Below are 72,089 nucleotides of genomic sequence, written 5' to 3'. Positions count from 1 at the left end.
CACTGTGATTCTTCTGCAGAGTTAATGTCATTCACCTGGATTTGGGAACCTATGGTCCTCTAGGATTTCAGGCAGGAGAATTTCCCAACCCTACTTGGAGATGGACCTGGGCATGGTTACATGTGCTGCACCAGTGTGCTATGGTCCTTCTGCAAGTAACTCCTGTATGAACTCCTGTATGAACAGGTACTATGAATAACCTCTAAATGAACCCTGCAGATCTTCTTTATTAAAATTGCAGGCAGCAATGAATGTGGGGGAATTAATATCTTTACAAATATTGGGGAGTAACTAAACCAAATAGAGAATTAAGAGGTGAAGCATAAAACTGGTTGCCAAACAATTCTCTAATATAGGTGTGGTTAACCAGATACTGGACCTCAACTCCCAGCAGCTCTAGCCACCATGGCCAATAGCCAGGGATGATGGAGGTTGCAGTCCAACAACAGCTGGATGGCCACAGGTTCCCCATTGATGCTGTACTCAGTGGTTGACTGAGTGGTGGTGGCGATGTCACAAGCAGACCACAGATGACACCTTCCTGCTGCTGATAGAATACAGATGGGCTATCTCTGTGTGATGAAGATCTACCATGTTGTGTCTCTGGTGTGATGGAGTTCCCTAAATGCTCTACCTTTCCAGTGCTGTAAGCATTAAAAACAAAAAGAGCACCTGCCAACCACATGATCTTTAAAGCACTTTCGCAGTTCTGACCTTGCAGCTTTAAACATTTCAACCCTTTCCTCCCTGTGTTACTATGATTTTCCTGAATGCCTGACCTCCATATAGTTACCATATTTTTTGCTCTATAAGACTAACTTTTTCCCTCCTAAAAAGTAAAGGGAAATGTGTGTGCGTCTTATGGAACGAATGCAGGCTGCACAGCTATCATAGAAGCCAGAACAGCAAGAGGGATTGCTGCTTTCACTGCGCAGTGATCCCTCTTGCTGTTTTGGCTTCTGAGATTCAGAATATTTTTCTTCTTGTTTTCCTCCTCCAAAACCTAGGTGCGTCTTGTGGTCTGGTGCGTCTTATAGAGCAAAAAATATGGTATGTGCTGTATACCTCAGGAGATTGTACACTCAGTGGCGTAGTGTGGGGGGTGCAGGGGGGGCCGGCCGCACCAGGCGCAACATCTGGGGGGGGGGGCGCTTGCTCACACTCGAGTGCTAAAATCCATGGGTTAGGGGGCGCAAATTACTTGCCTTGCCCCGGGTGCTGACAACCCACGCTACGCCACTGTGTACACTAGCAATCTTCCTTATTCACTTCTTTGCCTTCTTTACTTCCTAATCAACTTTTGAGGTGCACAAATATTTTTTTAATAGTGTGAGCTGAGAAATGTTTTCAGTGGACAGGCATCGAGGGGAAGGAGCTGCTGAAAACTTCTATTATGTACAACAGACTCTTCAGCTGTACGTGTGAGGAGTTCTTTTTCTCTGAGGCGATTAATTTCAGTGGAGTAACTTGAGATAAAGTTCCCAGAGTATGAAGCTGTTGTTCGACTTTTATTTCTTTTCTTTTTTCTTTTTTCCAGTTTGAAGCTCTGATTGTCCATTTGCCCCTAAAGCACGACGTAGGGGCTTAATGGAACATGGCAGGCCCTCCTTCCCCACATGCCATCTTTCTCACACATCGGTCATGCAGTAAAAGGGATGGTGTGAGAGGTGCCAGGTTTCAGTTTTGCTGGGAAACACAATTCACTTCCTGGAAACTGAAGAGTGCTCGGGGGCAGACAATAAAGGTGCCTGCCAGCTGTTTCTAGAATGTCCCATTGTTGGCTCCTTTGGAACACGATCTGGAGTGCAAACAGATGGCACAAGCCCATTTGATTAGAGAAAACAATCCAATTATTTGAAATTCATAATCAACAGAAATGTTTTGTATGCGGAAAACTGTTTATTAGTCAGGGACGCAAATTAGAATTGGTAATGGAGGAGAAGGCTTGCATTGCTGCTGTAGCATCCTTCACTTTGTTTTGGGAGGAAGGAACTTGCCCAGTTTAAAGGCTGAAATGGGCCAGCTCGACCGTGCAATTAAGCAGTCATTGCACAGCTGTTGTGCCACTAATCACAAGCCACCTAGGAACATTTTTGCCATGTGGCTTGCACATAAAGGTGAAATTCATTCAGCTTAGCTCAGTGTTTCCTTAAATTGAAAAGAAGATTGTGACCTGATGAAATAACAGCTGTTTCCATACCTTTATAGTCTTAAAGTTGCATGTAATAGTGTCTTGGATCATAATTTCAGCACTGAATTTTATAAATCTCCCCCCAGCCCCAATCCTTAAAGCTGGATCAGATTGTTATGACTATAATTTGGCACTGATGTTCAGAGATGAGACAAATGATGCGCCATTATCATCATATAGTTCCTCATTAATTGACTCGTGGACGAGACCAAGCTACAGCCTCTGACTTTTGGCCATTCACTGCCCTGCCACGTTTCGTGCGTAACTCTGACATTGCAAGACTTTGGTTTTTTTTTGGGAAACCCTCTTATTTGGCCAGTGTGGCTCCAGAGTAGCTTGAAGACAGTGAACAAATGACCTTGCACAATTTTGCAGTATACTTATATTTGACAAGGACAAGGATTACTTCTAAAACCCTGTACTGATCCAGTATCTGAGCTGCCGGGTGTATTATTTGGTAAAGCAATTAAGCCTTAGTGATAAAATGTAAATGTCTAGTTACTGCACATTTTTACCCTCAGATTGTCCCTCCCCAGCTGGCTTCCTCTAGGGTTCCTACACAAGTTTTTATCACTAGATAGGTGCAATATATGGGGTGATATTCAACTAGCTTTTACTCAGAGTAGCCCACTGAATTTAATAAACATGATGAAATTAGGCCCATTCATTTCAAAGGGCTTACTCCAAGCAAAACTTGAATATCACCCATGAAATGGGAGTTGCAGTCCTGAAAGGCACCAGATTGGGGGATACCATTTTAGGCAGTCAATGCATAGTTGAAAAGTCGAAACATTTCAGGGTTCCGTAAGTAATTAGAAACCATGGGTTGTTTTGGAAGAGCCATGTCATTACAGAAAGATTGAACGGAACAGAATAATAATAGACTTCCTTTTTCCTGGGACTTTTAAAGTCAGAAATATTGTCAGTTGATTAATTAGCTGGGCTCGTGGTCTAAGACATCTTGCAGAGCTTGAGGAAACAATGACAGCAAGAAGTCATCAGGGACTGTCAATAATGTGTGACTTGCAGTAACAGAATTACTGCAAGTTCTGGTTACATAAAGAAATGGAGGGAAAGGGATTGGCTGGCCAGTTTCAGCAGGGGCCTGGAAGTAATTTTTGATCATTGTGAAGCCATTCTCCGTGTGTGTTAATATAAGTTAAAGCTATTACAAAGTTATTTAGATGCTTCCACTTCAGCCCTTGGAGGATTTTGTCCTGAAATTGGTATAAGCTGCACAAACCATAATGACAGAGGGGAGGTATATACATTTGCACACATTAGATGCAATTGCTCCGACATAGCAAAATTTTAGGAAAATGTTATTAAACTTATGAAAGCTATTTCAGGGTGTCAATACCACAGATCCTGTGGTAGTATTATTAAGTTATCTGAAACTTCATGTTGAAAGAATAATACCCTTGAGTTAATTTGCAGTCATTTAGCAGGTGCAATATTGTAGCGCAATATTGTAGCAAGAGAAAATGACCCTCCAATTGATCATTAGATGAACAAGGTTTGGGACATGGTCATTTTGGTAAATAAACCTTGGAACTTAGCTTGTGCTTCAGGCACGACAAATCCCCATGTTGATGTATTTAAGACTGGAAAGTTGAACTTCATGGACAGATTACTAGAAGGGCACAAATCCGTTCCTTTTTGAAAAATCTAGAGGACTTCTCAACCACTACTTGCAATCTTCAGAGTGTGATTTAAGTAGGCATTGTTTTTTCACATAATTACATTGTAGGAAAAAAGAATAAAATATTAAGGTGGGTTCCCCAAGAATTGAAATTATTCTTTTTATAATTATCTTTTCTTAAATGTATGGAGACACAACTGAACTGCATGTAATCATTCTCTTCCTCCACAACCATGAGGAGCAAACATTTTTTCAAGGGAGATATTTAAATGTATTTGATCTTTTCCCTTGACATGCCAGAGAAAAATAAAAGCCAGAAGCTTCTTAGCTTACCTCTACTAGTCTTAGAGCACATTATCCTACATATTAATAGCAAACGTATTCTCCAACCACTGGTACTTATGTAACAAAGTGACATCGTCCATGCCCAAGAAAGGTGCCAGCAAGCTCAAGGGAACCTGAAGGTTTGCAGAAGTGCAAAAACATGCTTAGAATGGAGGGGGGGGGGGAACCCTCAATGGAGCAACCTCAACCCACCCCAATCCAGGCCAGTGAAAATGGAGCATGCTCAGTAGTTGCAGAATAACTGATGGTTAGTGGGGGAGAAGGAAAAATAAGGAGAGAGAGGAAATGGCATGGAATAGTCTGGAAAATGGCATGAGTGGCTGGAACCCTTAACAGTAGACAGTGCAACATTTTGTTGATAACCCTACTTATTCTCTCCATTTCTGATGTTCAGGCATGAGTACCAATCCTTATGTAGCCACCAGTGGTGCCACCCATGCACAGTTCTAGTGGAAACCCAAAGTTTGCAGAAATAACCAAAGTCTGTTTGGGGATAGAATCCCAAATAGCTGAATGAGTAGGATGTGTGCTCAGTGGCTGTTGGGGGGGGGGGGACAGAAAAACAGCTGGGAGAGGGAATGGAATGGAGGAGAGCATGGCTAACTCAACCAGGGAACAGACGCACTCCACACTGCAACATTTTCTTGTGAGTCTTGCTTGTTCTGTTTCCAGTGTTCAGGTGTGAGCACCATTACTTATGAAGTCAAAACAGCACCATCCAAGCACAAGGGGGAGGTAGCAGCAGATGAGTTAAACAGGGAACGGGAACCTGTAGCCCTCCAGATGTTGCTGGACTCCAACTCCCACCATCCCTGGCCATTTGTCATGTTGTCTGGGCCAATGGAACTCTGGGATACCTCAGTTGGTAGAGCATGAGACTCTTAATCGTAGGCCTTGGGTTCAAGCCCCACATTTGACAAAAGATTCCTGCATTTCAGGGGTTTGGACTAGATCAGAGGTCAGCAAACTAAGGCCTGGGGGCCGGATGGGGCCACCCAGGCTCGTAAATCTGGCTCGTGGACCCTGCCACCTGCTTGGTCAGTCCCTGCACGCTGCAGATGCCTTGCCACATCGGGACTGACTTCTGTGACAGTGGAACCACTTCTGGGCGGGTGGCGATGCTGGCGTGGCTTCGGATTTGCTGCAGGAAGCTCCTCCAGCCAATCTGAAGCACAGACGCCTCTGGGCGGGCGGTGACACTGGCATGACCATGGATGGAGCAGGTCTGGGCTGCGCCATGGGCATCGTGATGGGTGCGTCACGGGGCTTCAGCCAGAGCTCAATATGTATGGAACATGCTCAGTACTCCTGGAATTCTAAGTGACCATGTTGACAATGAAATCTGGGTTGAAAGATGAATGGAGTGGAGTATTGTAAAAGTGAGTGATGGAAACAATCAACATTCCCCCCCCCCCCCGGACCCACTTGTCTTTTTTTATTCTTAAAACTCAGTCACTTGCTTGCTTCCAGTTTTCTACTCTCTCTGGGATCTGGTATGCTGCATTTCAAAAGGCTGCTCCATAGCTGACATCCCGGCTGTTGAAAAGGAAGGAACTATTTGGCAATATTAATAAGATTCTTGTGCAATTTGATGGAAATTATAGCCTTGCTGTCCCTTGAAGAATCATCTCTTGTCACTGCCTTTAAAGAGCAAAGGCACTGTGATATTTCTTCTTGACTGATTAATTGTTTCAGCTTCAAGTCGTGGATAAATCTGGTACACCATTAGTTTAATTAACATACAGAAGAGCCTAGCAATCAAATCTTGAACGGAGATAGATGAATGGACCACGAGCTTATTCTGCAGTCCAAATGGACACACACGCATACATTTTCCTTCACAATTTGGATTCTGTATGATTCACTCATTGAAATAAAGTATTCTGTAGGAAGTCAGAGGCTGACACAGCATGGTAGAGCCCTGATTGGCTCTCCTGACTTTAAAGCAATGTGGGAGGCACCAATTAAGTTAAGAGCAGAGGGCTTAACCTTGTCTTCCCACGGATCCCCCTGGTCTTAATCCCCCCCCATGTTGCTATTAGCTTCATTTGGGGGCAAATACAGATTTTGTAATCCACCCTAACTTCTCTGGGGAGGGGGAAAACAAAAATGTATGTTGGAGAAATGGTAGAGAAGGAAAGGGTTGGACATCTCCAAGAATTACTACTCCCATCAAAATGGCAGCAATCTTGGCCCCACTTTAAAGTAAAAAAGAACAGTGCTCTGGGAGGCTGCTTCCACTCTTGACATTTACAGTGGAATTGCCACATTTTGTTCACTCACTTTTTATAGAGCATCTGCATGATCCTGTTCTCATTCCCCCTCCCCCTCTGTTCAGCTTCTATTCCCCTGCAACTCAGAAAATTTGACGTTCAAAAAAATAGTTGACCATTTCCACAGGTGCAGATGGCCCATCACACAGCTTTTCAGCAGATTGTTTGGTCAGCTATGGCCTGTATATATTCTTCTATTCCTTCTCTATAGTCTCTTCTAGGAATAAGCTCATCGCTTTAATTCCTACTTTTCCAAATTGCCTCTCTCTCTCCCCCCCCCCAGTCTTTCTCTCTCTGAATCATAATCAGCAAGAGTTGAAGCAAGTGCTTAACCTGTTCTCCCTACACCAGGTGTAGCCAATGTGATGCCGTCCAGATGTGATGGGTTCCCAACTCCATTCCCATTCTGGCCAATTTACAGGGATTATGGGAATTGTAGTCCAAAACATGTGGAGGGCACCATCTTGACTACCTCTGTGCTACACCATTGTCTCCCCTACCTAACACTGAAGAAAGGGGCCTGCCCATCTGGAAAGGGGACTGCTCATCTAGAATCAAAGCCTGGAAGCAGATTTTTCTATTCTACTTAGTTTAAAGCTCAACAGTGTTGCTAAGTAGTCCATGTCTTGAGGAATCCACAAACACAGATCTCCCATCATGTCACACCTCTTTTTGCCCTCTGAGCTTTCAGTTTCCATTCCAGGGTAGGCTGCAGTTCAGTGGTTAGGTGAACATTTTTTAAAGTCTGTGCAAACTTGTTGGGAGGATAGAGGGCTGAAATTAGGGATTTGATGGTGGATTTAATGATGACATCTCTGCTACTATCTCTTTGTGCTGTACTATGTAAGTCCTCTTTGGGCTAGCTGGCATATTTTATGTCCTATGTGAAGCAGCTTTAAACAGCACCATGCAAGTAGCAGCTCACCAGATGAAGGAATCTACTTCTCCAAGAGGCAGTGGTGGTCACCCACTTGGATGGCTTTAAAAGAAGATTAGACAAATTCCTGGAGGAGAGGGCTATCAGTGGCCTCTCACCCTGATGGCTATGTTCTGTCTCCACTGTATGATCTTGAATCTTGGTTTCTGAAGAATGCAAGAGGATGGAGTGCTGTTGCTCTCAGGTCCTGCTCACAGGTTTCCCAGAGGCATCTGGTTGGCCACTGTGAGAACAGGATGCTGGACTAGATAGATTACTGACCTAATCCAGCAAGCATTTATTATCTGCTTGCAATAAGGATATACAGAGCCTGCTTGGAGCAGCTAATCTCACAGGGGAAAAAGTGTTCTGCTTTAGGGAGGTCTGCCTCAGATGATTTACTGAGTAAATTTACTTCTCTCACTCTACAGATATCCAGTTATTTATACTCCTTTCCTATCTTGCACCAAGAGATCAGGTTGGGCTACAATATATCCTTCTCTTATCTTCTCAATAAAGGTAAAATAAATTAGCCAAGGTCATGAGATGCTGACTTTGCTGAGGCCATCCAGTGAGCTTCCTGGCAGGGCAGAGATCAGAACATCAACATCTTAGATACAACTCATTTGCTTGCTTTGCACTTCAAACCATAGTTAAACTATTTTCAACGCATGCATCAGCACACTTTGTGTTCACTTATAAACCGTAGTTAAACTGAACTATGCTTTACAAAGTGTGCTGGTGCATGAATTGAAAATTGTGTCCACTTGCCCATCTCCTGCTGAAGCACTACTGGGAGCTAAGCTATGTTTTGACTTAGCGTTATGTCCAAATGCAGGACTCAGGGTTTGTTTCTTTCCAAGCGAGCCACAAGCTGTGATCAATATTTGTTCTTGGCTTGCCAATTACATTTTGCTTTGGGGAAACAAACCATGAGCTTAGCTTCAAATGTAGTGCTAAGCCAAGCTGTAGCTTAGATCATAGACGTGTGGTGGCAGGGGAGCACCAAAGCCCCCATGGTTTTAAAGTGACTTTCAAATGAGGTCTTTCTCTACTGTGCTACTGACTCCTCCCCTCAAATAATCCAACATCATTCTTGTTTCAGTACCTACACATTACACCTTCTCTCTTTTTTTAAAAAAATATTTTTTATTGCTTTTTAGAAATACAGAAATACAGAAAAAAGAATAAAGAATGGTTATAAGAAAATAGAGTAGAAGAATAACAAATTTCCATATTCTTTTCCCATCCAATCTATAGGACTTCCCCACATCCTCCGAACCCTGCATTCCCTGTCTTATAAAGCATCAGCAATTTGTTAACTTATTTCAAAACTTATTGTAACTTCCATTTTATCATGTTCCCTAATTTCAATTTTACTGTAACCCAATTCTTATATGCTTTATATTAAACACAATAAAGTTGTTTCATTATTTTACCTCTAAATTCTTGTGTCTTAATTTTCATTTCATTAACTTAAATTTGCTGAAGCTAGAGTTTCCTGAAAGGTGCATTTTTTAACATTCATACAGCTTATAATGTTTTTTCAAATAGTCCTTAAACTTTTCCCAGTCCTCCTCAATTTTTTCTTCTCCCACGTCTCGGATTCTGCCAGTCATTTCAGCCAATTCCATATAGTCCATCAACTGCGATTGCCATTCCTCCAGCGTGGGTAAATCTTGTGTCTTCCAATATTTTGCAATCAGGATCCTTGCTGCTGTGGTAGCATACATGAAAAAGGTTCTGTCCTTCTTAAGCACTCTCTGGTCCACCATGCCCAGAAGGAAGGCCTCTGGTTTCTTAGGTAAGGTAAATCTCAGTACCTTTTTTAGTTCATTATGGATCATTTCCCAGAAGGCCTTCACTTTCGGGCAGGTCCACCAGAGATGAAAGAATGTCCCTTCCGCCTCTCCACATTTCCAACATTTGTTGTCAGACAGATGATATATCTTAGCTAACTTGACTGGGGTCGTGTACCACCGGTATACCATTTTCATAATATTTTCCTTCAAGGCAGTGCATGCCGTAAATTTCAAACCGGTGTTCCATAACCTTTCCCAGTCTGCAAACATAATGTTATGCCCCACATCCTGAGCCCATTTTATCATAGCGGATTTGACTGTCTCATCCTGTGTATTCCACTTAAGCAGCAAGTTATACATTCTCGAAAGTAACTTACTTTTTGGCTCTAACAATTCAGTCTCTAGTTTCGATTTTTCCACCTGGAATCCAACTTTTTTATCTATTTTAAATACCTCTTGAATTTGCGCATAGTGCAGCCAGTCTCGTACCTTAGTTTTCAATTTCTCCAAGCTTAGCAACCTCCAATTGTCTCCAGTTTTTTCAATTATTTCCCAATATTTAGGCCAATGGGCCTCCATGTTAAGTCTCTTACGTGCCTTGGCCTCCACCGGTGAGAGCCACCTCGGAGTTTTACTCTCCAATAAGTCTTTATATTTTATCCAGACCCTCCAAATTGCTCTTCTGACAATATGGTTTTTAAACAATTTGTGCACTTTAACCTTGTCATACCACAAATATGCATGCCACCCAAACGCATTGTCAAACCCTTCCAGATCTAGGACGTCAGTGTTCTCCAATAAAATCCAATCTTTCAACCAGCAGAAGGCTGCAGATTCATAATATAACCTCAAGTCTGGCAGGGCAAATCCCCCTCTTTCTTTCGCATCAGTTAATATTTTAAACTTTATTCGGGGCTTTTTGCCCTGCCAAACAAACTTAGAAATATCCTTCTGCCACTTTCCAAAACATTCCACCTTGTCCACGATCTGTAGGGCCTGAAACAAAAATAACATTTTCGGCAATACATTCATCTTTACAGCAGCTATTCGGCCTAACAAGGAAAGTTTCAATCTTGACCATGTTTCCAAATCTCTTTTGATTTCTGACCAACATTTCTCATAGTTATCTTTAAACAAATTCAAATTTTTGGAGGTCAGGTACACCCCTAGGTATTTTACTTTTTTAACCACATTCAACTCCGTTTCTTTAGAGAACTCATCTGTTTCTGTAACTGTCAAATTTTTTGCTAAAACCTTGGTTTTTTGCTTATTTAACTTAAACCCCGCCACCCGACCAAAATCAGAAATTAATTCTAATACTCTTTTAGTACTGGAGACTGGTTCCTGTAATGTTAATACCAAGTCATCTGCAAATGCTTTCAATTTATATTGTTTCACTCCGACCTCAATTCCCTGAACCAACCGGTCCTTTCTAATCATGTTTAGCAACACCTCCAGAACTGAAATGAACAATAGGGGGGATAGGGGGCACCCCTGACGTGTCCCTTTTTCAATTTTGAACTCCTCTGTCACCACATTGTTTACTATCAATTTAGCTTTTTGTTCTGTGTAGATTGCTTCTATACCATTTTCGAACCCCCGCCCCACTCCCATCCCTTCCAAATTTTTCTTCATAAACATCCAAGAAATATTATCAAAGGCCTTCTCTGCATCAATAAAAATTAAAACCGCTCTGGTATTAAGATTTGTTTGTAGAAGTTCCAAAATGTCAATAATGTTTCTTGTGTTATCAAACAAATGCCTACCAGGGAGAAAGCCAGCCTGGTCCTTATGAATCACTTCATTTAGTACTTTTTTAAGTCTACTTGCCAAAATATCGGCAAAAATTTTATAATCCACATTTAGGAGTGAGATGGGACGGTAATTCTTAAGTTGAGTCTTTTCAGTTTCTAATTTAGGTATCAATGTGATGAAAGCTTCTTTCCACGTTTCCGGTGCCTTCCTTCCCTCCATTATCTGGTTACAAACCTCCATCAAAGGTTGTATCAAATAGTCCTTTAAAACTTTATAATATTTGGAGGTTAAGCCGTCAGGTCCTGGGGACTTGCCAAGTTGAAGATTTTGGATGGCACTTTCAATTTCTTGCTGTGTAATGTTACAATTCAGGTTTGTTCTCATTTCCAGGGGTATTTTTTGTAATCCATTAGTTTTAAGAAACTGATCCACCTCTGAAGCTTTTTGCGGCCCTTGTGAATAGAGTTCTTTGAAGTACCTCTGGAAGCACTTTCTAATTTCCTCGGGTTTCTGAACCATTCTCCCTTCAATCTCTAGATTTGTAACTGTATTAAGCTTTTGTCTCTTTTTCAACTGCCAGGCTAGCAGTTTCCCACACTTATTCGCCGATTCAAAGGATCTTTGTTTCATTTGTTTAATTTTCCATTCCACCTCCTGATTTATCAATTTTGAATATTGCGCCTGGAAAAATTTCACTTCTCTTAACACATCCTTCGATTTAGGCCTAGATCTTAATTTTTTCTCTCCTTCTCTTATTTTCTCCAATATCTTCTCCTTCTTTTCATTCCAGAGCCTTTTCTTAATCGTGTTTTGTTGTATTAGAAACCCCCTCATAACTGCCTTACTTGCGTCCCAGATTGTTCTTTTTTCCACAGTGGTGTTCAAATTTATCTCAAAATAGTCCTTTAAAGTTTTTTGGGCCTTTTTCACAATCTCCTGATCTCTTAATAAAGTGTCATTCATTTTCCATCTAAAGGAACCGGTTGTATTAAGTCTCAATTCCACTTTCAAAGCATTATGGTCGGAGCAGGTTTTTGGGCAGATTTCCACTTTTCTAGTCTTAGGTGCCAGTCCTCTAGTTGTCCAGATTTGGTCGATTCGTGTCCATGTCAGATGAGCTTCAGAAAAGAAAGTCCCTTCTTTCCCTAGAGGGTTCTTAACCCTCCAAATGTCAACTAAGTCCATATTGTCTGTCATTTCAAAAAAAGTTTTAGGTAGTCTGCCGTCTTTCGATATGTTGACGCTTTGTGACTTATCCATATTTACAGACACAACCCCATTCATATCACCCAGCATAATGATGTTACTATAGTCCAAGTAATCCAGCATAGTCTCGTGCAGCTTCCTGAAAAATTCCGATTTTCCCTCATTTGGAGCATATATTCCTAATATCAAAAATTTTTCTCCTTGTGTCTGTATTTCAATCGCCAAAATTCGACCATGTTCATCTTTAAATAAAAGTTTCGGTGACAGGCTCTCTTTTGCGTATATCACCACTCCTCTCTTCTTAACTTTGTCCGAAGAAATAAATTCTTGGCCTAATCTTTTATTAATTAACACTTTTCTATGGAGCCTTGTCACATGTGTTTCCTGTAGGCAGATAACGTCCAATTGTTCCTTTTTCAAGATGTGAAAGACTTTTCTTCTTTTTTCCGGGGAATTTCCGCCATTTATATTCCAACTAAGAAGCTGCAGAGACATCCTGAATCAATTGACGGGTTCTACAATGGGGTATCTAAGCTTCCCCCCGATCCCGGAGGAGGTAGTGCTGGTCCTGATCCAGGTGGTATAACTCTTGGAGGTGGTCCCCACATTACACCTTCTCCATGCTCCTCCCTGTGCAAATTGTAGCTATGTTGAATGAATCCAAAATGTTGGGCTGGATCTACATTGGCCTGATATTAGATATAACATTCTAAAACGTCACAGGGCATATGTGTAAATTAAAAGTGTTTCTTACCTTGTTTCCTCCGTCAATATGCTGTCTCCCTTCTGGTTGCTCTATTGCGCCCTCTGGTGTCACACTTTAATAATGCATTAAAGGTAAAGGTAAAGGTACCCCTGGCTATTAGGTCTAGTCGCGGACGACTCTGAGGTTTCAGCGCTCATCTTGCTTTACTGGCCGAGTACAGCTTCCGGGTCATGTGGCCAGATGACTATGCTGCTTCTGGCGAACCAGAGCAGCTCACGGAAACGCTGTTTACCTTCCTGCTGGAGTGGTGCCTATTTATCTACTTGTACTTGATGTGCTTTCGAACTGCTAGGTTGCCAGGAGCCAGGACTGAGCAACGGGAGCTCACCCCGTCGCGGGGATTCGAATACCTACCTTCTGATCGGCAAGCCCTAGGCTCTGTGGTTTAGACCACAGTGCCACCCTTTTAATAACACATTATGAACGCTAAAAGTAGGATGTAATGTGTCCATCTACATTATGAATACCATTCCTTAACCCTTCCTTAACGTTATAAGCCATGAGTGTAGATCTGCCCTTGGTCATAGTTTCACTCTTGTACATAACGGAAATGTAGCTGCTATTTTGTTTTTTCCAGAGCACCTTAATAGAGAATGTGAACATAGAGCCTGACTACAAACCATTGAAGTCTGGACCAATGTCCAAGAGAGCAGGTCAGCAGAAACACTTCTGTTGTACTTACAGATCTAAAGGTAATTGAAACATTTACAGCACATTCCTATGCACATTTACCTGGGAACAGTGATTTGGGTTTTTTTGCTTTTTGCTTTAGAAGAACAAGGTGCCAGTATTCACGATGAAGTTGCTATGCTAACTGTCAGACTTTTAACATTTGAAAGAAAAAGGTGCCAGTACTGCATACCTTTGAGTACCTCCAGAAAAAGAATTGCCTGGGAGTAATCTATACTGGTCACAGCAGTATTTATTCTCAAGTACACACATGCAGAGGACTGCACTGTAAGATTTTAAAATCCAAAGGCCCGGCTCCTGCAATGCACAATGAAGTCTTCTGGGCAACTCTGCTTATTTGCAATTCAGATAAAAGGGAACAGGTTTTTATTATTGTTTTAATTCCACTGAGAAGCTTAAAGAAGATATTAAATGGGCTCTACAGTAAAATTATATCTGTCTGCTTGCAATCAATTCCTTCTGCCCTCTGTAGTTCACTGGCTTGCGTCTCTGCTCTCCTGTCTTAAAACCTGCTTGATAACAGAGTGACTCCCCTGGACACAGTGGAAATGACTTCTGATTTACTAGGGGAATCAACAACAGGAGCCTTAGGCTCAAAGCTTAAAATGACATCTTATGAAAATGAAATCTCAACAGAGGTTTCCTCCTGTGCACAGCTGGCAGGAAGGGAAACCAATATTCTCAAATGTTGGGGTTGGTAATAATGAGAACATGAAGTCTTTTGTTTGCTGTTATGATATGTCAGGCTGTTTTATAGCACAGATGTAAATAGATACTGCAATCTACTACCTTAGTCTAGAGCAGTGGTTCTCAGATGTTTTTCTCTGGGTCAAACTTTTGGAATAAAAATTTGCTCACACCACACCAAAATTTTTTATTGTTAAGAAACACATTGGAAAACAAAAAGAAACAACTTCTAGCAGTATTGATTTATAACATAGAGCACTACTACTTTGTTAGGTCTAATTTGAGACAAAAAACCCTCTCATCTCATCATCAGCACAAAGAAGCCTTTCTCTTTTGGTCTTTCATATTTATCTGTGTTCACAACAATATGTTGTGGATAACTGTAGAAGGCTAGCCAATGCTCTTGAAGCGACATAGTCCTATGTTTCATTTTCAAGGTGCAATCAATTGAAATGCAGGCCATTTACTTCTCTTCATTCAATGCCAATCCTGCACAGCAGCAATTCGCGAAGGGGTCTCTAACCCAGTGGAAATTTTCTGTAGACGACAGTGGGAAATAATGATCAATCTTTTCTACCAGAGCTGCAAGATGTTCCTGAATGAGGAGGCCATACAATTCCTTGCTCATCTTAAAACTTTTTACCAGTGGGAACATTTCCATGTTATATTGCACCAGTCTTTCTGCACCGGAGCTGAAGCTCTTTTTCAAATGCTGAATTTGTCTGTAGCTGTGAGGATATTGTCATCATGGCCTTACATTCTGGCATTGAGCTCATTCAACCAGGTAAAGATAATGGCCAAATGTGCCCAGTCTGCCCACCAGCCATTGTCTTCCTCTTCTAACCCAGACTGCAGTGAAGGCAGGAAATAAGGTGTACTTTGCTGCCTCCATTGCATCTTCATTGTGCTGTGCGGATGAGCTTTTCAAGGTAGTGTGGAAACTTTGGTGAAAAAGGGCATTGGGTTTGATCCTTAGTCAAAAACTTGGGGAACAATTCAAGGTGCCCCATTAAAGGGGTCCAAGGGTTGGGTTCTGTCTAAGAGCCCGGGCGTAGACCGGCGGGCCATAGAACATCCCTGAATGGCATCTTGGCATAATTTCCCCATTAGATCTGCATCAGTGTGTGTGTGTGTGTGTGTGTGTGTGTGTGTGTGTGTGTTCCTTTTACTAGGATTGACCGTGATGGTGATATCAACCAGCAATCGGCTTGGCTGATACAGGATACACCTATGCCAAATCTGGTTTACATCTACAATCAATAAAGTTGTGGCCATTTTGATCCCAAGCTGGTGTTGTCTTTATTACTACATCTAAAATGTTAAGTTTTCCCGCTTGGTAATCATTGGCCCACTGTGCTGTAGCCCGCAGTTCAAGGACTGCCTGTTATTCAGGATTGTCTCATTCTCTTCTTTTTATAATTGAGCCACATGGCTGGTTTGGTTTTAAAAGGGGGGGGAGGAGGGAAACATTATCCACATCTTATGCAATTATTTAATTTGCATGAAATGAAGAGATAAATTATTTTTCCTTTATACAGATAACTAGGATTGTCTTTTATGCTTCACATCCCTTGGTAATTTCAAAAACTAGAACTCCTCCCCGCCCCCTGTTCATTTTGTTGTTGTTCTTGAACACTAAAATAAAAGCAAATAAGCATCCTGGTGTGTGCTTAAGCAGTAATGCCAAACTGGCAAGTACAACATGGAAGTTATTATATCTCCAGGGATTCCTAGGTTTTAATATCCAGATTGAATGTTTAAGTTTTGGGGATATACAATCTCCAACTGAGTCATGGAAACAAAAGTTCCTAGAATATGACAACTTGCAAATAGCAACCTTGCATTCTCTCCTCCTTCCCCTCCCTCCCTTATCATATGATATTCAAATAGCTTCGGGAAAATGGTTAGCCACAACCATTTTTTATAGTTCGTTCAACTGCCCTAAGTAAGTGGATGCTCTGAGTAAGCTGGCCAAGAGGAAAACCTCACACAGTACCATAAGTACAGAAGGTGTGGATTTCATTTAAAAATATTTATTTATTTAAAGCATTTTTATGTTGCACGCACACACACACACCTACCTCCCAGAGCAGCTTGCAATATCACTGACAAGATAGTTTCAGAGACTGGCCTAAAATCTAAAAGACATAACACAAAGGAAAAGAAATTGGGAGAGAGTGCGGGGGGGGGGGGAGAGCAAACTCATGCACTTAGTTTCTTAGCTGTAGAATTTTTGCAATAACTAGCAGGAAAGGAAACCTTTCAAGGAGGGGTGAAGCCAGAAGTTGCTTGTTTTCTTTTTGAATTTTAAGAGCTGATGGTAAAAAGAAGTCTTAGGATACTGTGGTGGTGTTTAGTGTCTGGGATTCTCAGGCTGTATAGTATTTGCCTGCATTCCTACTTCCTGCTTGCTGGGAATTCGTAAAAAGCAATGAATACATTATTAACATACAAATGTATGTCATGTTATGGGGAAATTGGAAAATTTCACGGGGACCTGAAAAAAAAAATCCACAGATGGATGGGAAAATGAGGCGAGCTGCACTTAAGACTGGAAAAGTGAGAAACTGAAATAGACACTCTTTTGTTTTTTTGTTTTTGTTTTTAAGTTTGTAATCATTCATCTTGTTTTTATTATTGCTTGTAAGCCGCTCTGAGCCCGGCCTTGGCTGGGGAGGGCGGGGTATAAATAAAAAATTATATCCCTATGTATAAGTGGCCACCTAGGTGGAAAGTAAGAAACGGAACAGGATACTGTAGAAAAGCAGAATGCCTCAGACAAAACCTGAATAAATATCAATGGAAGGCATTGATATGAATAGCTCAGTTGGAGCTGGAATCTCCAGCACTAACCTCATTATACCCTTATTCAGTGTGGGAAGTTTGCACCTTTGATGGTTCCCCTTTGAAGCCCTCTGACTGACAGCCACCACACTGAATTATATAACGTGGACATTCAACAGATTTGAATCCATAGATTATCGTTCACCTCTAGGAAGAGAAGCAATAAGATAGCAGGGGTTGTAAACGGCAAACATCCATGAGGTATCGACACACTACAGTAGACTTTGATCTCCAGTCTATTATATCTTTGCCTTCCTGCTTCTCCACTGTGAACTTGGCAGGTGAGGTTTTCAGGATGTGAAATATTATCCCAATTTAGTTTTAACTTTTATAAAAGAGAGCAGGTTTATCTCTCCAAAGATCTTTATCCAGATTCCTTTACCTATGTGAAATTCGTTTCAGAAAGGTGAGTGCAAAACTGCAAATTCCTTAAGGAATTTTCCTATTTTGAAAATAAACAGCTTTTGCTGTGTCTAAAAAGAAGCAAGGAGTTTACATGAAGTACAGCTTGAACTGACAGAGATTGAAGAGCACTTCAATAAGGGTAGCAAAGTTACAGCCATTGAATAATACTTTATATGAGGATCCCTGCTGAGTTGTACAGCTATCTGCTCCGCCAGTGGTAAAGAAGATAATTATTTCAGGATGTTTTGGCCAGCCGTTGGGCAATTATTGTTTGCATTGCATTGCTGTGCTGTGCTCTGCTGTGCAGTCTAGCCTAGCTAGTACAACACACTGCACTGAAATCCTGTATGAGGACGCAACAAGTGACATTAATATTAACATATCAGGCTAAGAGCAGAAGAAAAGCTGCAAGTTACCCAGGAAGCTCAGGAAATCTAAGACATTTGGCCATTGCCTTGCCAGGGTGATCTGATGCTACTGTCTACTCTGCATTTACAATCTAATACCTGTGCTAAGCTTTAAAAAATACTGTCATATTAGGGAACTGTAGCATTAAAGGGCTCCTTTTGAGAGGAAGGGTGGGATAGACATTTAATAAATAAATACATTTAATAAGTAAAGCAGGCAGTCAGGCAAAACTTTTAACTTTTGGGGGAAATATAATATATCAGTAATGCATGGTGCACTTCTAGTTGTCTACTGAAAAATATCAAGCTAAGTGAGCAACTGAAGGCTAATAGGCTACATGAAGGCAGGAAATGTAAAGCAAGCAATGAAGGAACCATGAGACAAATGAAAGTGTAAGGGTGCAATCTTATATGTACTTTCACCTGGGAGCAGTAGCAATTGCCGAGCCAATGGCACTTAGCTGACCAGCCATTGCCTGCATTGCTGCTGCTTTCCAGGAGCTGGTGTGTGTGTGTGTGTGTGTGTGTGTGTTTGTCTGTCTGTCTGTCTGTCTGTGCACACAGATAGGCCATGGTGAGGTCAGCACAGTGCAAATGGGCAGCTGGTAATGATGGATTGGCTCTGCTGGTGCATTTGCACTGTGCCAAGCTCAACATCGCCTTGCCCACCCTCCCATACTTCCTGCTAAGCAGCAGTGATGTGGTCAATGAGTGATCAGATAACTGCATCCACCACAACCCACTAACTTGGGAGTACTAGTGAATTCAGTGAGGTTTGTTTTGGGGTAGATGTGCATTAGGATTGCAGTGTGAGCCACTACCTTTCTTACTGCAACAATATAGGTCCTGAAGGCTTAAGTCTCATCTGCCATGACATCTACATCCATTGCCAGGCTGGCAGAGAGCTGGATCAATTCCCTCCACTCATTATATGCTAAAAATAATTCAAATGGAAGCACATAGAGGAGAAAACAACACAGTTGCAGATGTACTGATATCTGGAGCCATTCTGCATTATGGATGGTTTGGGGAGTAATAGCTTTGGCCTCCTGGATAGAAATATTTGGATATATACAATTAAAAGCATCATACTTGCAATCTACTCAGATGGATCACAGTGGGCATGTCAAGGAAACAATGCCTTGGCTTGAGCTGAAAGTGGAGAGTGTCACCTTGTGGTGAGATGCCTGAGTACTACAGATAGATGGAACTCATCCATCTCACCTGGGAGGAGATGTGGGTGAATTGAAGTTCCCCTTGCATCTTACTCTGGATGTGCAAAAAGAAGCTACCTGAACATCTGAAGTTTGATGGCCATCTGTCATGGATGCCTTAGTTGTGATTGCTGGACTAGGTGACTCTTGGGGTCTCTTCCAACTCTACAGTTCTGTGAGTTTATGATCCAGCCTCAGTTTAAATGCATCCAGGGCAACTGTGTCTGTGTTCCACCCACCAAACAAACAAACAAACAAACAGGCAGGCAGAGGGAACTGCCAATTTTATGTCAATGCAATTTGCCAAGCATTTTCAGCTGCCATTGACTGATGGAAAGAAACTAAAAGCATTCAATATTGAAGAGGCCAGTGCCTGAGAGTGACTTAAGAAGCAAGTCTTCAAACTGTTATTTTTCTAATGGAGCTCAACTTAGAAAACTAATTGATCACCAAGCCACAATCCCTAGTTTGCTCAGACAGTGTACATACTTTTGTAATGGGGAAAACATCTCTGGAAAATGCGGGTGGGGGATATTGTGTGAAAACTAGCTTGTGAAATATCCCAAAGGAGTTTTAAGCCCTGTTTTTGGTGATGATTGTCGACAGGAGTGAAGGAGGATTGATTTTGCCTTCCATCTTTCTCTGCAGGAAATTTATTTAGTGATTACTTATTTATTTAAAATCATTTGCATCCTACTCACCTCCCTAAAGAGATTTGAGTGGTGCACATTGAAAACAGTTCAATAATATCAACAAACAATAACAAAACTCGCAGCAGTCAAAATATCTAGGAAGGTTCAAAGAACTGAATAAAAAGAAAAGTTTTGACTGCCCTGAGTAGAAGCAGTGCCCAGAGGAAAGCATTTCCAGAGGTGATGGGCTGACAAATAAAATGTCCTCATGGGTTGTTGCAAATTCCTGAAGCAACAGAAAGATGGACCTCTGTGGACTGTCTTGGTTCTTGAGCAGCATTATATGGAGAAAGTCAGTCCAGGTAAAGTGACTGGAAGCCATTTTAGAGTAAAACTAGCTCTCTGAATTGCACTCAGAAATGAATAGACAGCCTGTGCAGTTATTCTTGATTGGTCTACCACCAAAGTGATCATATCACTTTCAGTTTCATGACAAAGCTAGAAACCAGATGAAATAGTTGCCCCACCTCTCTGAGTGGCTTCCAGCACATACAAAAATCTAACAAAACATTAAAATTTAAAAAGCTTCCCTATACAGGACTGCCTCCAGATGTCTTCGAAAGTTGGCTCTAATGACTTACTAAAAAAATAAGAAAGACAGCCACGAATCTGAGCTCCCTACTTGCTCTAGGCCTGGTACAATAGTATCTCCTCTAATCCCCTCTGGGTGGTCCTGCTCCTTTTAACACCAGGTAAGCATTGAAATTGAACACTTGGATTTAGTTTCAGTTTGTTAGCCCTCATCCAATCCCTTACTGAAATCAAGCACTGGTCTAGGACATCTACAGCCTCCTTGATATGGTTAGAAAGGGAGAGAGACTGCAGTACTCCAAAATCCGGGACAACCTCTCCCAGCAGTTTTATACAGATGTTGGGGAGGGGCAGAATAGAACCCTGAGGAACCTATAAGCCATGGATATGAACCAAAGTCCCCTAGAACCTTCACCTGGAAATGTCCTCTCATGAAGGACCAGAACTACTGTGAAGTTGTCCCACCAAAGTTCAACCCTGAGAGATTATCCAGAAGGATATTGTACTCAGTGGTATCAAACACCACCAACAGATCTGGCAGAATCAAGAGGGACACACTCCCCCTGTGGAATTCTAAGTGAAGGTCTTCCACCAAGGTGATCATGACAATTTCAGTCTCATGAGCAGATCGGAAACCGGACTGAAATGCATCTCGGACAACACAGACACAAATGCTCCCAAAATGAATTTTCAAGAGTTGCCAAGCCAATAATGCTTTAATAATGTTGGCTCCACTGAGGGATTAAAAAAACAAACAACACAAGTCAGAGGAGACAACACAGCTGTCCAAGGTGGAACAAATACAAATAATTTTATCTACAAAGTGTCTTGGAAATATACCACTGTAGGTTGTCCCTGGGGAATTGAGATCTAGTGTGGTGTAGTGGTTAGAGTGTTGTATTAGGACCTGCAAGTTCAGGGTTCAAATCCCTATTCAGCCATGAAGTTCACTGGATAACCTTGGATGAGTCACTACCCCTCAGCCAAACCTACCTTACAGGGTTGTTGTGAAGATCAAATGAGAAGGGGGAGAATCATGTAACTCTCTGGAGATTCTTGGAGAAAAAGTGGGATATAAACGCAATCAATCAATCAATCAATCAATCAATCAATCAATAATATTGCCTCCATGGAGACCTTCAAACACCTGAAACAGCTCATCTAATACCTCTGCACAGATGGAATGGTGTGAAAGAAGAACAATCTATTTGTCAACTTCACCACAATGAAGTACCTGGGCACCTAGAGGAGCTCTAGCTCATGTTCAATGAGACTTGTGGTGAGTTTCCTAACACAGTCACTCTACTCATTGTTATATTTTTGGTGTTTCTTTTGCAATGGTAGGACAAAGAGCACAGGGAAGCAGGGATGCTGCAGATGTAAAAAGATACAGTCACACACAAACATTGTGGCTGCATCCGAAGCAACATGTAGATTAATGGATGGTTTGGCCTTAGCATGAATGAGCAAAGGGGCAAGATCCGGTTCCTCAATTCAAGACTGAGTAAGTCAGGATTTCTCTTGCAGACAGTTTCAGGCATATTGAGCCGCAGCATAACAAAATGACTGAAGCTGATTTAGGACTAACATTTCACTGAAAAGGCTTGCCAGCTGAACTGTACCAGGTAACTGAGCATATGTAATCTGCAAACAAGCATAACTAGCTGGACTTTGCTTTTTGCTGTATAAATATTACTAGATTGTCCGTGAGAAAGACTTGCCTAGCAAAAATAAACAGAGCTTCAGGTCTAATGGCATTTTAATGACGATAAATAAGAGCACATTTTTGTCTCAGTGGCATGAGAAAATGGAGAGCCGTTCTATCCCTGCTCGGTGCCAGTTCCGCTTTGTCACTCAGCTATTTCGTCCCCCAAGCTTTCATTTTAAGAGTATTAGTTTACTTGTCTAAACAGGTAAAGACTGAATGCAGCCTTTAAGTACTGCATGTTCCTTCTGAGTGCCATTTTGAACAACATGGAACCAGAGGGGGGAACACAGAGTACCGTACTGCAAGGAAAATGTCAGGCTGTCAGAATACTGTGTGAGGCATGAAGGTCTAAGAGGTGGAAAATTGAGATCACTGTTCAAACAATCTCTCTTTATTGTCTAAGACAGGTGACAAGATGGCTCCTTGATCCAGACACCTTTGATATGTGTTACAGTGGTACCTCGGGTTACAGACGCTTCAGGTTACAGACTCCGCTAACCCAGAAATAGTACCTCGGGTTAAGAACTTTGCTTCAGTAAAGATGGTAAACACCATCTTGCTTCTCAAGCAGTAATTTCCAAGGTGCTTGACCTGACAATGGATGCTGGTATTCTCTAATTAAGGGCTATGTTCCCTTCTGGGTAGCCTTCCAAGGACCACATGCCAGTAGGGCTGGAGCCAGAGGCAAAAAGGGGTGGAGCAACAAATATATAAGCTTTACGCTTGTACAGTAGATTAATTACTACACACATTCACACACCCCTCTCCATCTTCCATCCAGGCAAGTAAGGAGAAACATACTCACATACGCTCCAAACATTTCTCCGATAAAAATAGGAACGTCCCAATGAAAAGCGGGTCATTCTGCGATCAAATCAGGAATTGGGGCAGCTTCTTTAAATCCAGGACTTGGAGGGTCTGCTCTTAGGGTGTGACATAGGGCAAGGTAAGGGTGTGGTCTGGGGACAATTCTGAGTACCAGATAGAGAGGCAAGTAGGGCTGCATTTGCCCCCTAGATTCAAGGTTCCTTGAAGGTAAAGGGACCCCTGACCATTAGGTCCAGTCGTGACCGACTCTGGGGGTTGTGGCGCTCATCTCGCTTTATTGGCTGAGGGAGCCAGTGTACAGCTTCCGGGTCATGTGGCTAGCATGACTAAGCCACTTCTGGCGAACCAGAGCAGCACACGGAAATGCCGTTTACCTTCCTGCTGGAGTGGTACCTATTTATCTACTTGCACTTTGACGTGCTTTCGAACTGCTAGGTTGTCAGGAGCAGGGACCGAGCAACAGGAGCTCACTCCGTCATGGGGATTCGAACCACCGACCTTCTGATCAGCAAGTCCTAGGCTCTGTGGTTTAACCCACAGCGCCATCTGCGTCCCTTTACCAAGGTTCCTTACCGGTGCCCTAATGAGATGAAACGAGAGGCCACAATTTAATTTTGATGAAATCCCTAGCATTCTCTGGAATAAGTATGCCTTTTTTATGTGGCTAAGGCTCACCAGGATCCAGATTAACAATATTCCTAAATCCTTATTTCAGTTTAATTTAAATGTAATGGTTTCCCTGCTCCTCAAGGAGGCGGCCAAAATTGCTTCGGGGTTGAGGTGCAATGTGTGGCAGCTGTAAGGGTTCAAAGTCATTTTCCATGTGATTCGGCCTAGTAGACCAGAGACTCTGCATGGATGTAACAGCCTTAAATGATTAGGACCCATTAGGCCTGGTGGGACATTCCTGAATATGAGTGACCCTTGGTGCTTAGAAAAGAGGCTATTTTAGGCGAGCTGGGCTGGGCAAAGGTCATCAGGCTATTCCTGATTTTCTTGGCCAAGTGCACTGCAATGTGATCAACCAAAACAGATTCAAGGGACTCAGCTAGACTGGTAAAGAAAAAGCATTTTATGTGTTGCATATGTGATATAAGACTGTGACACCATATGGTGCTGCGGAGTCCCGTCTTTCCCTACCAGATTTCCCTGTATGAGTTTACAACACGTTTAACTGAATCACTTCTTTGATGCATCTAGATCCGGCCAAGGACTGATAATAAAATGCTTGTCTCTTTAAATATCCAGTCACAGGTAGGTAGCCGTGTTGGTCTGCTGTAGTCAAAACAAAATATAAAAATTCCTTCAGATACACACTGAAGAAGTGTGCATGCACACAAAAGCTCATACCAATAACAAACTTAGTTGGTCTCTAAGGTGCTACTGGAAGGAATTTTTAATTTTTTTTTAAATATCCAGGTTACCAGGTACAATGGTCCCGCTTTATATCAGACAACAACCTACCTGTTTCAAGCATTCACCATGCACAGAGGTTGTCCATGGCTCTTGTCTATCAGGAGTAGAATGGAAATTTCTCCCAGATCTCCCTTTTTTTGCTTCCACCTTCCTGAGTTGTTGAAACGTGCCACTGGCTCAACCTCCCAGGTATGTCTACCTGCTGCACATGTCATGCAGTATATGCGGACGTTTTGCCTTCTAGTACCAGCTTCTAGTACTCCTGCCAACCTAGCAGTTCGAAAGCACGTCAAAGTGCAAGTAGATAAATAGGTACTGCTCCGGCGGGAAGGTAAATGGCGTTTCTGTGCGCTGCTCTGGTTCGCCAGAAGCAGCTTAGTCATGACCCAGAACTGTACGCCAGCTCCCTTGCCAATAAAGCGAGATGAGCACCACAACCCCAGAGTCGGTCATGACTGGACCTAATGGTCAGGGGTCCCTTTACCTTTACCTTACCAGCTTCTAGTACTGCTTTTTAAAAATTAAAATTGGTGGAACCTTGCTTTCACAATCAATGGGGCTGGATTCTCAGAAATGCAGGAACTTTCACCAGCAGTTTCTTCACTCCTTTTTGGTGGAAGACTGGAAGCATTAAAAAAATCATTCACAAGAACAGTGTGTACTTCATTCTGCAACACTGATCAGTCAGAATCACTTAGCAGCTTTCAGCCAGCTTTATCGCAACAATAATGTCGCCAACCAGACTTTGATGTGACGAGAATAGGAAAGCTGACAGGTTTCCTGATTGATCCCTCCATCCCGGATGCAGATGCCATTCTAGTGACTTATCAGTTAAGCAAATAAATACAGCATTAGTTCAAGTACATTTAGCATTAAAATAAACACACTGTGAAAGGTGACCACCTGGTTGCTGTATTTCATATTCAGTGAAATAGATAAACTGTACAATTCACCGGCAAGCCAGCCAAGAGATTGATGGCAAGTTACTGTATCACCTGAATGCATCAAGTGCACATTCTATGCCATAGTGTTTTTTTTTTTTACCTCCATTTGTTTTCAGTGTTGCAAACTCTCTCTGCTTGCGTCTATATATTTGCAAAGGCAGCTTTTTAGCTTCTGGGTACCCCTGAGGTTGGCTTCGTTGATTGACGTACAATGAGCAGGCTAGAGAGCCAATTCTTCAACGGTAAGCATTCTGCCAAACAACGGAGCATCGAACGTGCTCCTGTGCCTCCAGACACCTCTCAGATATAGCAGAGTTATGAGCAACAGAACACCTTCTCACTTAAGCAATCTGTGCTACCGTTTCTGACGCCCTTGTGAGAGGGGGGTGGGAAAGGGAATGCCACAAGCAAGAGCAAGCTCTAGCCTCCCTGCGGCTTCTTTCTGCGCATACGTGTGCTTGTATGTGTGTGGGTGTTCACGCATCTCTGTGAGAGGCAAGAGAGGGGCACCTGCCGAATCACCATGAGAAAGACGAAGAACTTGGAAGAGGATTTCACAACATAATTCATCAGAGATACGATCTGTGTTTGTGCATTTTAAGGGCCTTTATTAATTCCCCATGTCTTATTTCACTTGCGTCTCGCAGGAAATGATCCTTATATGGCACAGATGTTGACATCCTTTGTCAGGGGAGACTGGTGCTTTGCAAGTTAGCTACTGAGTTCGGCTAAACTGGATGAATCATGCAGACATATGTATCCTTTAAAAACCAAAAGCAAGCTCAGGAAGCTGTGAGTTTGAGCAGAGTAGCGATGGGAGAAATCTGACAATCTTGGTAACTTTCAGTTTCTCATTTTTCCAATCTTAAACTTCTCTACATTAGGGTACCTTTAAAAACAAAAACAAAACCCTTTTCTTGGAAGGACCCATTATTACCAACAAGGAAAGATTGACTGTTAAAACTAACAGACTTAGCTGAGATAGCAAAATCGGCATGTTTAATTAGAGAAAAGTCATTGTCAACATCTCATAGACTTTTTGTGTGAAAAAGAAAAAGAAATAATGAAATTTGGATTTGAGGGTTGAAGATGTTTATAGAAAGTAGCAATGTTGGGTGTTATATTAGATTGGATGAAGCAAATATTGTTTATATATAGTGAACAAATGAAGAACCAGAAGTTCTGTAAAAATAAAACAGAATAAAATAATCCTCTTGAAAAAAACCATTAGCATCTTGGTGTCATCTTTTCTTACTGTGTATATTTTTGTATGCAATTTTGCCTGATACACAGTTTTACAAAACAATTTCTTCTAGTGTAGGGGTGAGAACCTCTGGCCCGCAGGAGGTCATTTTCCACAAGTTCCGGTGGTATGCAAGGATATTTCCTCAAATCAAGCCCATCTACGCTATACCTGAAGGTTGGACTGAACTTCCCATGCATGAGCTGATGGACAATGCATTCAGTCCTGATTGGCTGCTACCTTCCCCCATCCCCCAAATTTCTCCCCATCCCTAATTCAGAGGAGATCTCTTTGGCGGTTTTTATCATCTTTCTCAGCTTATTTTTCCTTTTATGAATAGAAAAGTGCCAAGGTGGGGGTGGGGGGTGGGGAGGCATGTTTTGAGCAGAAACATGATAAGAGACAGCCCCTTTCCTCCACCATTTCCCACTTAAACTCACAGCTCTCTGAGGCTGTTTTTTGGTACTAAAAAAAAGAGGGGAAGTTAGTCACCTCTAGTTTGGGTCCTGTTTGCTGAGGCTATTTCTACCTAGAATTAGACTTTATATGGTTGTATGCTGTACTACCTTTCTTCCTGGATACTATTGAAAACTAGCTATTTAATTATATATGACTATTGCAAACATTGACATGATTTTTGATGCTCATATAGAATTTGAAATCAGGGTCTGGTTCTCTGTCAAAGTAATTAAATAATTTGTTTTCAATGACATATTAATGCTCCATTAAAGGCTATTGCATATGTCTGAATTATTTTTATTGCTGATACTGTACAGAATTTGAAATCTAGGTTCTCTGTCACTGTTTGATTTGCTGTGCACTTTAGTGATGCATATAAAGAAAAAGGACTGAAATACCTCTGTGGATCAGATCTGACCACTGAACACACCAAATTTCAGTCAATAGCACCACATGGGGAAGAATCTGTATAAAGGCTCAACACGCAGCATACATTGACTATTGATATGTCACTGTGAGAATAGCATAGGGATGTGCTATTTGAGAGAGAGAGGGGAAAAAAAAACCTAGTCTAAGCCCCCTTGAGATTCTGGAACAAGCTTTATTGTCCTTTGAATCTTGCACTTCTCTCTAGAGTGAAGCCACAATGGCATAATTCCACAGCATGTGGGAAACATTAGCCTGTGAAGTCTCACATTGTCAGCATAAAGCAGAGCCATCTTCACTCTCGTCCCATGAGATGTGCTGGGATCTTGTACATCTGCTGTCATAAGAACTAAGACAACTAGAATCCAGAATCCTGTTCTCACAGTGGCCACAAGGAGGACCTGAGGGCAACAGCTTTTTCCTCACTTTTTATTTCTAGCAACTGGGTATTCAGAGACATAACTACCTTTTACTGTGGAGGCAGAAAAGAGCCATCATGGTTAGTATTATGAAGGAGGGTGAGAAAAATCATCTCCCTATCTGCTTTCTCCACACCATGTATAATTCTATACACCTCTATCATGCCTGATCCGCAGCGCATTTCTTAAGCACCGTCACCAGGCATTTCACATATCTTTACTTCCGAAATACAGTTGGTGGAGAGGCCTAGAAGAGTGGGTTTGGGGGGTCAAATTTAATTACGATGACATTTATAGAGGAAACTTATTCAGTGGCCTGGAGAAAAGGAAATGCAGAGACATAGGCTGCGACTGCTTCCAAAAGCAGGTAATAAGATATAATAATAACATTACTGATAAGTGTATTTCAGCCCCAAGGCACTGTCTGGATTATGCCACATACTTATTGGAATTCTAGCAGCCATTAAATGCAGTGGGTTCTGATACCGGGTGCCAGAAGTGTTTAAAAGAAGAGTTGAAGCAGCCCTTAATGACACTTGAAGATAGGAAATTAGGAGAATAATATATATTCTGGACGGGGCTGCTCTGCTTAAGAAAGAACAGGATACTTGTGCCTTTTTAAGCTCTACAGATAAAAGAGGTCTGGCAGGTGAGCAAACGTCTGCTGCAGCAATGAAAAAATAACACCTGGAGAATAAAGCTTCCAGTGGCTACTGGCTATGATAGTGCTGTTCTGCCACAATTGTCAGAGGCAGTATGCTACCTTAAGGACTTCCCATAGGCATCTGGTTGGCCACTGTGAAAAAAGGATGATCGACTAGATGGGTCTTTGATCTGGTTCAACAGGGCTCTTATGATCTGATGCCTGCCAAAATTTTGCCTTCTTTGCTCATAAAACTGAATCCAAGGCTTGCTTGCTTATGACACCATTACTCAACATGATGCCTCCTGGTGTTTTCTGTTGCATCTTCTACAATCCTATATCATTGGCTAGGCTTGCTGGGGCTGGTGGGTGTTGGGCATCCTAACAACGTCTAGAGGGTTGGAGTTAGGCTGGAGAAAGTGGACTGGTATGTTTCACTATGTTCATACGAGCTTACTCCTGTGTGAGTGTGCACAACATGGCAGGCTTTATCTGTTTGGTAACTCTATTCAAAGGCCACCCCTCTTGCGCTTTACACCCTCTTAAGTGAGCCCATGGCCTTATAGAACAGGCTTCCTCAATTTTGGCCCTCCAGATGTTTTTGGCCTACAACTCCCATGATCCCTAGCTAGCAGGACCAGTGGTCAGCGATGCTGGGAATTGTAGTCTGGAGGGCTGAGGTTGAGGAAGCCTGTAATAGAAGGACAAAGAGATGGCAGGTAGCCTGATGGGACCTCCAAATTTGGCCTCTGCTGCACAGAAAAAGAAATAGGAGCACTAATGGGGTCAAAACATAAGGAGCAAGTCAATATATGTTTAGCAGTGCAGGATAAATGGAAGAGATATAATTAATTACGAGTCATTCTGACCAGCAACAAAAAGGCAACTCTTGTAAACAGCTGCTAGAGAAGAGCAGAATGGCAATATCAGCAGGAAACGCATGAGAGAACTCTAAAATAAATAAATAAACGTATTATTGAACCATTTAAACATATTATTAAAGGAAATGTTTGGTTCAAAAAAGAAAGAAAGAGTTTTCTTACTGATCACTAATCTCTGGACACTGCTGTTCCTCCTCAAACGTCTAAAAACTTATTAGCTGCTCCTTCACTGAGAAGACAAGCTGAATCTGGCCTCCATGAGTAAAGAGTGAGGCTCCCTCACGACTCACTGCCATCTTTCTTAATTAAAGTGAAGTGAAGTGAAGGAGAAATGATTTAAACTTGAATTTAGTCTTGAAAGGAGGAAGCAGAAGTGCTTTGGAGAGCAGAAACGATGGCAGCACTCCAATTCCCCAAAACAACACAACAGACACAAGAAGAGTATTAAAAAGGGGAAAATAGAAATAAATATCTATTTTAAAACTATAGACACTCAAGGGAGATAATTGTTTATCTATTTACCTAGCTATCTATTTAAAAACTATAGATGCTCCTGATGTTGGAAAGGTAATGGCTGGGTGCACAGATGTTGTTCCCTCCCCAAGATAGATCGTGGTGTAACATGCTTGGGAAACTGAGGCTACAGTGCAGATGGCACGTTTGCCTCATGGTGATTGTTAACCACCCTGTTCAGTTTTATTTTCTGAGCTGATGAGGAAGCAGAATTTCTAGCACAGTAAGACTACTATAAATCCAAAAGCAGCTATCAAGGAGTTAATGAAGACATTAAGTTGAAATGGTTCCACAAAGAAAACAGCATCCCATGAGCTCTACAGCTTGTGATATACCATATTTTTCGCTCTATAAGATGCACCAGACCACAAGACACACCTAGTTTTTGGAGGAGGAAAACAAGAATAAAAATATTCTGAATCTCAGAAGCCAGAACATCAAGAGGGATCGCTGCGCAGTGAAAGCAGCAATCCCTCTTGCTGTTTTGGCTTCTGGGATAGCTGCGCAGCCTGCATTCGCTCCATAAGACGCACACACATTTCCCCTTACTTTTTAGGAGGGAAAAAGTGAGTCTTATAGAGCAAAAAATACGGTAGTTTGCCCATTGTTTTTAAAGGAATAGCTGAGTGAACCACTTATGATAGGATAATGAGGACTATTATGGGTGCTTTGTAGTTACTTTAGCTCAGGCTTCCTCAACCTTGGCCCTCTAGATGTTTTGAGACTACAGTCCCCATCATCCCTGACCACTGGTCCTGCTAGGTAGGGATCATGGGAGTTATAGGCCAAAAACATCTGGAGGGCTGAGGTTGAGGAAGCCTGGTTTAGCTGACATCTCTTTGGGATCACTCAAGGAGACATCTTTTCCTTATTTGCTAATTATGAATATTTAGGAAGTTGCTTTAGAACAGGTCAGGCTATTTGTTCATCTATCCCCATATTGTCTACTCTGACTAGCAGTGGGTCTCCACCATGTGCTGCCTAATTTCAGCTGGAGATGCCTAGAATTGAATTTGAGATCAGGTACACTTAACCATGCTTCCTTCCATGGGCATAGCCAAGGAGGGGAGCAGCTGCCCTCCAAGTCAATAAAAATCAATACAAATCTGAGGTTCTGCCCCTCGAAAAACCTCTCCCCCCCAAAAAAAAGCCTGCCCCACCAACAAAAATCCTGGCTACACCCATGCTTCCTCCCCATAGAGAAATATGTTTAGGGTCTGAACCTGGTATAGCTTGTTTTGCCATTGAAACATCAACTCTTCTGCACAACAATTATGTTATCCAACTGTGCCCTACACTATAGGCCTGTCTCCATGTAAGATGTTTGACGTCCTTTGTACAGTTGTGCACTTTTCCCTGTCAAGACCTGTGCTTAGAGTCTACGTGAACTGTGTGCCAGATATCAGCCTTACGTTTCCAGCATATTTCTGACATATAGATCAATAGTCTATTCATAATTTGCAGCTTTCCCTTGGTGTTCTGCTGACGTCATGAAATGAAATTGACTTTTCTTTTTCCGATAAATAATTTAGGCAGGAGCAAGTGGCTCATTTTTTTTTTTTTATGTGTGACATACAACCTCAAGTTTTACTTTTTCAACAAAAAAAAGGTGGTTTATTTGAAGGTGTAAGAGTCTATAAATTCTGTAAAGCTTATGATAGTTTATCACAGTGCTGGGCTGCTGTAGATCACTGTACAGAAGGTGTTCACATCAAGGATAAAAAAGGTAAAGTTTACGTGGAGAGCTGATTAGACATAGCTTAGACGTGCTCTTCTTCTTCTGCTCTGTTTGCTTTGGAACATTATGTACTAATAATAGAGCTTACCAGTTTAAATCTCCACTAATGAACCCCATTCTAGATTTCACAGATTACTGGGTACGTGGGCTACAGTCCATAAACACTCCTTAAAAAACAACACCTCAGTCCAAGTAGGGCTGAGGAAGGAAACTCTGTCACATGTATTCCTAACTGACTGGGGATGTGTCCTGCATGTGTGACTCCGCAACCCAATCTATCAGTTAGAATACAGGAACACCGGAAGCTGCTTTCTGCTGAGGGCTCGCCCATGCTTCAACTTGCTCCACCACTTTCTCTTGCCAAAACCCACTGTTTACTGCTAAATCGGAACAAATGTCCATTGGGTTTCCTGTAGATTGACTTTTGTTCTAATTCAGTGAGTTTTCCTGGTGGTACAAGCGAAAAACCTCTTGGCATGGGACAAGTGGAAATGTGGATGAACCCTGAATCAGACCACTGGCCCATCTAACTCAGTTCTCTCTACACTGACTGGCAGTGACTGACTAGAGTGTCAGGCACTGAGTGACTTAGGGCCAGTTACTACTTCTCAGCTGGACCTATCTCACAAGGTGAGGATAAAATGGGTCATAGAGGTTTTTGGCCTCGGGCGCCATCTTACAGTTATTCATCAAGATGACCAACACCAAGGGGAAGAGGAGGGGGACATGTTACATGTTCTCAGGACACTTTTGCAAACATGATGTCATCCCTCTTGCCACCCACATGCACATCTATAAGAAGGGTGATATTGTTGACATAAAGGGCATGGGCACAATTCAGAAAGGCATGCCCCACAAATGTTACCATGGGAAGACAGGAAGTGTATACAACATCACCCAGCATGCTGTGGGGGTTATTGTGAACAAGAAGGTTCACGAATTGAGCATATTAAGCACCCAAAGAGCAGAGACAGCTTCTTGCAGCGTGTGAAAGAAAATGAAAGACAGAAAAATGAAGGAAAGGAAAAGGGAATTTGGTTTAAATGAAAATGCTAGCCTGCTCCTCCAAGAAAAGCTCACTTTGTGAGAAACAACGGCAAGGAGCCAGAACTGCTGGAAGCAATTCCATGAGAGTTTATGGCATGAAGAGTTTATATGAACAAAATAAAATACAATGTTGAGGACCTAAAAAAAAAAGGGGGGGGTCATAGAGAACCATGTGCTTTAACTTGAGCTCCTTGGAGGAAAAGGAGGGATATACAGTAAATACAACCAACCAACCAACCAACCAACCAACCAACCAACCAATCATCAATCAATCAATCAATCAATCAATCAATCAATCAATCAATCTCTCCTAGCCCTACCTAGAGATGTTGGAGATTGAACCTGGAACCTTCCATAAGCAAAGCAGATGTTCTACTGCTGACTTATGGGCCTTCCTTGACTGAGCTACGGTCTTTCCCTTCCATTGGGTTGCAAACATGTAGCTTTGTCAACCAAACCAGTATTATGCAGAATAGTATAAGGAGCAGCTGGATGGGTATGGTCTCCCATACTTCCCAAAGTAGATTTGGGCTTCCATACCTCCATCTCCTTTCCAAGCTGTATTACACTTACACACAGCTGCATCAGGGCACAGCTGTTTCAGAAAACATACTGACATCTCCACGACAATATGCATTATTCTTCCATGTCAAAAAGGGATGTGCGCTGCACAGGGTCGTGGCAATGGCACCACCAAGTCTCTCAGCAATAATATGAGCCTGTCCTGTCAAGCTCTTTGCAAGGCTGAGTGATTTCCAAGTCTCCCCTTCTGCTCCACTGTATCTCTCTCTCTACACGATACAATTTTGTTGTGACCTGAGGGCTTATTTGCTGTTCAATGAGCAGTACCACATCACACAACCACCCGCTGTTACATATCCAGCCTCTTATCCAGCTCCTTCCCCAGAAGAAAAATTCTGCATGGTGCCACCCTTGCGGTCAAAATAATAGCTGGAACTTTTATGTGCCCAAACCAAAGCTTGTGAAACACAGTAGCCGCTGACATATAATCTTTCTCTGGAAGACCTTGGCCTTAAGCTACAATTTGTGTGTGTGTGCCTGTAGGGAAAACAAGTATCTGGCAAACAGGAAAAAAGCAAAGGAGACAAAGGAAGGCCAATAACAGTTATACAAACTGACGTAAAATACAAAAGTCGCAGTGATATCAAAATAATCCCCCAATAAAATAACAACGCATGCATTTTTCGTTGGTTTTCTGGAGGTTGATGGACTGTCATTCTTATGTTAATTATGTAGCTTACAATAATTATTTTTACTGCTTCCATTTATTATGTATATTGCAGAATATTTTATATTACATGATTTTTTTGAAATCCATTTTTGGTGTTGGGTGTAATAATAATAATAATAATAATAATAATAATAATAATAATAATAAATTTCTACCCCGCCCATCTGGCTGAGTTTCCCCAGTCACTCTGGGCGGCTCCCAATCAAGTGTTAAAAACAATACAGCATTAAATATTAAAAACTTCCCTAAACAGGGCTGCCTTCAGATGTCTTTTAAAAATAGGATAGCTGCTTATTTCCTTGACATCTGATGGGAGGGTGTTCCACAAGGCGGGCACCACTACCAAGAAGGCCCTCTGTCTGATTCCCTGTAATCTTACTTCTCACAATGAGGGAACTGCCAGAAGGCCCTCGGTGCTGGATCTCAATGTCCGGGCTGAACGATAGGGGTGGAGGTGCTCCTTCAGGTATACAGGACCAAGGCTGTTTAGGGCTTTAAAGGTCAGCACCAACACTTTGAATTGTGCTCAGAAATGTACTGGGAGCCAATGCAGATCTCTCAGGACCGGTGTTATGTGGTCTCTGTGGCCGCTCCCAGTCACCAGTCTAGCTGCTGCATTCTGGATTAGCTGTAGTTTCCGGGTCACCTTCAAAGGTAGCCCTTTGCATTGCTTGGACTAATGCATTGCAGTAGTCCAAGCGAGAGATAACTAGAGCATGCACCACTCGGGCAAGACAGTCTGTGGGCAGGTAGGGTCTCTGCCTGCATACCAGATGGAGCTGGTAGACAGCTGCCCTGCACACAGAATTGACCTGTGCCTCCATGGACAGCTGTGAGTCCAAAGTGACTCCCAGGCTGCACACCTGGTCCTTCAGGGGCACAGTTACCCCATTCAGGACCAGGGAGTTCCCCACACCCACCCACCCCCTGTCCCCCCAAAACCGGACTTCTGTCTTGTCAGGATTCAACCTCAATCTGTTAGCTGCCATCCATCCTCCAACTGCCTCCAGGCACTCACACAGGACATTCACCACCTTCACTGGTTCTGATTTAAAAGAGAGGTAGAGCTCGGTGTAGAATTCTATACACACAGACAATGATTTAAAACACAACAATTCATCAATATTACAAATAGCAGATACATGAGATTGCTGTGATAATTACGCTGCTAAAAGATAATTGCTGTACAGAAAAATTATAAACTCACAGTATGAATTGTAGCAGGGCTAATGAATGCAATATTTCTTGTGCAATATTTTGAAGGCAACAGGTTGTTGAGTTCACTTACCTAGGACTAGAAGGAACTTTGTGAGTCCCTGAAGAAATTTTGCAGGAACATGACAATCCAAAACAGACCCATTATCAGGATACTTACGTTACTATCCTAGTCCTACATGCCAGGTAGTCCCAGGGTGGCCAGCTATGAATTGCCAAAGAAGAAGATTTGTGTTACCACCAAAAAGGACCCTCAAAGAGGGTAGCAATTTGCATAAAATCTGCCTAAAATTCATATTTATAGACAGAAATGATAACTATAATTTAAACAGAAATTCAATATGTCACCATTGTGGGAAATGACCTTTGTACCTGTTCTGTCAGCTGACCAGGTGCTGCTAATTGTTGATGGGCAACGTCTTGCTTCTTCTTCTTATGATAACCAGATTTAACCAGATTTGGATGGGACAGCCTTCTAAGAGAAGAAACCTTCAAACTGACAACTGTCCTCTTATGGCCTTTCAAAATAATGGTGTATCCTCTGCAAAGTCAAACACAAGGCCACTCTAGGTAATCTGTCTATGAGACTCTAATAATGAAGAAGGGGTAAGGAAATGTACTAAATGCAGGAACGAAAAGTGATTAAATCTTCAGACTTACACAGTAGACAATTTACTATCCAATGTCTCTTCAGTACTATAACACTTTTGTAAGCATTTCTCAAAGAGAAACCAAAACTCTCCCCCACAACTTAAAAAAATATCTGCATGAGCCTACCAACCAGATGATCAAAAGAGTGGTCTGAATATGTATTTTCATTTATTTTTGAGATGCTATGGAAGAAAACATCTCTGTGATAGAACTGAATCAGAATTTTCCCAGTAGAAAAGTTATATTAATAAGAGCAATAAATTGTATTTTGTGCACATTTGCGGTGGTTTCCCCCCACTCCTATGTTGTAACTACTTCATTTGACCAGTCTTGTATCCCCAGCTTGGACACCTACTGCTGCTGCAATAGCTGTATTAAATGCAGTTGAATGCGTGTCTCAGATACCTATTGGGCAGCTTATTTTTTTGTTACTGTCTAGCAGAGTTATTGGTAGTTACACACATTGATAGGTGGTCTGCACTGAAAACCTCATCAACTGGTTAGTTGTTAACCAGTTTCCTTTGACGATTTCCCAAAGTCCGTGCAATAAACAACGAACTATTTTTGTGGTTTGTAATCTTCATACTAAAGTGATAGCATGAATGTTTTCCATCCACGTTATGCATCAGTATTAGAGAAGCCTCCTGGGCCTTTTGCTACAAATGTAAATATAATCCTAGCATTGAAATTGCATTATATTGTATGCTGCAAGCAACAAAGTGGAACAATAAGACTGTGATAGACATGGACCGTCAGTCCCTGTTATTATGGCTGCAGGTCTCTTTTCCCTTAGTAGATTCTCAAGTGTTTTGTCCACTTTGGTTTCAAATTACTCAAGAAATTGTATTTTAACCAATTCTGTGGGAAGGAGATTCTGCAGTTCAACAGGCTTCCGCCATTAGGAAATGTTCCCAGTCACCCATTATTTGCAACTTCTTTCATTTTTTGTGGTTTTAAATTGGAAGGTTTTTAAATTATTTTCATCTTTCCTTTCAGTTTTGTTATGTGTGTTTAAGGACATTGAAGTGGCTAGCTGTCATACTTTGTTCTTTCTCAATGATGTCTAGGAATTGTGTTGGATAATTTCATTTTAGTGAGGATATCAGCTGAAAGTAATCACTGGACAGTCTCAGTGGTCTACCCAGCTATGGAGGGGACAAGGGGAAGTGATACTAAAACCACACAATTAGTAAGAGGTTAATATAAAAGGTATATGGGGTGTTAGGGAAGGGGTAGCAACTCTGGTGAGGGACACGTCATGCTCCTTCTGGGGTAGTTTGTCCACCTCTGGACCCCAACCTGGACTACGGCTTCCTTCATGCCCATGCTGGCTGGGGCTGATGGGATGAGAACTGTAGTCCAAAACAACTGGAGTACACCAGGCTGGAGAAGACTGCCAAAGAAGATCAGAACTGGCTCTCTTCGCACCTGCTCTTGCATTCATGCTGGAGATAACCACTCTAGAAAGATTAGGGGGGAAATGTGGGCATTGGTCCATAGAAGTCAATTCCTTGCTGATCTCCAAATCCCTTTTAAGAAGAGATTACCTTCTAGAGGTGAAGCTGTCCCTGTTCCCAGGATCTAGTATGGATTTGGATGTTCCACCAGATTGGAAGAGGTCCATGCAATTCTTCTCCAGTTTAGTAGGGGTGAGTTCTTGTCCAGTAAGCTACAGGTATAGTGGCAAGTAGGTTTTGAGTTGTCAGTATCAGTTTCCCATCTGTAAGTGGGGAAGAATAATAACTACCTACCACAAGGGATAATTGCTGGGATGAATGAGATAATGATTGCAGAGCATTGGACACTAAAAATGGCACATAAATGATTAATGCTAAATAATTCTTGTTGATTGCTAGCAATTGGATTCTGGTCCAATTACTGCATTTTGGCATGCCTAAATTTTACATTTGTATCTTCCCTTGATTAAAAGCTCTATTAGTCTTAATGCTGTACAGTGGTACCTCAGGTTACATACGCTTCAGGTTACATATGCTTCAGGTTACAGACTCTGCTAACCCAGAAATAGTGCTTCAGGTTAAGAATTTTGCTTCAGGATGAGAACAGAAATCATGCTCCAGCAGTGCGGTGGCAGCAGGAGGCCCCATTAGCTAAAGTGGTGCTTCAGGTTAAGAACAGTTTCAGGTTAAGTACGGACCTCCGGAACGAATTAAGTACTTAACCTGAGGTACCACTGTATTTTTATAAGATAAAAAGGATGTGCTAGTACCTAGCATCCAACCTTCCTCCTAGATTTATATCTTCTCATCTAATCATTGCCTGTCACTATGCCAAATAGTATTAGTAGCTGTTGTTAGACAAGTCTAGCTTAGTAAATGGCAGTGCCTATTCAAGAGTCCTGCATATGGTAATATACATTTAATACCAGTCTTTCCCCAAAAGCAAAACTTCCAGTTTCCCATTTTTCACTCAGGCAAATATTAGACTCTGATGAGTTCTGACACGTTGCTATGCTAAAGATGACAAGGGATAAATTTCCCTCAAACAGCTTCAGTTTTTACACATAATTTGTCATAGTGTATGGGAGCAGGCTAGCCCCAAAATGTACAGAGCTATACTTAGGTTAGATTATTGCATAAATTTCCTATTCTTATGACAAGGAGACAAATTGAAGTGGGGAAAAAATATTAGTAAGATCCCAGTGGAAAACATTTAAGTGGTTAGACAAAATAGCTGCAGTGAAAAGGACACTTTTACGTAAACCCTCTAGTTCGGAAGAAATTAAAAGCAATGATCACAAGATATACCTATAGGGTTGAGTCCCTTGGAGATGGCCCCCTAAGATCATGTTCCAAATGAGATTGCCTTTGTGGAAGCAGTATTCAGCTCATGAAAAGGGAAAACTACTGGATCTAATCCACAGTGACTTTGCTTTTAGGATATGTAAAACCTCAAACCTAATTGCAAGTAGATGCTTCTGATAAAACATCCACTATGAGGTGGTAACTGATGAAAGCATGGGTCATGGTGACTTCTAGGGCTGTGCACTGGCTCTGGATAAACCCTAGATCTGGAACTGAATTGGGCAAATACAGGTCAATATGGGATTTTCTCAGAGCAGGTCACACAGGGGCAAAAGAAGGGGGGTACGGGGGGTTTGCAGTCTACCCTGGGTGTCACCCTGACAAGGGGTGACAAAATGGCGGGTGGCACTTGTCATTGCAGGGCCTGCAGCGTGCATGAGGCATGCGTCATGGTGCCTGCAGGCTCCATGATGTCCGCCCGCTGCTCCCCCCCCAGCTGTAGGGTGCCTGAGGCCCCGCTGCGTGCCCCTTCCTTGTGGGCGCCCATAGGGACAAGCCGTGCCGTGGCACCCATAGGGAGACCCTCGTCCAGTCTTTTGCACATCAGTCTAGTAAATTTTTAAGTTTCATGATGCAGTCCTGTACACATTTATCTGGGTCTAAAACCCATTGAACTTAATGCTGAGTTGACATGGATAGGATTGCACCATTAATGTGTTTATGCTTATGGACATGAGAATTAACCTTTTCACTCCCAACAATCCCCTGCAATTATCATTTTGTATCATAAATATTTGTTTTAAATTTAGTACGTTTAGAGGAGTGTGGCAAAGAAACTGATTTGCTATCCATAATGAAAGCTTGCATAAGGTGTATGGCTTTTGGCTGTTATTATTATAAAGGACAGATTGTAGGGGCAGAAGGAATATTGCATGGGGGCTGGCAGATAGAGGAGGCATGTGGAATTAGGGGAGGGAGATTGGGCCTTAGAGAAACATGAAGATGGTAATGTTCACCTTTACAAACATTTTGTAGCTGTGGCATTTACAATTCTGAACATCTAATTATCTTGTTTCCCCCATCTTTCGCTGTTTGACCTCATAAAATAAATGAACAGATTAATAATAATAATAATAATAATAATAATAATAATAATAATAATGGAAGTGAATGGATATGCCCACATAGCTCTTCATGAAGCTAATCAAAGTTAATTAGTTATGTGCTCTTAAATGTGACTTAGCCACCTGCAAGTTCCCCATGTGTGTGGATAATAAGTTCTTCTGGGACCTGCTATGTCTGGGATAATAGGGGCCTTAAGATCTGATTGGTGGTTGTGATTCTAATCCTAATAAATGCAACATGACAGCTCTATGTTGACTTGTTGTACTGGCAAAACTACAGGGAATTTTCATTCTTAGCCTGGAGAGAAAAACCTCTTTCTCAGAGCCAGCAAGGTAGAAGATAAAAAATGTCTTCAAATGTAATTCCACATCTGTCTAAGTTTAAAACAATGAACTCTGTGAAGGGGGGTAAAAAGCTTTCAGAATTGTATGAGTTGATGGAATGTATTTGGAATGTCATGCAAATCCATTAAGAATGAATTTCAGGTAAAATAGCACATCTTAAGAGCCATTCAAAAGACAGATGTGAGCCATATTGGGGATTGTCCAAGAATATTAGACCCAAGTAGCTGGCATTGCTTTGCAAATGACAGGAATATGGTTAAATTTGATATAATAACCTTCATACTGAATTATTCTGATAACTATTAAGTGATCTATTTATCATTGTTATGTAGCTATATTATTACAAAGCCTATTGACAGCTGTGAAAATTCCATTAACATGTTACTGGATAGAAGTATCTATTACCAAATGATTAATTAATGTTTCAAATAGAGCTGTGATGGGTAAGTGAACAGCTAAAATATGATGAAGAGGAATTGTTTTATTATTTATTTTGAATTAGTTGTAAAATGGGGTTCCTTTTGTACTGTAGCTCTTGCTGTTAGTGCTGGTATATATTTGGAAAAAACATTGATCTATTGGATCGTGATAATAGCCCATTAACACAGATGCTTTTATCCTCATGGGGGTGGGGTCGAATGGGACTGTGCCTGCTCCTCTTTTCAGATACTGCACAGAACAAGGAGCTGGTAGGGAACTTGACATAAAGGGCAGGACTAGCAGGCATGGTTTTGCCTCATGCATATAATCTATGCCTGAAGGTAAATGTCTGTAAAGGCCCCAGCTCAAGACATTTTTCTGCCTGAGGTAGAAGAAAATATGGTGTCTCTCCCAGTTCCATATACAAAGCTAACCCCTCTGGCAGTTCAATCTCACTTCAATACTGTAAATGGGACGGTGTCCTCAGCTACACCTGAGGTCAGCAGGCTGTGTGTGATGCCCACAGCTCTGTCTGGGAAGACTTCTTCAGGGTTCCCCATCCATCAGACCAGCTGCCTAAGGCAAGTGCCTCACTTTGCCTGATAATAGGCCAGCCCTGGGTAGATGAGGGTCAGGAGACTTCCCAATGTGTTCTGCATCAGATCTTTACTAATACTTGAGGGAATGTAAATTATGTCAGTATAAACTCATGATTTCTGTGAAGCTGACAGAATATAACTGAAAGACCATATGACAGCTTCAAACCTGCTGGGCTTTTCTTTCTTTTTTTAAAAAAATAATTTTTATTAACCGACCAATCATATCAAATCAAATCAAATCAAATCACATCACATAAATTCCAAATTACAAAGCCGAATTTTTTAATTTTTGTGGGGGGTACCCATATTTCAAGTTCTGAAGGGGGGTCCAATCATCTTCTTGCTGCTGCATTAATGTCCACAAATCTGTCCAAATAATGTTCATAATTCTATCCAATCCTATCTTGCTGTTTCCCACATCTCATCTTGTTATTTTCGTATATTTTTCCTTCTCTTTGTGACCTCTTCTGATAATCTCCTTAAGCAGGTATAAAACAAGTTGTAATCCTGTGTGAGTTTTTCCGTTCGTCCAATAACCATATCGAGATGGTTTCCATATATCATCACTTCCATAGATAAAAGCACTCTTTCCATCATTAATCTTCGCAATTCTGTCGCCTTCATTAGTCCTCTGAGGAGGTTCGCCCACAGTATAAAAACAGACCCGTTCCTCCTCCCAGACATAAATCTTTCGACAGAACTTGCCAAAATGGCGACACTGTTTTTTGCTGCGTCATCCCAAAGCTCTTGTACTTTTCTCGGTCTCCTTAAAACATGCTTTTGGTTAGAGTTTGTTTTCACACAGTCTTAAATCATCCAGTTTAGGTCATTTGATCGGCATTTCAGACTTGTGGGGAGGGATTATTTGTTAATCACATAGAAGAAAGAAAGAGAAGTTTCCTCCTCCCCCATCCAGTCCCGCTGCCGACATACCGAGCCTTGATGTGTCTTCTCATGATATATTCCTGTTTATCCGACCCGTCTTCTTTCATAGAGGTCCCTTCAATTAGCATTCTTTACTCCCCATTCCTCACTTGAAATATGTGGATTTGCTTCTTCCTAATTGTTTATTTTCAAGTTGCTGCAGCTAGTGGCGTGATCAGAGACAGTGTCCAGGAGAGCCGAAGTCCACACAAGGGCGTTCAGCCTAGTGCCCACACCCCCTCGAATCCGGGGGTGATTTATGGGCATAGCAGGCAAAGGCAGTCCCCCCCATTCCCTTGGGGGGGCAGGGAGGCTGCATACTCCCATTACAGCCTCTTAATTACCTCGTGTGAGTCGGAGAGATGTTATTGTCGGCCATCTTCCAATGCGCCCCTAGTGGCCCCCTCGCTGGGCTTTTCTTTCAGTTGAATTTTCATGTTGAAAACAATTGTTCACAGAAATACTTTGTAGCCCTTTCCATTTGGTTAGATTCACTCTATGTTGTTGTTTGGCTCATCATAAAATAGGCATTTGCTTGGTTTATTGTGTGCATTGCTCTACCTTTTGTCTCACCATACATGATTTGCTGTGCCACTCATGCATTTCCAAAAGGTGGGTCCTTTAGCTGTGCACAAATGGCTTCTTAAAAATTTCCACCACACTTGTGAACAGAGATATTTTCTTTGTGTGTGTGTGTGTGGCATTTCTCTAGGGCAGTGGTTTTCAACCTGGGCAACTCTATTATGCTGGTGTAAACCCTGGTGCACCAGAAGCCCAGAATAGCAGCAAATAAAATTTGCTTATATGCCATTAACTGATAAGACTTGTCAACCAGTTCTTCTGAAGTCTTCCTAAATTATAAAGCTCCAAAATACAGACCAAAAGAGAGCAGGTCTGGGAAGATCAAGGCATACAATGGGTACCACCAGTGAAAAGGCCCTGCTTCGTGTAGGTCCTGCCCTGTCATTTGATAGGGTGCCCTCCTTCTTGGCATGGAATGCTCTCTGTTGGAGTCTCCAGGTCCAGTACAAAGACCATAAGAAGGGAGAGCAGGGACCTTGAAGTTCCCAACAGCTGTTAAGCAAGCAAGCACACAGGTCACCTTGGTCACATACAGGACGCATATGTCCTGGCCAGGCCTGCACCCAATCTTGTTTTTGTACAATCTTGTTTGTCCTCAGTAAACAAAATTATTTTATCAACATATACAAGCAGAAACGTTGTTTTCCTTCATTTGCAAGGAATCATACAAAACAAAGTGGCACTAATAAAGAAAAGTTCCAGGGTGGCAACAGAAAGCAAACTAAAAATGCTTTTGCAGTTCATCAAAACTATCCAGCAATATCAAGTTATAGGAAAACTGGTGCTATTAACAGTAATCATTCTAGTTGGTTAATTAGTTCAGCAACTTCCATGCACATGACGTGTGATGCTAATTATTTCCCCAAAGAGTTAAATGATAACTAATCAGAGGCAGCTACAGTTGCAAACGGCAACAAAATATCTGTGAAAGGAAGAGGAGCAGGTTTACTCAGGTGTGTTGCAGGTAGAAATACTGTTTGGAATGAAGTGAGAGCAGTAGGTTACTTGCTCGAATGAACAAATAAGAAAGTTTTGAGAATTTAAATTCTAGATTAAAATTGATTATTTAATTGAGAAGGGGATTGTAACAAAAACACTGGGGCCTAATTTGAATAGTAGAGTGCCTGGTATCTGGTGGGCAGACCAAAGCACTTGTCAGGAGAGCTATGAGATTCAGGTGAGGGTCAGATGCCTTGTCAATCCCAGCAGGTATATAACAGGACGACTCGGTGCCTGCGGTGCCTCCCTTCCCATCGGAGCATCCCCAATCCCATTCTTACTTGTGTGCAAATAGGAGGGGTGGGGATCCCTCAGCTGGGAAGGGAGGCTTCACATTGCCTATCAGAGTAGCCCTGATCCGAACTCCTACTTGCGTGCAAGCAGGAGGGGGGGGGGGATCCCTCAGATGCAGTCCAGAAGATCTCAGTTTCACTCTTCGCATTAGTGCAGGCATTTTTTTTTTAAAAAATGAGATGAATACGGTACATTGTAAAATCTCAGTTAATGTCAGTTGGTCTAAATCAGGTATAAATATATTTGGACACAACACGTATACCTGGTGTTATGTTCCTGTTCATATATTGTGAACTTAAAAGTTGACAGACAACCTTTATTACTGTGGAATGTACTTTACAATGTTCCTGACGTATATTTCAGCTTTCTGGATTTATTTTTCATCTGGCCTTCAGATATGAAAGGCAGAGTGATTTAACACCTGTAAAGATTTGTCATCCATGTGACAAAATAAAAAGTATGCCATTTGCAATAAACTTTGCATAAAATTGTTGCATAAAATTGCATTTAATTTTAATGATTCTAAGAATGTCAGGCAAAATGGTTGGGCCTCACGCATGTTCACTTCATCAAATCAGGCCTCAGCTCTCATGCTATCTGCTTCTGCTGCATGTTGTAGTCTCCATGAGAAAGGCTGCTGTAGAGTATCAGGAGCCCAGGAAAGGAGATGCCAATAATAACGGAGAGCTTGTTTCTTTGAAGTTTGACCACAGTCTCCTCAACACCTGAGCGTAAATGTAAGTTAAACCCAACAATTTATGTGGGGAGCAATCCTGAAAAAAGCTCAACAATTTTGCCCGGCCCTCACGCATGTTCTCTTCATCAATTCTGGCCCTCTTTGAAAAAAGTTTGGACATGAATGCTTTTAAGATAGTTTTTAGAGCAGGCTGGTATCAGGGTTCAGGAGGGTCTCTTGTCTTAAAATTAAGGTCAACCGTCTCACTTACGCCACAAAAATAAATTCCAATTCACACACTCCTGTTTACAAATTCTTGTTTTTTCACTTCTGGAAATCATATGGTTGCTTATTAATTTGTTTTCCCTCAGTTTGTCAGAAAACTGGGTGTGTGTGCTGGAAGAGACTGGCATTCAAAGCAATTACAATAGAAGAAGCTGACTGACAAGATGCAAATCACATGTCTGAAAAGATTGGAGCAATCATTTGTTTGAAAAGATCAGGGTCTTCTATGCCTTGCCTTGAAGCCTAATTAATTTCTGCTTCATTACAATAGAAGCAACTGAGCTGATTTCAAAATATTTGGCTAGGTTAGTCAGTGCCTTGAATTCAAACATTCCCACTCGTTTAAAGAAGCGCTTATTCCTTCCATTTTTGTCATATTCTCCAGAGGGACACTTCTGACAGCTGAAATAGAGCCAGTAAATTTCTTTTCCATTAAGTTACAAATTGTACAACAGTATACTAAAGTAATTACACCATAAATCTTCTTGCTATGAAGTTTGAGACTTACATTGTTTCCCAGGAAGTAAAAACTAAGTGCAAAATAAAAATCTCTGCAATATTTATGTATACATGTATACATGGCTGACTTGCCCATGAGGCTCGGTGAGGCAGTCACCTCAGGTGGCAGACTGAGGCAGCTGGGGGGGGGGGCAGATCTGACCCCCAGAGAAGCACACTCTTTGCATCCTCCACACAAACCCTACTGCTCCTCTCTGGTCTTGTTTTTTTCTCCTGTGCCATCTTCTTTGCACTGGGGCTTCCACAACACACCTCCAATCACCTCAGGGGCATTTTCTGTTTTGCCTCAAGTGGAAAAACATCAGCTGGCCTTGCATGTATATACTGATCTCATAAAATTTTGCATCAAACCACCTACACCACTAGGGCTTCCCATTCACTTCAACAGAGACATCGGGTTATTATTTCTAACTCTTTCTTGAATCCATGGAAAGAAGTGGTAAGAAATAGTTTTAGTTAACTTGCATCCCTTCCATTCAATAAAACAAGAAATTGGGCTGTGCTATCCAAAATTCCAGTACAGGCTCTTACTCATGAGTAGACAAACTAAGGCCCAGGGGCCAGATCCAGCCCAATCGCTCAATCCGGTCCGGGAATCAGCATGTTTTTACATGAGTAAAAGATGTCCTCTTATTTAAAATGCATCTCTGGGTTATTTGTGGGGTATAGAAATTTGTTCATATTTTTTTTCAAAATATAGTCGGGCCCCACACAAGGTCTGAGGGACAGTGGACCGGCCCCCTGCCGAAAAAGTTTGCTGAGTCCTGCTCTTACCGCTTCTTCTTCTTTGACTACTACTAAAGCACATCAAAGCAATAGTGCCGTAGAAAGTATCATGAAAGGATGAATGAAAAAACAACAGGGAAAGGGGTAAGGGAATAAAAAGAAAGATAATAACTGGACAGTTAGACTACATTATACTATTGTATTACTACCTGCATCAGTACCGAGTCTGTTTCTGAGCCCAGTTTAAAGTGCTGCTTAGAAACACAGGAAGATGCCTCATACTTATTCAGACCACTGGTTCCTGTGCAGCACACTATTGTTTACACTGACTGGCTGTGACTCTCTGATATTTCAGGCAGGAGTGTCTCTCATCTCTATCTGGGAATCCTAGGAACTAAACCATAGACCTTCTGCATTCAAGGCAAACACTGTACCATTGAGCTACGGTCCTTCCATTTTTAACCTACAAAGCTCTAAATGACATAGGATAGCTAGATGAGACAGCTAGACAGCTAGATACAGTGAGGTAGTGTGGGGAGCCTAGGAGGTGTTGCCCTGGGTGAACAATCTGGGGGGACGCAAACCAGGTTCCCCACAGAAATCCCTGTTGCGTAACTCTGTGCCTTGTTCACGAGCACCACCTGAGGTGTAGCTTTCATCTATATCTATCTATCTATCATCTATCATCTATCTATCTATCATCTATCTATCTATCTATCATCTATCTATCTATCTATCATCTATCTATCTATCTATCATCTATCTATCTATCTATCTATCTATCTATCTATCTATCATCTATCATCTATCATCTATCTATCTATCTATCTATCATCTATCTATCTATCATCTATCTATCTATCTATATCTATCTATCATCTATCTATCATCTATCTATCTATCTATCTATCTATCTATCTATCTATCATCTATCTATCTATCTATCTATCTATCTATCTATCTATCTATCATCTATCTATCTATCTATCTATCTATCTATCTATCTATCATCTATCTATCTATCATCTATCTATCATCTATCATCTATCTCTATATCTATCATCATCTAGATTGCTAGATAGCTGACACTGGTTTGGAGCCAATTGGACAAGGCTGGGTCTTTGGCCATTTACTTGTGATCCTGGTTTGATCATCAGTTGCTCAGTGTCAGTAGCCCAGGGTGCCATCTTGATAGCACAGCACACAAGTTGTAATTAGCTTGAAGATTTACTGCAATACAAACAATTAGCCTCGGACGTCTAACCGAACATCTGTGGCTTATGAGTCAGTTGACCCTTCTGAGGAGTGCTTCTTGGTTCTGCAGAATATCCTGAACCTGTGACCCTTGTGTTTCTGGGTTTGTTTCCTGTCTAATACCTTTCCCATACATCTACTCTTTGGGCTCAGAGGTTTAATTGCCCCCTCTTCCGGTGAGGAAATGCTACCCCTCCTGCTTTCCGAAGCTGCCTGTGCATATTGAACAAGCTGACTTCTCTCTCTCCCACTCTCTGCTAATGCCTTATCTATATTCCATTCCATGTCAGAGGGAGGGGGAGGGGGCCTGCTCCCAGCTGTCTGACTGCTTCCTAACTCATGCTGTGTTTCTCTACTTGGGGCAGATGTGCTCATAAAACTCATGTTTGGGGGCTGTGAAGAAAGCAGGGTTTGCAGCACAAAACGGCACAAAACCAGCACACCACTTTGGCACTGGTTTGGAGTCAACAGGACATGGTTGGGTTTTGGGCCCTTTCCTTGTTACCCCAGTTTGAGTATCCATTATTCAGTTTGGGGAGTGGGCAGCACTAAATGTGGGGTTCACATCACAAAATGGCACAAAACTAGCAGAAAACACTGGCATCTGTTTGGGAAGAATCCAGAATTTCAGGGTCACACGTTGATGAAGCTCCACCTCAGTGCAGACCTAGCAATGTTTAACAACACATGCATAAGTTAAGAGGGTTAGTAGGTCCATGGCCTCCCATCTACATTGCTGTTCTTTAATTGGGGCATCGTCTGGAGTCCAAAACATGTCCTGAAATGAAATATAGCATTCAATGACAAGAAAGAGAAAAAACAACAATCTTAACCACTGAACAATCAATACGGAAACATTTTGCTGAAGAAGATCAGAGTGGTTGAAACGCATCTGGCAGATTGATGTTTCAGCCCACAGTGTTTATGCCTCAGACCTTAAAGTATAAACATTGTGGGCTCAAATATCAATAGGGTTTTATGATAGCTTTATTGTGGCTGGCATAAATGATCATTGGCAAAATTCTTAAGGAAGCCATTAAAAAACAAAGTATTGAAACTTTTGCCTTTGTGAAAGAGCCGTTTTGTTTTGCTTTCTGTTGAGAGGCTGCTTTTGCCAGGAAGTACAAAAGATTGCAGGAGATTCAAAAATTGAGCCCAGATACCTGAAAGCCAAATTAGGCGTGTAGCAGGTAAGTACATATCATGCTTCCCCTTAATTACAGGGAAACAAGGGGCAAGGAATTCAATTCTTACTGTGAAGGCAGAACAAACAGAAGGGGAGGTTCATCTCTTGAGTGCTGATATAGCACTTTGGCCCCATGGAAAGCCTTGACCCCAATGGAGAACACCCCCCTTAAGGCTTATAACCATCCATAAGAGCCAACATAAACACCTACTACATGCTTTGGAAAGTGGTTTGTCTGTCTTTCTGCTGTCTATGCATTTTGACATCTCTTGAGATATTGTCCAATTTGCCATGATGGTTCCCAAGGCGGAGGAGTTGTTTTTTGCCTATGTTTGGATACTGTTGAATGCTAAATTGATTCAAGATGGTGGACAGAAACATTCCAAGCTGAACCAATCCATCTGCCTCTGGAGATATCATCACCCAATCTAGCACAACAGTTCCCTGAGACCTAGCTGGTAATGGAAATTCCTTGTGTTCTCACTTTTGACTGTGACCAGACTTATTCATTTTTTTTTAATTACTATTTTGGATTGCCCCCATGAGAAGGCTGGGACTGCTGGAGTTTGTTTTCTCTGAAGCAGGACAGTAACCAGATTTTGAGTTCGGATACCATTGGATAACATTTTGAATCGAAATAGTGGATTGAACCTTTCAAAGCTGCACCGATTTTAACCAAATTTGGCAAGAAACTAACAAATTACATTTATAAATCTCTGTATTTTATGGGTCTTAGAATTTTTGAGCAATGCTGGTTACTTCCTGCTAGTCTACCAGAAAGTTGAGGAAGTTGCTTGCCTGTTCTTTATGCATTTGGACACCTTTTAATACATAGTAACCAAATTTTGCATGACGATTGCTGGCCAAATTTTGCATGACGATTGCAGGATTTCATACATGTTTGGATACAATTGGAAACAAATTAGAATCAAGATCATACTTTTAAAACTGCACTGTTTTTTTTTTTGGTTCCTTAGAATTCCTAGGCATTCCTAGAGTTTCATTCCTAGAATGAAACTAGAAACTGAACAATTTATTCACATAATGCAAAGTAAAACTATGAAATCTGCTACTGGAGGATGTATTGATGGCTACTAATTTAGATGGCTTTTAAAAGGGTATTAGATAAATTCATGGAAGGTGATGCTGTCAGTGGCTGCTAGTCATGCTATATATAACCTCTAGGATCAAAGGCAGCAAGCCTCTGCCTAGCAATTGTTGAGAATCACAAGAGGGAGAGAGAGGACAGTTATATTAATGTCCTTCTTGTGGACCTCCCATACACATTTTTTTTAAAAAAATTATTTATAAAATTTTCAAATTTAACAATAAATAAGTAAAAAAAACCATTCCATTTGAATTATACTTCCAAATCTAATCTTTCCACTTTCAGACTTCCTTCAGTCTATCTGGAAATTTTCATGTTTTCACAATTATTCACATTTCTTACATCTATATTGTTTTGTTTTTTTAACCAAATTAATCTTAACAATTATTATAAAACAATATTTCTTTCCATTATCATCACAGAGCTTCTTGAAAACCTACAAACGTTAATTGACCTTCACATATATTCTTAATATACTCTGTAAATTTATTCCAGTCCTAGGTAAATCTCTGGTCTCGCCGGTTCCGAATTCTCCCCGTTAGCTTGTCTAATTCTGCTTATTCCATCAACTTCATTCTCCATTCTTCTTTCGTTGGGATTTCTTCATGGACCTCCCATACACATTTGGTAGGCGACTGTGAGAAAAGGTTGCAGAGCCTTTGGTTTGATCCAACAGAGCTGTTATATTCTTATGAACTGAAATCCTTGCTATACATAAAGCAGCCACTGTGAAAGTGTGACAGCACATTTCATTAATTTCTAATGTTTGTCGCTAAATGCCTTTAAATTCTCAAGAACACTGGAGAGCACTTGTCACTTAGGTAATTCTTCATTGCTTCAGTGGTAGTCCACAAAGCTCTTAACATGTCAGTGAGGATTTTTTTAAATGTCATAGGATGGCCTGAAGAGTGCTTTATTTAGCATTCTTTTTAATGATGTTTATCTCTTTCTCCCCATCAGAGGATTCATGGGAAATATGGATTCCCTCCACCACACAGAGATCATCAATATTCTTCCCTTCTTTCCACAAGGACCACATTTCCTGTCATATTTTAACTCCTTAGTTTCTCAGGACCACAACAGTGGAACATTTAATTTCAGCACCTTCTTAATCAATGTTGGGTTCAGTCTCATAAGAGTTGCAGCCCCAAACATCTAAAGGGCACCAGGTTGGTCAAGTAGTTTACAGTGCTGTTATGTACTGAGTTGAATAGGATCCAAACTGCAGCAGTCTGATTGGTCCTAGAACAATAGGATCCAAATTGCAGCAGTCTGATTGGTCCTAGAACAATAGGATTCAGAATGCAGCAGTCTGATTGGTCCTAGAACAATGCATCAGTATGACCACCCAATCATGCTCCAGATATAAGTGAATCCACAACCTGATTGGCTTACAGTAGAATTCCAGAATTAGCCAATCATGTGCAGCCCATTGTGTAAATAATGTATATAAAGCAGATACTTTAAGGGGACTTCCATTCATTCCTCCTCACCACTATGAGCTGAATAAAGAGCATGAAATCACTTTGCGACTCTGAGTATATTTCAAGTGCATTTAAGAGTCCTGTGGGTTCCTGCCTTTCTGCAAGTGCTCTTATTATGCATTTTTTGCCATTTCTATCTTCTTCTTTTACATTATTTGAAATTAGGACATATTTAGCTGTCTTGTTTTATCTCAAGGTAGAATTTCATGCATCAAAGATGACACAAAGGTTTGAGGAGGCTGGTAATGCACAGACACAGCCCAACTGACATATGGAATATGCTATCATTTTTTCTTACTAAACCTCTTGCTTGGTGGTGATAATACCATAAACAAATATTTCAAGTCAATACACTTTTTAATGCTCCTCAAATGCTCTTACAAGAAGCATTTCTGAACGGCACAGTGTTTCATAGGATAAGGACTGTGAAAGTGTTGGAAGTAAACTAATTGCAAACCATTAATTTAGTTGCCTCTTTCCCCCCATCACTTCACTGCTGCAGTCCATGTACATTCAACAGTTTATGTTGATCTACCCCAGCCTTGTGTCTTCCAGATATTTTGGATGACAACCCTGATCAACCCTGACCATTGGCCATGCTGGCTGGGGCTAGTGGGAGTCCAACAAAATCTGGAGGGAACCAGCTTGGAGGGAAAGATGCTTCTAAATCTGTACCGCAGAAAGGAGAAGAAAAAATGCTTAGCAGCAGCATGATATACACAAATGGAAATGTATTCTTTCTCTGTCTTACTACAAAGATAAATCAATTAGCTTTGTATCCACTACCATGCCCTTCAGAGGTTAATCCCACCATACACACAAAAAAGGTCTGATATTCATCTACCATTAGCTGGAAGTAAGTATCGCTAATTCAGTAGTATTTACTTCTGAGTAAACATGTAAAGGACTGTAGCTGTTAAGGAAAAACCATATGCAGCCCCAATGCTGGAAAATAAAACCCTGGTATAACAATATAGAGAAAATGTACTTGAATTTTATTTAATTTACATGTTTCAAGTTTGTTTCAAGTAGTTATAAAAATCCATGCAAAAGCTGGCTTAATACAAACCAAGCACTTAAGGAAAACTAACTCACATAATATAAAAGCATGTTCAAGAGAATAAAGCAATAAAAACCCGCAATAAATATACCGGTAACTCTTTTTTTGGCAGTGGAAATTTATATCATATATATATCATAATGTGCACATAAAAGGAAGAATGAAATTTAGAAGTATAAATAAATGTTTTAACATTTTTACATGATACTTTTCCTTACAGAAGATGAGGGATGTGTTTAGTTTGTTTTTTCTACAGCATGGTGCAACTCTTTCCCCTTGAAGTGACTGGGGATACTATTATGCCACTGAAGTGAATGGAGAGCTGCTCTGTTCATTCATACTCTGCAGGGCAGTTGTGTTTGCTGCTAGCACTCAGCTCTGTAATTCAGGGGTAGCCAATGTGGAACCTCCCAGACATTGCTGGACTATAATTCCCACAACAGCAAAGCATGGAGGCACCATGCTGGCTTCTCCTGCTGTAATTTCTTGAATCCGCCTGGAATAGGATGGAGGTGAAAGAGTGCAGAAATATCATCAGCTTGAGAGCTTTTTAAAAATTGACCAAATGACTGAGGTAGGGCAGCTAAGGCAAGTGAAATAAATAATTCAATTCACTCTTCATCTTTATTATATTCCCTACCATATAAGGGCAGAACGTGTCAAGGTTTGTGGCAGAAAAAAATTAAATATCTGGAACAACCATCCTAGAGAACTTCAGAGGAGACAAAGTATTATTATAATTTAAAAGGACAGCATGTCAAATATATTTAGGTACTAAACTCTGATTTTGTAAATATTGAAAGAAGCCAGAAAGGTCAAAAAGAAGCCTTCACCAAGCTAGAAGGGTGTAGGGATAGTTTAATAAATGTGTAACTAATCTTCATTGAAAATGCACTTTTAATATTTAAATACTTGCGGAGACTTCAAGTTAGTGAGAGAGGATTATTTTATGAATAATATTTACAATAGGCCATAAATTCTTTTCAGGAGGCGTGTGGTGCAATCCAATGCAATGCCCTTGAAATAATGCCTCTTTCTGAAACCCTGAAGAACTGCTGACAGTCAGTTTAGATAATACAGCACTAGATGGACTTAATAGCCTGACTTGCCATAAGGTTGCTCACTCACTTCTTGTTCTTCACATAGTCATTCATTCTTCTTCACTCAATCTACACATGTAGAAGTTATACACATTTAGGTTCTGTGTAGAAGAGCTGATGAACACATGGCGATCAAGGAGCAGGCATGCCACTGCACTCTCTCCCTTCCATATTTTCACTGTAACCAGTTGTGCCACAGGGCTTCTTGTTGTGTCCTGCTAGCTAGCCCCAGAGCTAGCCGTGGAGGAAAGGAAGGGATGCACTGAAAATCACCTGCAGGATCTAAAATCGTTTAAAACCATGCATGACTTTATTGTGATTGAAAAAAAGTGATTTGCTCTTGCTCGTTTTAATAAGGTATGTTTTTGTGATGTGTGCACTCCTCTGTGTTTTCTTTATAGGTCAGGTACTCATGTATGTATAAAAATCTAGTAATGCCTCTAGATAAGTACAATATATATTACCCATAAACAGCCTCGACATTTTCTACAATATTGCCTTCCAATGTATAACTGCGTTTCGTGTCATCAGTGTCATATGAATAACTTATAAATTGTTTAATGTTTAGATTAGAATTGAGGACCAGGAGAAGCAGGCAGTGTAAGCTTCTGCACAAAGCCTGAAGTGCACAACAAAACTGGCCATATAAGCTTGAGATGCCTAAACTCCTTGGAGTGACAAGAAACAGCAACTAGTTGGGGGCTTGTAAGCAGGGCCGTCTTTACCCGGGGGTGCAGTGTACCCGGGCACCGAATTCTGGGGGGCACCACATGTAGACGTACTGTAGTATACCTGTCCCTCTCGATTGGCAGCAGGGAAAAGCAATGGAGCAAAAGTCCGTGCCCCCCTCCTCCATCGGTCTGTTTCGTCAAATATTCCTGATGAGTCAGGAAACAAAGCAGTTTTTTCTTGCTTTTTCCCGTTGTTGTTACAGGTGAACGATTCCCCCCTAAAAAGCTCAACAACTTTGAATTGCCCCCCCAAAAAAGGAAAAAGGTCAACAACTTTGGCTTCCCCCCAAAGGGTGGCTAAACTAAACTTGGGGGTATTGGGCAGATCTTTGCACCCCGATGGCGAATATGCTAAAGACGGCCCTGCCGGTACGTATGACCTCATACCAGAAGAGCACCCTGAGATCAGCACACATTCCATTGGCAGTGTTGCAGAACTGGCACCTCTTTCTCCTGTAGTCATGATAACAAAGAACTTGAAAGGAGGAGGCTTAAGCAATTGATCTGGATAGCTGCAGGTGGTGGGGGGGAATACAACACCCTGGGCAGAAAAGACAGCATGCTCTGGACAACATGAGCAGCCTGACCTCTGCATCCTCTTGGAGCATGACACATGTGTTGCCACAGCTCCACACCTTCCTCCTCCTCCCTTCTCACCACTCTGAACTTTTAGATTGTCTCTGTGTATAAGAGTTCTTTTCCTGAATTGTATTCAATAAATGTGTCATTCTCATCTGCTTCCTCTTATAAGAGTTCCACCAGGTTTGCTTTGGGGTTTGTTTGTTTTTAAAGGTTCCGCTTTATGCACAACACTCTGATTCATATAGTTCTGCTATTTTTCTGTGCAGATGTATGGGGCAGCTGCAAGGGTACCAGGAAATATTTTGGGAGGAGTACCTGATATCCTTTGTTAGTCTTTGGAGTCTCCTCTGCCCTGGAGGAAGAGAGGGATAATATGGAAAAGTGCAGATATCTGCAGGCAAAAGACAGTTAGTGCCACCCCACAATAGTAGCTTACCTTATTGTCATTGGTTATAAAGCAACCATGTCCTCTTTTTTCTGATGGAACTATCACAGTAATGGCCACAAGGTGGTATATTGTACACTAGGAGTCTGGGTCTGTAATACCTAGCTACTTTATGCACCATTTCCACATCCCTGTTGTACATGGTTTGTGCATTGTAGCCCTCTGTGGTCCCATGCCACAGCTGGTTGTCAACTGATCTCGCATTCCATTCTAACAGGACCATGCATCCTGCTCCTTTGTTGGTCGGATTTAGTGTCATGTTTCTCATTTTGAAATCCCCATGTTTCTGTTTTCAGCAGAAATAAGGAAGAAACATGTTGTTGCTTCTTCTTTTTTAACGCTTTATTGAATTCCAAAAGAAAACAAACAATCAAAGGAAAGAGAACAGTCAAGAAAAAAATAATACACATTTCCACAAAATTAACTTCTTTCGTTTCTTCATCTTTTTCAGTATTTCCATCACATCGTTTGTTTGCATCTGCACTCTAACTAAACATTACTGTTTCTGGCAATGCTTTTCAGCATCACTGTCTTGCCCAGCTTTCAGCTTTCACTGTCATGCAGGTCATTTATTCTAGGTATATTTTGACTCGAAAGGAGGAGGCAGTCAGGATAGTTTACTGCACTCTGATGAAACATTCTTGATAGCAATGCATTCCAGCAGTGAGCATCACAGCTCCAATCCAGGTTTCACCCCCTTGCTACAGTTGAAGTCTGAGCCCCACTTACATGGAGGTAAGCCCCACTGAATTTAACAGGACTAAGTTCTAAGCAGACATAATTAGGATTATTCTGTAAGCCAGTGATGTATAGGGATGGGGTGTTAAGAGAGGGGTAGTCCCTCTCACAGAGGACACGTTGTGCAACTTCTGGAGTACTTGGTGTCCCCATCCTGCACTCAGCTCTCACCTGTGGCTGCTAGTAGCCGTCAGCATGCAGCAGCAAGATTTGAAGTGAGGTTTTGGGTGGTGCAAATGGCGCCTGTAACTTGGTTCCTCATAGCCCTTCATGCTATATGTGGAGTTGAACACATTGGTCAAAGAAGCAGAATATGAACGGCTGGCTTCACCGACCAGCCTCATTCTGGAATCAGAACTCAGCCCACACATTTAATTGTGCATACATATGTATGCATGCTGTTTTCCAGCCTTCCAATGAATGATTGAAAGTCAAGGTCCAGGGCTAGTGGATGGTATAAGGGGAATAACGTGACGTGAACAGCATTTATAACTAATTGGTAGCATGGTACAACATCTGCCTATTGCCATAGTGTTGTATGAAGTTCAGTCCTTCTGCTTCTATTCATGGACTCATGATTGAGAAACAAAACATGATATTGTACTCATTCAGTCCCAAGGCCAATGAAGCAACAAAAGATTTAGATAAACTATTTCAAAACGCTAGTACTCATTAGAGTACTAATGATGAAATGGAATACACAGAATGCTACAAAAGATCTCATTCACGAACACTGTGGTATGTTTGTTATCTAATATCCTCTGGTGTGAATGGTTGGAGCCACATGTTTATTGGTATTGGTTTAAAAGAATAGGAACTTTTGTTGGATGTCATGGTCTTCTTTTTGGATGATATAAAGGGGGACCCTACTGCCCCAAATATCTTAGCAGTCCTATTTCCAGTTATACTCACACGAGGCTTCCCAATCCTTTCTAGCTTCCATATAATTGAGCATGGACTGTGTGGGGCAGTGATTGCTCAGTGATTTGGCCCCTGAACGTTCCTCCTCTTTCATGCTTTTCATTCTCTCTTGCACAATGCTTTCTTCCCTATGACAGGAACACCTTGTTCTGTTGAGACGCCTCTGCATGGAACAACTTCAAAGCTGCTACTTAATTTACGTTCAACTTCCAAGGGCTGAATGGAGGAGTCAGATAGTGGCAGGCCATTTTAGGCTAACTGTGTAAAACATGTTAGGTACAAATGGATTACAGCACTTTGACATTTTTGTATGTTCTCACGGCTCACAGATAAATGAGCTGGGCCAGTGAACTCTGGAAAAAAAAAGAACTTCTGGAAAGACTAACGCAGGTTCTGATCCTCCTGACACCTAAATTGCTTTGCTTTGGGGGGGGGGGATTCTCTGGATTCCCCAAACTTCATATTTTTATTCATTTCACCCATCCTTTTAAATCTTGCTCATTTCCCTTCTTTACAAAGGGCTAGTTGATCCTTTATTGTATGCACATAATATGCACATGCATATAATATACTCACTACTTCCCCAGTGCACTTCATGCATCTGATAGGAGGAACTCAGAGTCTTCGCTGATAGGAAATATAAACAGTATAAACAGAATTAGTTGATCTGAAGGCTACTTATTACTTTATGCACCAAGTGCATTTGCCCCATGTATACTGGTGCTTGTAGTAGAAATATTTTAACATGAAATCAGAAGCAGCTCCTTCAAGGGATGCCATTACCAGTCCTGGCATGTTTTCAAATGCTTCTTTCCCTTTTATAGGGATAAATTCAGGTGCAACGGTGCTTCCTCCTATAGTGGGCTTTGAACCCCAGACTCCATCAAGATTCTTCTGCTTAGATAGCTGCATCTCACACCACTCCTAAATTCAGATTCAGAAATCTCTAGAATGTACGAAAGAAGTCTTGAGTCTGCATTCTGATTTTCCCATGTGGATTGCTCACAATTCTTTCATATTTTTCTTGGCACCTTTCTGGCATACCTTTGATCATGAAGAGCATTCTTCTGTCTGGCTTGAGATGTGATATGCATACACAAAGCCAGTGTCTGGTAAATTGGGGTGAGTGAACAGCATGTTCCTCTCCCTGTGACTGCCACCTCAAATCATGGCATGCATGCATACATGTCTGAATCAGATTAGGGGTGGTTACGCTATGGTCCTCCGGATGTTGTTGGATTTTACCTCCTGTCACTCTTAGCTAGCACAACCGATGGCCAGGGAGAGCTGTAGTCCAACTATATCTGGAGGCCACAGATTAGATAAAAGTTTTCCTACCATCTCCCCCTAAACATAGCAATGGAGATAGCTAAGTTCATGCGCTCAGATGGAAGTCACTGAGTGATGATATAGAATATGAGAATATTTTTTTTTTTAGTTCTCTGCCTCGGATGTTTGTATTGTTTTTAAACCTAGTAATATGAGTCAGGGGTGTGTGTGTGCGTGAGTGTGAATCCAGATAATACCCTGGGTCCCTTCCAAACCCATGACCCTGTAGCTGTGAGGGTAGAATCTATAAGAGAAAACCTGCCAGACTAGTTCCTCTGTTAAGGCAATGGTTGGCTGGCAGCTGTCTTGGGAAAGGTCTCTGAACTGAAAAGCAGCACACGCATGTTTTAATGATGGCCACCAACTTGAATGTCTTTAAATGAGGATTGGACAACTTCATAGAGAATAAGGCTATGTATTTTTAATCTTTTGTTGGAAGCTGCCCAGAGTGGCTGGGGAAACCCAGCCAGATGGGTGGTGTATAAATAAATTATTATTATTATTATTATTATTATTATTATTATTATTATTATTATTATTATATAAGACTATCAGTGGTTACTAGCCATAATGGCTATGGCTATGCTCTGCCTCCAAGTCACAGAAAGTAATGCTTCTGAATACAGAAAAACCGGAAAGTGCTCTTGTGCTTGGGTCCTGCTTGTGGGTTTCCCATAGGCATATGGTTGGCCACTGTGAGAACAGGATGCTAGACTAGATGGGCCATTAGCCTGATCCAATAGGTTCTTCTTATCTTCTTGGCTCGTGGAAAGCCTGGGCAGGCACTTCAAGACAATTTGATTGTATTGAGCATTGGCTTACCATTGGCCAGGTGCATCATGGTAGACTTAATGCTACATGTGTCTGGCTAGGAGCCAGTTGGGTAGGGAAAGAAGCTCCACTGAACCTCATGGGGATTTTTCCTATGCAGGCAGATGGGATTGTTTGGACCCAGGTTTACTGCTGCATAACATGTAAAGAGAATCATACCTCCAGAACAGAATGGACAAAAACTTCCCCATGCCAGTCTGAATAAGAAATAAAACACCTGGCCCTGTTGATGGTTTTTTTTTTCCTTTTGTGGAAGAATACCCATGGGACGCAGGTGGCGCTGTGGGTTAAAGCCTCAGCGCCTAGGACTTGCCGATCGAAAGGTCGGCGGTTCGAATCCCTGCGGCGGGGTGCGCTCCCGCTGCTCGGTCCCAGCGCCTGCCAACCTAGCAGTTCGAAAGCACCTCCGGGTGCAAGTAGATAAATAGGGACCACTTACCAGCGGGAAGGTAAACGGCACTTCCGTGTGCGGTTCTGGCTCGCCAGAGCAGCGATGTCACGCTGGCCACGTGACCCGGAAGTGTCTCCGGACAGTGCTGGCCCCTGGCCTCTTGAGTGAGATGGGCGCACAACCCCAGAGTCTGTCAAGACTGGCCCGTACAGGCAGGGGTACCTTTACCTTTACCTTTACCTTACCCATGGAGGCAGTGAGAGATTTTACTTTCTTGGGCTCCATGATCGCTGCAGATGGTGACAGCAGTCACGGAATTAAAAGATGCCTGCTTCTTGGGAGAAAAGCAATGACAAACCTAGACAGCATCTTAAAAAGCAGAGACATCACCTTGGTGACAAAGGTCCGTATAGTTAAAGCTATGGTTTTCCCAGTAGTGATGTATGGAAGTGAGAGCTGGACCATAAAGAAGGCTGATCACCAAAGAATGGATGCTTTTGAATTATGGTGCTGGAGGAGATTCTTGAGAGTCCCATGGACTGCAAGAAGATCAAACCTATCCATTCTTAAGGAAATCAGCCCTGAGTGCTCACTGGAAAGACAGATCGTGAAGCTGAGACTCCAATACTTTGGCCACCTCATGAGAAGAGAAGACTCCCTGGAAAAGACCCTGATGTTGGGAAAGATTGAGGGCATAAGGGGAAGGGGACAACAGAGGACGAGATGGTTGGATAGTGTTCTTGAAGCTACCAGCACAAGTTTGACCAAACTGCGGGAGGCAGTGGAAGACACGAGTGTCTGGCATGCTCTGGTCCAAGGGGTCACAAAGAGTCGGACACGACTAAACGACTAAATAACAACAACCCATGGAGGAACTGAAGTGAAAACGTTGCAATGGAATTCATAATTAATGTGTGTGCATTTATCTGGTTTTAGGTAAGGCCTATAAGCAGGAGACTAGATGCCTGCCCACCCCTGCTTATGGATTATTGCTGCAAAATCTGTGTGAATGTTCACATTTGATTTTTCATGCCTATTGGCCCATATCTTTTATTCTATAGAAGAAAAGGGGGTTTCTGAAGTTGTACCAGAGTTTACACAATGGTTTAAGAAAGCATAACAGAGCTGCGCAGCTCCTTTGATGTTTTACACCACCTCAGGAAAGCATGGTGAGTCATGAGTGTTTCTAAAATGTTTGAAACGCAAAGTACTGCATACGTGTGCTATATGATTTAAGCCATAAAAACACCACAAAAAAATCCCAGATCTGAAGAACAGTGAATGCTCAAGCCTTATTTTAGTATTGAATGATACTTGATGGGAATCCAGCATTATTAACAACAGTGATATGGAAGCATATATTCAGTTTCAAGCTAATTTGAAAATATGGCAATCAAGATGTGCTTAAAAACTGAAAAATTCATCAGAAGGAAAAGGTTGCTGCTTGATCTGACAGCTCTCTGGCTGGCCCATATACAATTCTGTTTTTATAAGGAATCTTCTGTGATGAAAGCAAATGGAGAAAAAAGCAACCAAAGGCTACATTAGGAACATCAGTCCTGCAGTTGGTTTTTGGGCTGTCAATGAGCAAGGCATGAAAGCAACAGCCTTCCCTTGCTGTTTTGTTCCCCCCAGCAACTTCTATTCATAGGTATACTGCCTCTGAAGGTTCTACTTTGCTATCGTTGCTCATAGCTGTTGATAAGACACCCTCCATTCCCTCCCTGTTCAAACCTTTTTGAAGCATACTGGTCATTACTGCATCTTGTGGCAGTTAATTCCATAGATTAATTGGGCACTTTACAAAGAAGTGCTTTCTATTGCCTGCTGTCCTAAACCTTTTGCCAGTATGTTGCCCAACACCTCCCTCCATAAGACACAAAACTGATAGATGTGAATTTACCTTGAACCATTTCAAATATTGTGATGAGACAAATTCTTACTTGTCCTCCATAATGTGTAGAGAGGAGGCATATCTTATGTTTGGAAATGCACAGTAGGAATGGCAATGCCTAAAACTTTCAAACACATGATGACTGTGTGCTTTCGGATATATGTCTTTTTACATTGTACAGTATTTGCTGGAGAGAGACGCTGTAGACAAGGGACAGCTTACATTAACTGAAACCAGAACTGGTCTTCCTGAAACAAATTTAGGAAGTGGGTGGGGGAATTCCCCCCCCACTCTTCTTCATAAGGCTCCACATATAGAGTTTGTGGGAAGACAGTCCCTTCCTAAAGATGACAACCAATATGGGGTTTTAATACACCTGTCCAGTTTTTCCCCCTACCAGTACAGGATGGTGATGATGATGATGATGATTAATAAAATAGAATATATTATGTCTTGGCTAGTCTTAGAAGATCTCAGAGCTTTCACTTATACCCCAGAGAGACAAATCTGCATCATCACCACATCCTCTCAGGAAAAAAAATTCTGCATCACCCTAACTTTTCCCTTCTGTTCAGTTTGTTCTGATTCATGAAAGGGTGTTTCAGACACACAGTAATCTGCAATGGGATGTAATAACCTTACTGTTCCAGAGAAGAAACTCTGACGCATCCATAGGATGCATTGCCTGTACTTTCCTTGGGTTTTCAAGGTTATTTTATTTATAAAATGTGAAGTGTGGCTCTAGAACAGCTAACTTGGCAGCCAAGTCAATAAGGGGATGCAAATAAGATTTGCAACAAACACTGTTGGAGGTTTAACAATGCAGTTAACCAGAGCGGTTTAACAACCAGTCCTTTTCCTCAGGGAACTCTGAGAATTGTAGCTCTATGAGGGAAATAACAGCCCCCTAGCAAGTCTATGCACTTTAACAAAACTACAATTGCCAAGATTCTTTGGGGATGTCATGGCTGTTAAAGTGATCTAATAGTGCTTTAAATATATGGTTCATTATATTGCATTATATTGCCTGGGAAGGTGGAGCCAGACCAGGGCAGAAGCATACAGATTTCAGCAGTTTAAGTGTATTCCAGGCATGACAGAGATTATGAAGGTCAGTGGCAATGTTCTGCATGGGGCGACACTTCTCTGTAAGGATCAGATTTGCCATTTGAGAGTCGGTTTTAAGCTTTGGATGATATGCTAATTGTGCCCACTGCATGGCACCTGTTTATTTGAATCACTTTGAGAATATCCCTGCAGAAAGGCACTGTATAATTATTGTAAACATGTAAATAAATTTTAAAAGCTTTTGGGAAACTATGGAGGTGGGAACAAATAAGTATGGTTAAAGTAACCATAGGTCATTTGGTGGTTACAAGCAAATGCAAAGTTGCACTGCTAGTTTGGTTGTATTGAAATAATTACATTCCAGAGAAAATAGAAGTATAGTTAGTGACAGCTGCTCTTGGCTGCATGACCAGGTCCAACTAATAGGGAACAAACAGCCATTGTTGTTGTTTTTACACAGCACAGGAGAAGCAGCTCTTCTTCATGTAACAGCATATTAAAGGGAGGCCATCTAGTTTTTACAATCTGTATTTTTAACAGGTGCCTCAGCAGAAGCTGCGGAGGTATTTGTGATCCACAAGGTTGTTCAAGGTCAAATTTATCACTTCAAATGCCCCACATGAGTTGCTCAAGACACCTGCTTAGAAACTGTCACACTGGTCTGCAATGTTATATATTCTGTAAAGGTTTGTGGTGTTTTCTGGCTGTTGCACACAGCAATGAACCAAACATTAATAAAGAGTAATACATGGGGAAAGGCTACAGGGTAGCAGATTTCATTTCTTCTTTGAGGAAAAATGGAAATTGTGACTCTGGAGGGCAATGAAAAAATGTTGTTTTGAAGAAAATAAAGTAAAGCCATTAGAGTGAGTGGAATTCTCATTCTGCAGGTCTAACCAAGAGCACTTACAAAGCCCTTTTGTGTTTCTTTTTGAGCCACAGGCAAGAGAATTAAGTAAACAGTTTCATATGAATGTTTTATACTCTAATAAATGATCATTGCTGCACAATTATGTCATATATTTTAACAACTTGCCAGTATGTTGAGGATTTTTTCTTTTTAAAAAAATCATATGGTCAGTATAGGCTTTATAGAAGAAACATATTGTATTGTGGAAAGCTGTTTCAGGAGTAGTTAACCTACTGCTCTCCAAAGGTTGTTGGGCAATAACTCCCATTATCCTTGACTATTGGCCATGCTGGCTGGGTTTATGGGAGTTGGAGTTAACCAGCATCTGCAGGGTATCAGCCCAATACATTCTTTACAGCAAAAATCAAATGATAAACAAAACAGAGTGGCCCCGTCCGCTCTGGACAGCTTCCAAAATAATATAAAAACACAAGTAAACATAGGGCTGACCTTGTAAGCCCTAAATGGCCTCGGCCCAGTATACCCGAAGGAGCGTCTCCACCCCCATTGCTCTACCCAGACACTGAGCTCCAGCGCCAAGGGCCTTCTGGCCATTCCCTCACTGTGAGAAGCCAAGTTACAGGGAACCAGGCAGAGGGCCTTCTCAGTAGTGGCACCCATCCTGTGGAACGTCCTCCCATCAGATGTCAAATAAATAAACAACTACCTGGCGTTTAGAAGACATCCGAAGGCAGCCCTGTTTCAGGAAGCTCTTAATGACTGATGTTTTAATGTATTTTTAATCTCTTGTTGGAAGCCACCCAGAGTGGCTGTGGAAACCCAGCCAGATGGGTGGGGTATAAGTAATAAATTATTATTAAAATTAAATTATTATTATTATTATTGTTAGTAGTAGTAGTAGTTTTAAGCATTAAAAACTTCCTGATAGAAGGCTGCCTTCAGATGTCTACAGAAAGTTGTATAATTGTTTATCTCTTTGACATCTGATGGGAGGGCATTTCACAGGGTTAGCACCAGTACAGAGAAGGCCCTCTGCCTGGTTCCCTGTAACTTCAGTTCTTCCTGTGAAGGAACTGCCAGAAAGCCCTCAGAGCTGGACCTCAGTGTCCAGGCAGAACGATGAGGGTGGAAATAATAATAATTCTAATGGAAGGAAAAAGCAAATGGCATTTTCAGAACTTAGGTCCCTTCTTTACTAATAAAAAGGAAATAGCCAGTTTTATTTCTTTTGCATATCTTATATCAGGAGTGTGGGGCTTGTATGTTCCTTTTTAAAAATCAGACATATGAATACATGAAAAACAATCTAACCTGCTGCAGTGTCACTTCTTGAACTGCCATCTCCATATGTTAAATGCAATAAGATTGTTTTAAAATCAGGTTTTAAGGTGTTAGGCACACACTGCAAACACATTTTTTAAAAAAATTGAATAAGCATGCAGGGGAGTTTGTATTCAGAACATATAGAACAGTTATGGTACATCTCACTCACAGCACTATCTCCATGACGTGGTACTCAGACAGAAACCCTGATTATTATATTTTATACAAAATGTAGAAGTACTGACATGAACTCTTTTTAAAAAGTTTCCTGGGTAGGGAGGGGAGTCTGAGTGTGATAGTTCCATACAAATTGGGGGGGGGGAGCAAGATGTGAAAGCAAGATCGATTGCTGAAGCAGGTTTTGTGCTATCTACGGTATTTGAAGCTACATTTTCTTTACACAAACACCATGCTTCCTCTGTTTAGCTCATCACAATTTAATTCTCCTTTGGGGTTCTTTGAATGGGAAAAGAAAGTACATGAAGCCAATTTCTATTTTGGAACTCAGAGTAAAATTGATGGTAGCTTAGGGAAGTTAAAAGTGTTGCTAGAACAAGACAGCATCTTGTATTATTGCTTTATTCTAAAAGTTCTGGTTTGTGTCCCTGCCCCTAAATCTGGCGATACAAGCACATTATGTTGTAATTGCCATTTCTCCAAAGACCACAGCAGGTGTCTGTGGAACAGAACAGTGAATTCACTGGGAAAGACTATAGTCTATGCCTAGATGCACCACAGTGCTTCTTTAAGGAGAACTGTGCCATTTAGTTGCTTTTGCAAAATGCTCTCATGGGAACTAACCTGTGTTTACACTGGCAGCTAAGACTTCGTGTCAGGTTCAGAAGGACACAACCAAGTCTGAAGATAAAGAGCAAGGCAGGAAAGATATGATACCTATAGAAAAATCTTGAACGTGTGGCAGATAGAAAAGATCCAGTTATTTTGCCCAGTCTTTCACTGGAGTTTAATGTCAGATTGGGTGGTGGATTGAAATTTGACTTGCTCTTGTTTCTTTGTATATGCATTTTACTGTTAACTGTTGACCATTTTGGAATCGCTTTTTGCAATTCCGATCTGGATAGAAGTGTTTTAGAGTCAGGGCTGGTCCCCCAGGGCATTTGGCTGCTGGAGGCAAAAGAGAAAATGCCACCCCCTGATTCTGCTGTGTGCCTGCTTTTGCATATCCACTCATCATCAGGTTTCATGTATGTAGTAGTGGATGCACAGGTGTGCAGGTGCACAGCACAGGAGGAGGAAGAGGCCAACAAGAGCAGGGCATGCTCTATATAGAGCCTGGATCTGCTGCCCCTCCCAGCTATCCAGAGCCTGAAGTCCTGAGGTAAGTGCCTTACCTTGTCTCATACATGGGCCGGCCCTCTTTAGAGTATAAAACAGTATCAATGCAGAGAGAACTAGAGTGGAAAGGATTTGTTGCCTAAATTTATTGACATGTTTATTTTTGGAGAAATGAGACTATAATGGATCCAGCACTTCTCAATCCTGCTCCAAAAATTCTAGCAGCCTGTGGAGATTCAGTCAATCCTGGGGGAGGCAAGAAGTTGTCCAGATGTTGTATAAACTGGTAAATAAAAATGTTACAAAATTATTTGTGAACTGATAGCTGTATGAGCAGTACACCTCTAAATGAGCTTGAAAATACAATGTGTGTATATATAGCCTACTGTTAGCAGCCTGCCAAGAAACAGCAGAGCTTTTACAGTTATTAAGAAAGTGACTATGTCTGCACTGAGAGGTTTACACTTGACATTGAAGTTCTTTGCTTTCATCCAGGATAGTAGAACGTAAAAAGTAGGAGGTGGTCAGGCAATGACGGAATGTTTTCACTTTGACCTATCTTTCGTAAGTGATCCTTAGTTGGAGGTGTCAGGCCCCCATAGTGTAACTTGATTAGTTTTAAGGTTCTGGCCAGAGAGAATAAAAGGTCATGTACAACACTGATCCCAATATATTGTGGGTCTTCAAGGAGAGGCAATAGAAAAAACCTGTGTTTTATCCTTATTTGTGGGTCCCTGTCTAATTGCGTGTGTTTGTATGTGATCTTCCTGGAGACTGAAGCTTTGGAGGTGGTTGCCCTGGGCACAAAACTGTTAGGGACACAAAATTTCGATACCCAGTGCTGCCTCAATACAGCTGCACACTTCTGTCACTTGGCTCCATTGAAAATGGCTTCTCCATGCGAACCAGGAAGCAACCTCTCCAGACAATGGAACGACTCTTCTTTTCTTATCTCTGCAGATGCAATATCCTGGGTGATGCGGACGCTGTTAGGCAGCTGAATGTGCATGTGTATTCTATCTGTGTCCCACCCATCTCCTTCGCATGGCCCTGGACACTAGCAACCCACGCTATGCCACAGCATCTCCTGCTGGCAAATGTGCCGACAGGCCCCCAAAGGTTGGCAGTTTCTAAGCTACATTCTTATAATTTTGTAATTACTTCATTCTAAGCCCTCTCCGGTAACATTGCTTAGTCCTATTCCTTGGTTTCTTTATTTTGTTGATGCACTTCTGTTCCACTGTCCAACTCTGAGAAACTTCCAGAGTGACTAATCATTAAACAAAAAAACCAATTAAAGCAACAATCACCCACATTAAAAATAGAAAGCAGCAGAATATTACATGTTGTGATAGAGCTGACACTGAATTGAACCTCAGGAACACTTGGAAAATCGTGACATTTCTTGCTACTTTTCTGAGTGCCTGAACAATGGGGATAAACTCCTATCCTTCTCCACAGCTATGGGGGGGGGGGGGAATAGGGATCAAGACCTCCTCCTCCTCACACATTTATCCTGGATCTTGAGCTCAGTGTAATATCAGAAGTCCCAGTTCTTTTGTCTGGAGGTGGGAGCGTAGCAGGATCACAATGAAAACAAATTTTGACAGGCTTGGCAAGGTCAACTAAGATCTGTTGACTCTATGTACCGTATTTGCAGTAGGCTCCCCTGTGGCCACCTCCGTGGTCAGCTGTCAGCTCGCACTGTTATGTGCAAATGTTCTGCAATGTGTGGGGCATCCATATCACATATTTGATTATTGATATTCAGAACATCTTAGAGTACAGAAACAATTCAATTTCATAAATACAGTAGAAAACCAATACAAAAGAGACAGAGGCAGCAGCAGTTATGTTGTACTGAGTGGTGTATTTACAAATGCTCTTGAGGAACAACACCTTTGCTTCCAGGTGCTTTGGACTACTCCTCCCACCAGCGAAGGGTTAAGCATCCCCTCTCCTTTGCCTTTTCTCCACTCAAGGGAAAGGTTACAGTAGCTGCTTTACAGTTAGAACAGCAGCAGCAACAACAACCCACCAGGAGAGTAAGTCCTGTATTGTCCCTTGTGTAGGGCCTAGTATAGATTCTGCAACAAAGCTCAGCATGCAAACAATCAAGTTATTCAAATTCCTCAAGTGACTGAAAAATGAGCTTAAAAGGGCATTTCCTAAAGGGCTAATCACTTCTGACACTAGCAACACCCCCACCCTACCAGCAGCACCACACAAATACATATTTTGCATTAGTGGGATAGTTCAGAAGAACGTTCCTAATGTTGAATTCAAATGAGAATAGCTTTAATTTTTCTGTTTGATGGGGAGCCTTCATTATGCAAATAGGATAGCCTATGGGCAGCTGTCTATTTTGTTGGGCTTTGCTCTTAGCCTCCCCTCCCCCCTTGTCTCTTTTTTAAGGACACAAGTGAATAATGGAAACTTCTACTCTGAAGCTAGTAATTTATTTAACCACAACTTTTCAGGGTATATTAAAAAGAAAAACAACCCCACGTACTAAAGAACAAGAAGATATCAATCTGACAGATTAGCCCCAATGAAGCATGGATTGGCCAGTGAGAAGGAGGGGGAGAATGGTGGCAGAGTCCTAATTAATTTCAGTTGTTTTTCTTTCCAGCTGCAATGGTTGTATGAGACTTAGATTTGTCATGTGTCATGTATAGTACATAGTCTCTACCAAGATTTAAAGAAAAACAAGCCACAGATACAATGTGTTACTACTGACATCCCATACCCTTTTGATACTGATTTTAGAGCCCATGCTATTTTCAAGTCTCCATGTGATAGGACCACCAACTTACACAGATACATTTTCAATGCTAGTAATGTCCAAATAAGATGTGCATGGTTTTTCGGGGTGTGTGTGGATCTTTCCTGTAGCTCAAACATGTACAGTATATTGTATTTGCACTAGAGCATCATTCTCTGGGATTGACAGGGAGGACCATAGCTCAGTGACAGAGTGCAGTGTTCACATGCAGATGGTGCAATCACTGCCATCTTCAGTGAGAAAGATGTGAGGTAACAGGGCTCATCCTAAGGGTGCTGTTGCCAACTGAAATGATCAAGATGGACTAATGTTAGCTTCTTCACATATAGATATTATGGGAGATTTTATAATCGAATCTAACTATGCTAGTTAGTATGTGAAGGGGTTAAGGACCACAGAGTTCTAAATTACTAGAATAGACTTTGTAATGTCACATTCTCTCCTCTCCAAGGCAGGAGGAAGTCAGGCTTGCTTCTTGTCCCCCCCACCCTTCTCTTTGAACGATGTAACTGAGCAGATGTCTGTAAGTAAAGCATTTAAACTTACTTAAGGTTGTGGGCTATTCACTCTGAGAGGGGCGGAGGCAGGGGAGTACATTTTGTAAGTGCTTAATACTGGGACATTTTAAAGGTCTAACAACCTATATGTCCTGCACTTTGCAAACATAGCACATATTTCTGTTTTAAAATCTGCCTGGGGTTGGCTAGAGAGTGAGTCAAGCCCCACATGATTTTTGGATTCAGGCAGTCAGCTGGACCCCCCCCCCCCGGTTTCCCACACAGATGGGACTTCAGGATTAACTGGTATTATCCAGTTATTTTTCAACAGATATGCCTTCAGAACATCGTAGGTCCTGCCATGACCACCCTCTTTTCACTTGCTAGTATAGCAGAGGGAATTGATCATCTAGAGCTTGGTAAAGTTAGCAAAGTTGTTCAAGTGTTTCTGGGTACATCTGGGATGAAAGGCACCATGAGCACTGTTGCAGCACAGAGACCAAGTGACAGAAACAAATATGCATTGAAAAAAAGTAAATCTGTTGCATAAGGAAGGCATATTATAGCAGGCAGGCATCTTGATGAAGGGAGAGCAGGTGGTTCTTGTCCGTTGGGTGTGAGACTCACTGTCATTTAGCTTCCTCTGGGAGGTTGGCAGCAACATACGAAGTGCTGTGGGAGAAACATCAGTGTAAATCCTGTCTGGATTGGCTGGGAAAGAAGGCCACCAGCTGTGGCAACCCACCACTTTGTAATACCCGATATACAATTTTCATCACAGCAGGGACAGAGAAAAAAGTATTCATCCATGGAGCAAAAGGAAAGGGTTTACTTAACAATGAATGCTTAAATGCACACGTTTCAAATCAGGGGTGTTTGCAAGACCACTTGGGACTGTGCTGTGACTATTAGGGTGTATGAGATTGAACAGTGGTTCTTGTGGTCAAGCAGTTATAGCAGTGATAATACGTGTAAGTCACCAACAAGCCTGTGCAGAATCGTCCTAAAATGAGCTCAGGTAGAAAGATATCTGCCTGATTCCCTTTATTCCCTGAGTAGAGAGCACCAGGCTAGATCAAACAATAGGTTGATTCAGTATAATACAATTTCATATACCTAGTGGTACAGAACAAACATAGTTTTGCCACTATGGTGAAAGCAAAGTAGCTCTTCAGGCATAAGGCACATAGGTATACATTGGAATATTTATATTGAATTAGACTTTAGAACTTCAATTTATCTGACTGTCCCCCAACTTTATGGGAAACTACCAAAGTAGCTTTACATAGGTATAAGTGTAATACTTCTTTCCTTCTACCTTCCTTTTCTTCTTCTTCTTCTTCTTCTTCTTCTTCTTCTTCTTCTTCTTCTTCTTCTTCTTCTTCTTCTTTATCACTGCATAGGATCAAACCCGATACCTAAAGAGGAATGATACTGTTGTGAAAACAGTGTTTGTTAGTGTAAAAGATCATTGTTCTCTAAAGGAAGGGAGGGACAGGTTGTGCCAGTAGCAATGGAGATAGAAAACCTATTTGAAACAAACCAATACTAGACCGGTGTGCTTTTGTTCCTGCTAAGAAGTAAGGGCTGTACCGCTTGGGCTTTAATTTATTTATAGTTAAGTGAGGCTGAAGAATATTTTCTGGGTTATAATACATCATTTATAAGATCTTGAGCAGAACCAGTACATGCTTTTGCCATTTTAAAATATAAGGGCCTGTTTGTTTCATACCACTGCACTGCTGGTTTAAAACAAGTGCCCTTTAGCAGTGGTGCCTAACTGCTATAAGAAAGAGAAATCCAGGTACCAAACCTACCGCACCAGGAAAGGAGGAGCAGAAGCTCAGTGGTAGAACATTTGCTTTGCATGAAGCAGCTCTCAGATTCAATCCACAGCATCTACAGGCAGGGCTAGGAGATACCCTTGTCTGAAATCTCAGAGAGCCACTCTGAGGTAGGTGGACCCGTGGTCTGACTCAGTAAAAGATATCTGCCTATGTTCCTAAATGTGGACCTTTGAAACCATGTAAAATGTTTTGGTCCCATTCCCGAATCATCTTGAGCATAAATGGTTGTCTAAGCAAGCTGGGTGTGAGGGTTGCATGAGCCAATGGATAAACAAATCAAAGAAGATGCAAACAGCAATTGGGGTTTCTGTGGATTGTCATTTGCTCTGATTCAGCGGTAAAACATGGGTTTTCCTGGGGAAAGTGCTGGGAAAAAAGAAGATAAACTGCCCAGACACAGAGCTTTAAAGTGGAGACCTGTGCCAGGAAAGCATGGCGCAAAAGGAAGTCTGGGTGAGCCCTAAACCAAAGCACTCCAACTGGACGGTCACTCTAGGCATGATTCATTATGGCTACTTGTGCGAGCAATCACCTTATGCAGTGGTGTTGTTGTTGTTTAGTCGTTTAGTTGTGTCCGACTCTTCGTGACCCCATGGACCAGAGCACGCCAGGCACTCCTGTCTTCCACTGCCTCCCACAGTTTGGTCAAACCCATGCTGGTAGCTTCGAGAACACTGTCCAACCATCTCATCCTCTGCCGTCCCCTTCTCCTTGTGCCCTCCATCTTTCCCAACATCAGGGTCTTTTCCAGGGAGTCTTCTCTTCTCATGAGGTGGCCAAACTATTGGAGCCTCAGCTTCAGGATCTGTCCTTCCAGTGAGCACTCAGGGCTGATTTCCTTCAGAATGGATAGGTTTGAACTTCTTGCAGCAGTGGTACATTGACAAATTCTATTGTAATACCTTGGAATCCACACCGCTGTGAAGATATGATTGCTGACCTGTGCTAGTAGGAATACTGGTTTGTATGAGAGAGCAAAGCAGGGTTTCTAAGGCATTTGTGGGCAAAATGAAGATCCTATCAGTGCCTTCTGAAGCTGCCTTTTATATATTATCTTTTGTACCTGAGATTTAGCGATTGTCAGAGTCACTTCGCTTGCATGCCCCAAGGCTGCAATCTAGAAGGTCAGCTTGTTCCTTCCTTGTATTTGCAAGGAGCTGAAGCCATCAGTCTTTCAGGATAGGGCAGCTTCAAAAATTTTTTTTCAGAAGAGACAGAGAGGGAAAGAGATGGAGAGAAACACCAGTGTGATTAAAAAAAAAAAGTGTGAGAGATTGAGTTGTGGGAGATTAAGACACACAGTTTACTTCTCTCTCCTGCCCTTGTTAGTGCAATGAGTGTGCT

At 41.6% G+C, this 72,089-nt stretch overlaps 1 long non-coding RNA gene and 1 pseudogene across 2 annotated transcripts; both read left to right on the top strand.

The window, feature by feature from the left end:
- The first annotated feature begins 17,325 nt into the window (after positions 1-17,325).
- On the top strand, positions 17,326-51,771 carry LOC310845842. The gene is made up of 3 exons (XR_014564996.1): positions 17,326-17,523; positions 48,361-48,448; positions 51,592-51,771. It is a non-coding gene; the product is annotated as an uncharacterized lncRNA (long non-coding RNA).
- Positions 32,257-32,730, top strand: LOC310844252 (large ribosomal subunit protein eL21 pseudogene; annotated as a pseudogene). Its single transcript has one exon. The product of its transcript is annotated as a large ribosomal subunit protein eL21 pseudogene (transcript).
- Positions 51,772-72,089: the final 20,318 nt, after the last annotated feature.

The sequence above is a fragment of the Podarcis gaigeae genome (assembly GCF_964106915.1).
Source record: "Podarcis gaigeae genome assembly, chromosome: 5".
NCBI lineage: Eukaryota > Metazoa > Chordata > Lepidosauria > Squamata > Lacertidae > Podarcis > Podarcis gaigeae.
This window is presented reverse-complemented; position numbering and strand designations above follow the sequence as displayed.